We start from the raw sequence: 72,089 nt of genomic DNA, 5'->3' as shown, positions 1-72,089 counted from the left end.
GACAACTGGTGCTCATTTACGTCATCATAGAAGAAATCGCCTTTACGTATCAATAAGGCGGATAGTGTCAATTTCTTTCGGTGGCAAGGATAACTTTCTTAGATTATCTCAAGACTTTTTTTTTTAATAAGGAGTCACATGGAGACAAAGGAGACAGGAATCAGCTTCATGACCAGGTTCGAGGGATCCCAGGAATAGCGGTAGAAACTGCCATTTTGGTGACTGCCCTGGTTCAGGAAGTGGAAGTGTCTAATGTGGTGTCTTTCATAGACAGAGTACCTTGCATCTTCAGCAACAGGAACTTGATTCTCTTCCAATATGCTGGACTCTCTCTTTCTACCATTCTTGTTGCTACCAAAGTATATCTATCTCCCATACTCTGTGAATTTTTTCCCCCAGTTAACTCTTTTTCATCTTTCTCATCCATGGCTTCTATTGTATCATGGCATCAATACTGCTCCTTCTTCGTATATTTTTCAACTCTGCACCTTCTACCAGTTGATTAACCTTCTTCTTGTATTTCTGGTTTGAATTCTCCCCCAAAGAATAAAAATCCAGTGAGGTAAGTTGATTATCGTCATCATCGGCCAAGCAGAGCTTTTGTTTATCTTGTCACCTACCGGGTGGGATGGCAAGCCTTGGGATTCTCGGCCCTGTTGCTTTGGTTCTAGCAGGTATTTTGGATCATAGCAAAGGTGTGTAGATGTTACACGATAAGCCCACTACATGTAAGGAACCCCCTAGGGTTGCTCCCTGGGCAGGGCCTACAGTGTGAGGGTGGCAATTTCCCACAGAATGAAGCCATGAGTAGGGCAAGGAGCTTGCTATCAAGCTTGATGGTGCCTATATGGTGCTTGAAATCAGCTTTCTTATATTGTCTTCACTTTGCCTAAATATGGCTTCAAGGAAGTAGAGACTCTCATTTTACAACGTGAGAATTTTATTTGCCATGTAATTCGTGGGTCCACCTTTCAAAGATCTAAGAGGTTGTGTTTTGAAATCTGTGAACTTTCAGCTCTTCAAGAGCTTGTATTAATTTCAGATGTCCATTGGGGAGGGAGAGAGAACACCCCAGTATTTAAGAGTCCTGGTCTTTCTGCCAGAAACAGCTGGGGCTGGCATGGAAGTTGTCATGCAACATCACAGTTTCCTTCTCTTTTGACTGAAATGCTCCCTGTGTACATCCAGCATGGGGACAGCACCAAAGTAGACCATATCTAATCTCCACAAGGGAATAAATCAGCCCAAGGGGACTTGTGATGGTCAACAAAATTTGGCCAACTTATGTACCCATTGGGCTTGGAAGAGTTTCTGAGCAGTTTGCATTTTGGGTGTGTGGAATACTTGTATTGTAGGTAAAGAGATGCTAGACTGCAAATAAAGTTTTCTTTTTTTTAAATTAAAAAAATTCAAACCCATTGGCATTCAAGGAGAGTTGGAAATGTTATTTCATGGGGATAACAGTAAATTATTATGAAATGGGTCTGGACACACCCATTAGTAACGATAATTGGGAACTTGTGGAGAGGAAGGATGAATAGCCCACGCCATAAGGAAAGAAGAGCTTACACAAGTACTAAATCAGTTTTGTAGGTCGTCTGCCTCCAAGGAATGGCCTAGCAATTTGCAACAATAATTTCACATAACAATTTATGTACCAGTAAGGAGTAGATGTTTAAAAACTCATCAACTAATCTATCATATCTATTAATCTCCCATATCAATATATCATAATTATTATGAGGATTAGAGTAAGTTAATAATAAGCCAATTTAACACAACCTATTTTTGGTGAATGTATCTAACACGAGAAGCTTCAGGCTTGGTGGAAGATGGCATGAGTAGTCCAGAGCAGGAGCTATGGAGACATACAGGCCAGATTTGAGTCTCAGCTCATATCTTAGCAGATGTTGACCTTGGGCAAATGATTTTGAGAACTCAAGAAAGCACTATACTCATGTCTACAATTTCATTATAAAGGATACAAATCATGACGAGTCAAATGAAAAGATGCATAGGGCAAGGTCTGGGAGGATCCTAAATGTAAAGCTGCCATGTTCTCAGGACATGCCAGCATACAGACAAATGAGTATCACTAAGCAGGAAACTCGACCAAGCTTTGATGTCTGGAGTTTTTATCTGGGTTTCATTACGTGGGCATGATGGATCAAATCATTGGCCATGCACCTGAACACAATTTCTGACTCTCTTTCTGGAGGTCCGGCTAATATTACCTGGCTCAAAGCCCCAACCTTCTAATCACACAGTTGTCTTTCCAGAACGACACAGCCAGCCCCCATTCTGAGACTATTTTGGGCCCGCCACGAGTCACCTTGTCAGCACAGGCTCTTCACTTCTAAGAACGGCTGTTCTCATGTCTGCCTCGTTCAGTTCTCTCATTGAACTAATTTTATCTCATTTAATCATAACGAGAACTCTGGAGAGAAATATTATTTCCACTTTATAGAGAAGATACAAAATAAGATTCAGATAACTTATACACAGCCAGCCCTGGTGGTCTAGTGGTTAAGATTCGGTGCTCTCACCGCTTTGGTGAGAGCGGTCAGGGAACCACAATGCCCCTCTGTCAGTTGTCATACTGTGGCAGCTGTGTTGCTGTGATGCTGAAAGCTGCACCACCGAGATTTCAAATACCAGCAGGATCACCCAGAGTCGACTGGTTTCAACAGAGCTTCTAGACTAAGACAGACTAGGAAGAAGGAACTGGCCACTCACTTCCAAAAATTTGGCCATGGAAACCTTATGAACAGCAGTGGAGCATTGTCTGATAAAGCGTTGGAAGGTGAGAGGATGGAGCAAAAAAACCAGGTAGAGTTCCACTCTGCTGTCTACAGGGTCCCAAGGAGTTGGAATGCACTCCATGGTACTAACAACAACAAATGCAAACACATATGCACAAACATATTAGGTCCACCATGATTGGTGTAAGCTAGTCAAAGCCTTTATTTAGCTTTATTACAAACTTAAGAAATTTGAAAATTTTAAACTATTTTTATTATTTCTGAAAGTCTGTCATAGGCTTTGCTCATAGTTTTCTAAACAACTGTAATGTATTAATCTCTGGTCAAACATTTATTTCCTCCCCATAGAATGAAATTTATGCTCGATGGCACTAACAACAAACTTATACTTCCACTTGTGTAAGGAGCTTCTCAATGTTTAACGGCAGTGCCCACAGAAAGCATTTGTTTCTCTTCGCCATCAGTTGGTAGCACAGGCCATTGAAAACATTCTAAAAAAGTTAAAATCATGACTCTCATACAGATATAAAATGAACACATCAAAGATTTAATTCTTATTAATGAGGGATCCAGGCAGAAGTTACAACCAGTTCAAAGTAAAATAGCAGCCATGTTTATGGATCAGAAATACAGAAATGAATTTGCAAATCTATGCAAAACTAGATTTATTCTGGATAGGGGGACAGTTGTCTCTTCAAAGGACAGACTATTTGCATGTCTATAGACAAGAATTATTTGCATTGCCATCAGTTATCTACCAAAGACAAGGAAAGTTAAAGTGCCCCCGTAGAATCAAAATCAGATCATGGAAGGGTGTACTCTGAAGAACGAGTAGTTTTACATGAAGCACAAACATTTTTCTACACCATCAAACTGAGGTTGATCAGGTTATCACTGTAAGATGACTTTATCTTTTCCTGCAAATGGAAACATTTAGGAGCTCAACAACCCTTACGCTTTTTAATTCTAGGATGCCTTTGCTGTATTTTAATTGCAGAGACTCTTATCTTTGGAAGTGTTGCTTGGCTCCCTGGAATTCTAAATTAAACATTCCAAGAAGCCTGGGGAACTTCTAGGAATGTAAAAAACTAAAAGGAGGAGATGTTCCACCATCTAGGAATATTCCCAATACATCGTTAAAGGAAATAAAACTGACCAAAATTGAATTTACAAGACATCTTATGAGTAGAAAATTCATACAGTACAGAGAGATTAAAATTAAAGTGTAAAAGAGCTCTTACTCACCCCCAGGTGGCTCTACAATATTACTGCTGTTGATGATGTATGTGTCTTTTTTATTACCCAAAAGAGATGATATAAAATACAGTGTTCTGAAACTTACATTAAATAATAATATATCTTGGAGAATTTTACATATATGTGAACACAAATCTACTTCATTATTTTTACCAGTGACGTAGAATCCCATTACAAGGATGAACCACGAACATTGTGAAAATAAAGGAGGATCACTTAAATGGGAATAAAGAGAGGCTGTTTATTCAGAGTTTGGCATAGCTAGGGAGCTATCCACCATTGCTTGTGTTTGGTAGACACTCAGAGGCTGTCAGGTGAGTGGGAAAGCTTTATAGTGAAAAAGGGAAGGGTTTAGGTATGCCTGATTGAAGGTTGTCGGTGTAACGAAGATGGAGGTGGGTTAACCGGAAGCAAGATATCTTATGTGATTGGTTTTGGAGCATATTGGCTTTCTCTGGTTGGTCCTGAGTTGGAAGAAGGTGCAAAAAAATAGAAAACCTGGCATGTGTTGATCGTGTTCTGACTGTTCTGGGCTAATTGCTGCAGAGCTTGTGGTTTGGCTTCCAGAGTCTCATAAGAGTGTCAATTCTGTCATCACATGTAATCTGGCCACTTTCCATTTCCATTTCCCTTTCGGGCCCTTCTTTCACTTACAAGAGGTTGCCCAATTGAGGGAAGGCTAGAGATCCAGATCTTCTCTACTGAGGAATTATCAGTCATCTCCATAGTCAACTATATTGCAAGTTCTTCTTGACCTTTTAGGTGTTGTATCATTATGGTGATTACCTGACAAGATAGTGGCTATTCAGAAGCATCTAAGACTTTGGATAGAGTCCAATGGACCAGTGCAATGATCACTATGACGAAAATAGTAACAACTAATCGTCACTCTAAGATGATTTGGAACCAGGAACCTCAATTGCCCAATGCAAGCCAAGAGAACAAATCTCATAGCCGTGAAGATCAACTTTAGAGAGTCCAATAGTTTTTCCTTAAGGTGATGTATAACCTATTCCATCTTGCCTGTTTCATTGATCTAACTACAGCAAGAAGTACTAGCAATGACATAGATACCACCATGATCAACCAACAAGAAACATAGAGCAATGTAATTGTTCAGCAATGAAATTGTGCCAAAAAGTTGAGACCAATCTGTGTTCCATTTATGGCAGAGGTGGTATTATTAATAACTTCTGTTAGAGTTAGTAATGTTTTTTTAAATTCAATGATTTCTATTATTTGGGAACACTGTTCTGTTTGCATAAACAATGAGTCACTAATTCCCCCAGGTAGAGTGCCTGAATAATTAAGGGTGGCCTCATTTTGGAGCTCACATCTGAGTTGAATAGACTTGGTTATTTATAGAATTGGAGTGTCTGCATACACATAAGTCTCAGAATAGTATTCCTAAAGTGCATGAGGGATTATTCTAAAGTAAACAGGACCAAGCATCCTGATGGCAAAGCCACAGTATTTGGTAGGGGCACTTGCAGATCCAAGAAACAGAAGTTATTCATTATATAAGGTTAGAACCAAGGCTTTACATTAACTGGGTTACATATTTGGACTCTCTTAGTCTCTTACAAGTGGCAAGTATTTGGCCCATAGCCTCATGAAGGGTGTGGAATTTAAGCTTAGAATTACCTAAAGTCTGATCAATATTTTGTAATACGTAGTTCTTTTTCTGGGGCACTAGCAAAATCACGGCTTGATTTAAGGTTATTTGTCCATGTAGATGCAAGGGGGAAATGACATCAGCTGTAATTACCTGTAATCTTGTTTAATGAGATTAGAATTTCCCGGAAGTTTTTATCATGGGGGTCCAGTGATGGATGGCAGTGGCTACTGTTTGGGATAATCTGAGAATGGCATTAGAGTAAGTATTTTCTGAACTAACAATTATCATAAAGAGAAAAGAGAAGAAAAACAGAACCATTATTGGTGGACACTAACCAGGGGTCTATAGAAAATGATAAGAATGATTACAAGCAAGCAGATGAAAAACAAAAGAGGAAATAAACAGGGGACTTGGTCTGATGTCTAGGTAGCTATCCACTGTCCTGGGTTATCTCCTTGTTCTGAAAGCCTTAGGTCAGTTGTCTACTACCAAAGACCGTTTCTGGTGAGTCTCTGTGCATTCTGCTTGAAGTCCTTAAATGAAGTAGGAATCAAATTGTGTGGAATCATGGATTGTTTCTTTAGTTATGCAACCCGAACTCAAGAATTAGACCTCTGAAGTTTCACTGCTGTATTTAACAGTATATGATGTTTCCTTCCAATTATGTTCAAGAGCAGTCTTTTTTCCTATGTGTCTGCCAGTAGACAAAATCACCTGGTTGAAGATCGTGAAGAGAATATTTAGGAAGATGTTATGGGAAAGTAGCCTTGATCTGTTGGTGATATGACTGGGAATACTACATGTGTTTCTTGTAGTATTTTGTCATTTCTGTGTGCAGAAGAGCAGAGTCTAGTATTGGAGGTAACAACCTTAAGAGCATGGGCCTTCCAGTCTTCATTTTATAGTAGGATAATTGATGTGGCTCCATGGGAGTAGACCATACAGCCATAAAGGCTAGAGGGAGTACCAAAATGATGGAGTCGCCCTGCAGAGCCATAAAGTGACACTGCCACTTCAGTGGCCCTGGAGGGTGGGACATTGAGCCAAAGGTGATTATTTTTGAGCCTTAGGATTGAATTGAATTTGCCTTACTAGGTTTTGGGCTTGCTTGGAACCCATCACCCCTTTCTTCCTTCTGTTTTCTCCCTTTCCCAATGGGAATGTCTATCCCATGCCTGCCCCATCATTGCATTTTGAAAGCACATAACTTGTTTCACAGGTTTGAACCTGGAGAAGAATTTTGCCTCAGTATGAATTGTACCTTGAGTCTCACCTGTATCTGATTTAGATGATATCTAGAAGACACTTTGGACTTCAGACTTTAGAGTTATTGCTGGAAAGATTTTTGGGACTGTTGGAATGAAATATATATATTTTGTATGCGATCGGGTTATGAATTTTGGGGAGCCAGCAGTAGAACGCTATTGGCTGAATTGTGTTCCCTGAAAATTCATATGTTGAAGTCCCAACTCCCAAGGTGACTATATCTGGAGATAGGGTTTTTAGGAGATACTTAAGTGAGGTCATAAGGGTAGGACCCTAATCTGATATGATGTGGCTTTATAAGAAGAGGAAGAGAGAGAATTTTCTCTCTCTCTCTACCATATGCGGACACAGCAGGAAGGCATACACCAGGAAGAGTTTCCTTACAAGGAAACAAAACTTGCAGGACATTTGGTCCTTCCAAATTGTGCATAAGATATTTGATCCAGAAGACATTTGGTCCATGTCAAAAGCTCCTTGATATGTGGTCATATTTACTCTGTCTAAAACATTCATGGAGACATTTGGTCCATGCCAAGGGGTCCTTGATATTTGCAGGACCATTTGCTCCTGTCCAAAACATCCATCAGACATTTAGTCCATGCCAAAAGGCCTGTGATATCTGGTCATATTTGACCCTGCCCAAAACGTCCATGGAGACATTGGGTCCACACTAAAATGTCCTTGATATTTGGTCCTGTCCAAAACCATTTGGCATGGACCAAATATGCTAATGGATGTTTTGGACAGGACCAAATGTCAAGGAACTTTTGGTGTGGACCAAATGTCCGATGGACCAAATGTCTTACGGACTAAATATTTTATGGATCTAATGTCTGATGGACATTTTGGACAGGACCAAATGTCTGCTAATCAGAATCGAATCAGCCATCACCTTGATCTTAGATTTCATAGCCTCCAGAACTGTGAGAAATAAATTTCTGTTGTTTAAGCCATATGGTCTATGGTATTTTGTTATGGCAGCATAAATAATGGAATGTATTGTGGCAAAATTGTAATTTCCCTTTTGAAATTTTGTGTACACTTTCTGGTAAGGCTAACCAAACAAATGGATCTCTTCTTACAGGCTTTCTTATTCTTCAAAGCAGGAGATCAATTAAATATCAGAACTTAATCAAAAGGGAAATTTAATATAACAATTCCATTTGCAAAGTTGTCTCCCTCTTTTAAATTTGTCTAAGGGTACAGAGCAGGAAAGAATGTTATTGAATTAAGGGCCCAAGAGTGACAGTTAAAGGCAAGGAGATGGGGGAAAGTTGTGTTATTTGAAATGCCTACCGGTTGGGTGATATATTTACCCTGAGGAAGAGGTTGAGAAAAGTTGGCAAGACCTAACTTAGAAAGAGTACCACCCATATTTGCCAGGAATTGACGAGATTGCCTATGCATAATTACAGTCAATTCACCTTGAGTGTTTTGGGTATGGCAGCATATTAGGTGCTTTTTCCTTCTTTATGGTACTCATTGATCTAAATTAAGCGTTTTCTTTGTCTCAGCTTTTCTGTTGTAAAATGGGACAAAATATGGCTGTGGTACTTGACACAATTTTCTCAACAAGTCTCCCAATTGTGGTAGAAGAATAGAAATATTCTTTGAAATTATCTGTTAGACTTAAAATGATGAGACACCTTCAGGCATTCTGATTTGTGCAAAATCTGAAGTGATTGTGTTCAGGAAAAACAGTATTGAAATGTTCATTCCAAAGCTGCAGGCCTATTTCAAGTGTCTGTTTTCTTCTGTAATCCCATCAATATTCTCAGATTCTCACACAAGGGCAACTAGAGGGCAGAAGGACCTTTTCCTGAGGGTTTCATGCTTTGGATGCAGAGAAGGAAAGAAAAATTCCTGAAGGAGCCTTCTGCTTGAGTCTTGCTACTGTGCCCAATAATCTAAAGCTATTGTATGTCGTTTAATCTAAGACACCATCAACTGGAAGAAGATCCATCGTTTCTTGTATTACTAGCAAAGAAACTGCCAATTGAACCATATAATAATGCTCTCTTATCACCTAGAATTTTTATTTTATAGTCATTAAAGTAGCTCTTTTATATTTAGAGATTTATTTTTTTATCACATATTCTTTAGCTTATATGAAAAGAATATATTCAAATAAATTGTTTAAAGCATTCTTAAAATGCTTTCACATTTAGGTAACAACTCTTCAGAAATGCCTTTGGACTCATTTGTACCATCAAGAATGCTGATAGTACAGGATTTCTTGAGAATGCTCCTATATTGTCTCTGAAATTCTCTTCCAACGTCACCTATTCTATAAATTTTGATCTCATGAGCCCATATCAAAGGAAAGCTTTCAGGTAGTAATCAGGATGCATATTCCTTCCTCAAATGGTCCTTAAATGGTTTGCTGGCCGATAGTTATACCGCCAGGGAAAATAACCAAGTTGGTTCATATGCAGGCAACAGCAACTACTTTATGACAATAGCCTGACTACTAGTGATTAGAAGATGTCATTAATTGTGTATCTTAGGATGAGTGAAATAAAATATTTTGTATTGAAAAAGCTACTGATTGTAGTATTTCCTCTTAATCTTTTCTAATTTATTCTCTATCGTATATACCATCTTGTTAACTTGATTTTCTCTGTCCTCTGGGACGGTTTCATTCTTAGTTCAAATATTTCGCTCTAGGACTAAGTACTCTGGCAGACCCTCTGCAGAGAATTGGAGGGCTAGTCCTTTCTCTTACAAAAGTTTCATCTGGAAGGCCGCAATGTATAATTTGTCGAATCATATTTTATTGGTAAGATGTAGTTGATTCCTGGGTGTTTTAAGAGGAAATTTCAATTCCAAGCTACAACATGACATCAAATTAAGGGGCTGGCCATAGAAAGCTTACTATTTGAGAAAGGGAAATGATACTAATATATCCCTTCTGGATTAAGTTATATATCCTCAAGTTGTCCATGTGTGTGAGCTTGACTACCACCTGGTCCTGGAACAAACCGAGACTAATAAATTCATTTAAAATGTCAACTTCAGTTTAAACTACATGAGCTGAGTGGTCCCCAAACAGAAAACCTATCCTTCAATCCTTTGCTATGACAGTCAGCAATAAACTAACCCCCAACTGGTGGCGTAAACTCAGTGGTTGGGACTCTTTTTCAGTGAATTTGGATGATATGTTGCTGGTTATAATATTATAAGGGAAAGCAGAAAAACAAGACCAATGCAGTTTACCTATTTTGGAAATATATTCTCTAGCTTCTAGGAATATAGTGAAAAATTTTATTTACTGTACGTTATCAACAACAACTTTTAAGGTATTTTTAATGTTTTGTTTCCTTTCTTAATGTATCAGCCATTGCAAGCTTCTATGTAGCTATTTTACCTTTCAGAGTTTATTAAGATTGCTGGGCTCAATTTTCTCTTTTAATGTGGCCATAATAACAAAAGGTCTTTATTTTTGGTATGGAGGGGCAAAATACTTATCTTTGTCCTTCTTCTGAATTTAACATAATAAGATTCATCGGTTCCAGAGCAAAGGCCGTTATCCAGATTGGGGTTTGGGGTGTGGGAAATTCATCCTTATTAAACCTTCATATACTTAAGTGTGGATTCTGATTAAGGGAATACTAAATACAAAAGGCACAGTCCATGGTTTCTCATTGTTTCTTTCTTAGTTTACTTTCTAGTTGAAGAAGGAAAACATATGCAGAAACTTGTGAATAGTAACAGAAGCAGTAAGTGTACACAGCAGAATAAGGGACAGCAGCAATAAACGCTTATGGATATTGAGGGGGGAGGGGTGATTGTTGACTGTTGAGTTGGAGGGAGTTTCACGTGGGAGGCAGAGTCTGCGGTGAGTTTCAGTGACATTTTCTTCTCACTGGTTTACAAGGAACAGGGCAAGCACTTTCATTTTGCATGCTAAGGCTTTCTTCAGTTCATCAGAGGTTTCTCATTGTAGCAAAGCCAGTTGGACTTGGTAAAAATGGCTGGGGTGGTGCGCCAGAAGCCAGGGAACACTGTCAGTTTTGCTAAAATGGGTGGGGAGCAGGGCGGGAGGTGAAACAGGATTCAGCAAGCAAATTCTTGGGGAGCTCTGCCCAGCCCATCCTAGCTCTTCCCTCATGTTGCATTCCTTTTGTGAACCATTTGACCTTGCAGGGCCCTGTACATAACTGCTCCCTGCCCTGAGGTTCACTGGGCCCCACCGTGACGGGAACATGTCTCAGAGAAGGTGCTGCTGGGTACCTGTCTAGGGTTTTCCTTCTTACACATGTCCTAGGTGGGGACAATCGCTTGCATCTCTTCCAAGGAGCTTCTCTGCTCACCTGTTTCCTGCAGCCACTGCTTGTCACCAAGCTCATTTACATAAGAAGCACACAAAGTGGTAAAAGTCAAGTCACATATAGACTATATTCAGAAATTGATGATCGCTTTTGACAAAATCTCAGTTTATGCTTACTGTCAGGGTTTCCTAATGATCTCTTAGAGATTCAGAATTATGATCTAACAACTTTTTGTTTGTATAAGGAAACTTTCTGCCAAGCTTCTTTTGTGCTTTGTCTGTCACAGTGACAGCTGAAGTTTTCAGGCATGACCTAAGCTACTCTCAGGGTAAGGAGAGCTTTGGAATTAAGTTTTTTCAAAGAAAGTTTAGTCACCAGAGTGAGCAGCCAAACTTTGATTGTGAAAGAAAGCAAAACTGGGGCCTTCTGCACTCTCTGAGGGTAACATTCTTCACTATTAATGTGCAAAGAAGTGGGCCTAGGCTAATGTCCTTAGTGTTAAAGTGTATTAGTAAATTTGCATAATTTTGAATAAATACAAATATCTATCCTTTCTTACTTGATATATTTGTCTTTCCTCTCCCCTTCATTTGTATTGTGGTATATTTACTTAGCTCTCCTTAATATTTATCATTTTAAATTTATAAATTTAATAAAATTTACCAATTTGATAAAAGCCCATTAAAAAACTAATAAAATTGAAAAACAATTAGTTTTACTGCTTTAAGACAACATTTACATTTAAGTAATATTTGTATTTCGTTTTCTAAGATAGTTTTTAAATTTTAAATCATGGTTATCTTTATTGCTAAAGTATAATTTTCAAAAGATAAAATCATGACTTTTATGAAAATGTAAGCATGTATCCAAGATGATATTAAACTCCTTAATTAATGAGGGAACCAGTAAGATGCTCAAACTTATTCAAATGAGAATTTGAAGGATATATATATAAATTTGTATATTATAAACATATACACACATCTATGCTTACATACACATGCACATATGCACATGCACACATAAACAGGTATGCTGAAATGAATTTGCTAATAGGTGGTACAAAACTGATTAATATCCCATAGCAATAAAATGTAATGTAATGATGTATGTTTAGACTCATCTACAGAGTGGAAATGAATATTTCTACCAGGAAAATTCATTTTTTTTAAAGGGTTTTAAAATTTTTCTTTTTTGAGGAAGATTAGCCCTAAGCTAACATCTGCTGCCATCGATCTTCTTTTTGCTGAGGAAGACTGGCCCTGAGCTAACATCCATGCCCATCTTACTCTACTCTATATGTGGGTCACCTGCCACAGCCTGGCTTGACAAGTGGTGCATAGGTCCACACCTGGGATATGAACTGGCAAACCCCGGGCTGCTGAAGCAGAAATGTGCGAACTTAACCACTGTGCCACCAGGCTGGTCCCCAAAAATTCATTTTTGGATATACACAAGAATCATTTGCATTACCATCAGTTTTCTACAACTTGACTTCTATTTCTGCAGAGTTTTAAAAAAGCCTAATCATTAGAATCAAAGGTACATATTTCAATAGAATCAGATAACCTCTGGAGCCCATAATTCTACTGAAAGGACACCTAGTAATCGCTTTTGTCCATTTGTAATTCTTGGACAATTTTCTTGACATTACTTTTAATTACATTTCTGAATCTGGCAAGACGTAAATCTAAGCCTTTTTAGCTGCAATTTTGGCAGTAGGCATGAACTGTTGTACATTCTTACAAGTTCATTTGTTATCAAGTAAAGCCTAAAATTAAGGCCTAATATTATATACTGCCTGACATCTGGTGAAACTGGGAGGGCCTCGAATGGTCTGACCCCAAGTTCTCCTCCCTACTCTCCTCCCACTGATATTGACCCCCAGCCAAACAACCCTCCTTATCTAGGGAACCAGGCACAGTTCCTGCCTACGCCTGTGTAGAGCCAAGTTCTCTGCCAGCCCACATAAAAATTCAACGAACAAATCCCATGCTCCTGTGGTAACCAGGGGGCACCCATCCTCTTGATATTACAAAGCCTGCCTCCCATAGACCCTGGTTGTTCACTCTGGTCCTGAGTGAAAATATGTGTGGCCCTGTGCAGTGTCCTCGGGCCCCAGGCTGTGAGTATATGTGACTAATGTTACTGTCAATCTCATGTGTCTGGTGTCGAGTCTTGGGTGTTCAGCCGTCCCATAAGCGGATGGTGGGAATCCCTCCTTTACCAACAGGGTGAATAAGAGGTGATTAAAACCTTGGTATGGGCAGTTGAATCCGAGCAGAGCTGGGGAAGGGAAAAGAATATATGTGAGGGCCAATAGACCAAGGTCCAGCAGAAAAGGCTAGAGAGACTTACGTTATGGGCTGGAAGAATGCTCTAGAAAGAAGAAAATTCATGTGTGAATAATAGAACCAAAGGGCAGAGTTTAGTTTTTTTAAGAGATGAAAAATTTTTCCAAAATGGCTGGAGTGTATGGAGAGTAGAAGATCATGGTTGCTTAGAGATAAGCTGGACAGATAAGACGTAGCAGTGAAAGCCAAGTTTAGGAGTTTAGACTTTATCTTAAAAGCAATGGGAACAATTGAAGGGGTGATATCATCATGTTTGTGTTTAAAAGAATCTTTATGGCTTTAACAAAGAGTGAAAAGTGTTTAGATTAGAAATTGGGAGCCAGTTAGGAGGTTATTAAAGTAATCTGGGTATAAATGTAGTGTCCTTTTCAGGAGTAGGGGTAGTAGAGATAGAAAGAAATGGACTTAATTCAGGAAATATTGAGGAAGTAGGATAAAGAGGGTTTGGTGAGGAATTAGATGTGGGTAAGGTTGCCAAATTTAACAAATAAAAATACAGGATGTCCAGTTACATTTGACTTTCAGATAAACAACAAATAATTTTTTAGTATAAGCATGTTCCAAGCAATAGTTGGATCATGTAGTAAAAAATTATTCTTTGTTTAACTGAAATTCAAAAGTAACTGGGTGACCTGTATTTTACCTGGCAACCCTAAATGCGTGGTTGAGGAAGAAGGAAGAGTTAAGGAAGACTCACAGGTTTTGGGCTAAGAAGCTGTCAGAGGAGTGAAACAGTTTTCTGCTTACCCAGGATATGAATATTTATTACCGATTGAACACACACCTAAAATACATCTTTCTGAAGGTGATTTTACATGGTTATCTTCTTTGTAAAACATGGTATATTTTGAAATTTTTTTCCTTGGGAAAAGGAGAAAAAAAACAACTATCAGAAACAGAATAAAGTAAAAGATGAGAGGACAAAGGTCCTAGGACAAGTGGTGTGTATGGTGGAAGGGAGTTCTGTTTGGAGGCAGATAAGCAGGGTCTAACACGAGACGATCCTGCCCTTGGATCGTTTTGATGTCAGGAGACTGTAGTTATGCTCGTCTCTCCTTTTCAGTATGGTTATATGTGAGTCTTACTTTACAGTAAGGGAAATTACTCGACTCAACAATGTGGCAGGTTTTCTTAATCTTCAAGGGCAAATAAGTGAGATTTGGGATATTAAAGATAATGGATCACAGAAATTAATTTGGGATGGATCATGAAACAAAAATTAAAGCCAAACCTACAGAACTTTTAAAAACATTAGAAAACCTTACAGGATATCTTCACAATCATGGGAGAGATAAAAACTCCTTAAATAATATGTAAGAAGAAAAAAACCATACTAGAATAAAACTGCAAGTTAGATTTATAAAAATGAAAATTCTATGTATCAAAGACATTATTAAGAAAATGAATGGACAAGCTATAGATTGGGCAAAATACTCAAAATACACATATCTAACAAAGGACTTGTGTAAAGAATGTTTTTAAAATTCCTAAATCTTGATAATAAAAGGAACCTAATTTATAACAAACGGAAAACCAAAGAGACCAATATCTTCACAAGAGAAGATAGTGAATGGCCAATAAACTCATGGAGAGGTAATCACTTCGTTGGTTTTCAGGGAAGTGTGTTTTCCTGAAGACCACAATGAGATAGCACTTAACACCCACTAGAATGGCTAAAATTAAAAAAGGCTGATAGTACTGTGGGCAAGAATGTGGAACAACAGGAACACATACATGTTGGCAGGAAAATAAAATGGTACAAACATTTTGGACAATAGTTTGGCAGTTTCTCATAAAACTAAACAGATATCTATCATATGACCCAGAAATTCCTCTCCTATGTATTTATACAACAGAAATGAAAACATAATCCAAGAAGATTTATATAGGAATATTCATAGATGTTGTATTCAGCATAGCCCCAAACAGAAGAAAATCCAAATATCCGTCAACTAGTGAATAAACAAGCTGAGGTATGGTTATACAGTGAAGTAACACTCAGTAACAAAAAGAACCAGTTACTGATGCGTGGAACAACATGGAGGCATTTCAAGACTTGATGTTGAGTGAAAGAAGGCAGACACAAAAGAGAACATACTGTATGGCTCCCTTTGTATCAAAATAGTGGTTGTCGCTGAGGTAGTGGGGATGGGATAGGCTGGAAAAGGGCAGGAAAGGAACTTTCTGGGGTGATGGAAATGTTCTATATCTTCATTGGGTGGTGGTTATGTGGATGAAAACATTTGTCAAAATTAATTGAATTGTACAGTTGCAAGCCGGGCATTTTTTTTCTTTTTTATTATTTTTTTATTGAGTTATTGATAGGTTACAATCTTGTGAAATTTCAATTGTACATTAATGTTTGTCAGTCATGTTGTAGGTGCACCACTTCACCCTTTGTGCCCACCCTCCACCCCACCTTTCCCCTGCTATCCACTAAACTGTTCTTGGTCCATAGTTTTAAATTCCTCATATGAGTGGAGTCATACACAGATTATCTTTCTCTCGCTGGCTTATTTCACTTAACATAATTCTCTCAAGGTCCATCCATGTTATTGCAAAAGGAATGATTTTGTTCTGTTTTGCAGCTGAGTAGTATTCCATTGTATATATGTACCACATCTTCTTTATCCATTTGTCTGTTGATGGGCACTTAGGTTGCTTCCACGTCTTCAAGCCGGGCATTTTATTGGACATAAATTATGCCTAAAAAGATAAGAGAAAAATACACAGTGATATACCTCTTTCTTCTTTTGTGAGTAGAATAAGTGGCCAGTTTTTCTGCTGTGAAAGATGGAAAATGCAAAGGCAACACGAGTAGTGCATCGGAAAGAATTTGTCCCCATGGCTAAGAGGCTCCTGTTTGTGCAGTGGATTCTCTTGATCTCATCCAAATTGCTTAAAGCTCAGTGTCTTCTCTGTGACAATGTGGATAAAATTACACTGTGAAAGGACTTAGTAGAAGCCCAAGTGGTAAGTGAGTGGTCAGTAAATATCAGCCCTTTTCTCTTCCTCATTTGTATTTCCGTCCTCTGTAGTGACTGATTAACTAGCTTGAGGAACGTGTTCAAATCAAGGCATGTAGGGTTGGTCTCAGGCACACAGAATCAATCAATAATATCTAGAAAGAGTGTCTTGAGAGAAGATTCATGTATTATTAAAAAGCATTATGTTTAAAAATTACGTAGCTTTATTTTCAAATATTTTGCTGGTTAAATCACTGAGAAACTTTTTTCAAAGAGCTACTCAAAATTATTTCTTCTGTAAGAAGTACTTTAAATTTTTATTTTTTATTTATTTTATTTTATTTAAAATTTTTATTTTTAAGCACTTTTAATTTTTTTCTAGAAAATATTTTTCCCAAGAATGAATCTCTGTCCTGTGTTTTGTAGAAGACATTTAAAGACAGTTTTAGTAATTTAAAATAGTGACAGCTTCTCAAGGAATACTGAGATAGCCATAGCAGTTTATTAAGATAATTGAAATGAACTAAAAATGAAAAAACACAGAGCTTTGCAACATGCAAGTTAATACTAATGTGCTCATGAAATTATGATCATATCATTTGTAGTTTAAATGTTTAATTCAAATATTTCTCACATCTGCAGTGAGAATTTTCAAGACAGATAAAAGGGAAATTTTGTCTTCTGGAGATTCTAGTAGCAAACTATTTCTTTAATAGAGTTGACAATTTTCTTTCTTTCAATAAATTTAAAACTTATGAAATAATCACTCTACTGAATAAGGAATATGGGACATGCTATTTCAATTTAAAATGTTATACTGTTTGCTCTTCAATAAATAATCAAAAAATGAGGACAGAATACATTTTTCTTTTTTATTGAACAAGTTTATAAATGTTACTTGATTTTAGCATGGATGAAAAATGAATAAATTCATGAATTCTGTTTCTGCACGTATTTCCATTTTAAAGCCTATATAATTATTATTTAAAATGATTTTCTAACTCAAGCAAAATGATATTGTAAGGGAAGAGATACAGAACACGCAAAATTGGGAGCCAGGAGCCAAATGTGATTATGAGAACACAAGCCTCCTGGAAATTAAAAAGAAATCTTGAGGTTTTGAACTTCCACGGTGCCTAAAATGGCTCATATTAACTAGATCTCAAGAGACTGGGGCACTCTAAAAGACTATTGATTTATACATATTTTGATTTTACAATCCATCACCTTTCTGAGCTTACTGTTTTTCATTGGTTTCCAATTGGGGATTCTAGATACATAATTACATTGCCTGTAATAATTGCAGTGGTGTTTTCTTCTTCTCTTTTAATACTTTCACATCTATTTATTTTAATACTATATTTCATTGACTGATACTTACAAAAAAATGTTAAATGATTATGGAAATTATAGGCATCTTTGCTTGTGACTGAACTGAATAGCTATGCTTTTAATTTCACCATTAGATGTGACTTTTGCTTATTTTATCTACATATACATAAACATGTAAATATATTTTCTACATTAAATAAATATTCATCTATTTCTATTCTGAGTTTTAAAAAAAATAATCAAAACTGGAAGCTAAATTTTACAAATTAAGTTTTGAGTACCTCTTAAGAGACCATATAATTTTTCTTCTTTGATTTTATAAATATGATAAATTATGTTTTACTGCATGATTCTATTTACAAATATTATACTTAGTACTCATTAGTGACATTTTGTGATATATAGAATTTTGTTATTAGTATAGCTATATATAAAGATTTTTTTCTTTTTTTAAGATAAGGAATAGTTTGAATAACACAAGCATTATATATTAAGCATTTGAAAAAATTCACCTCTGAAACTATCTGGGTGTTTGGAAAGTAGTCTTTTCTATTAATTTTCAATTAATTCTATGATTATATAAATTTCAATGAATTCATAAACCCATTTGATTCAATAGAGATATTGAATTACTAGTTTAACTTGTTTCCACAAAATATTTAAGATGGCTAGTGTAAACATTAAAAATAGAAATTTGGTTTTAAATTTCATAATATATACTGATGCGGGGTCGGTGAGCCGAGGAGTGGAAAGAAAGATTTCTTTAGACTCTTAAGATCTGGCAGTAGTGCTCTTTTATTTAGAGAATAGTATAGAACAGCATGGGGACAGGACCCATGGGCAGTCAGAGCTTCTGCTGCCGCCGCTTCTGCTGCCCCCGCTGGCATGGGGACAGGACCCATGGGCAGGCAGAGCTCCTGTTGCTGCCCGGAGTTGAGGGTTAGGGCTAAATTTAAGGCATAGGTATGTGAGTTATCTCTTTACAAGACAAAGAATATGTAAAAAAGTTAAAATGGTATCAGTGCCCGTATGGTCTGGCCATTTGGCGGTCCAACAACTTTTAGATAAGAATCAAACCGGATTGAGTAAGTGTCAGAAGTCACCGCTTGAATTTTATCCTCGGCTAAAGACAAAGGAGGATTTGTGGGGGGGGGGGGGGGGGGGGGTGGGGGTCAGTTACATGAGGTTGCCAGACAGTAACCAACTTAAGTTCTTGCCTCTGGCATTGACTAAGAGCTTCTAGAGATAAGACCATCCCCCCTTCTTCCTGGCACAGAGAGGGAGGCATTTTCACAGATAGAGGTTTCCCTTAGAAATGTAAATGTTTCCCAACAAAGGGGCAAACAAATTCCACTCCTTGGAGCCTGAATCTCATCTGTAGTTTTAAAACTAACCAGCCTAAAAATCCTCATCATAAGCCATTTTAAAATTAAGCAGCCTAAAAATCCTCATCACTTGGAGCCTGAATCTCATCTGTAGTTTTAAAACTAACCAGCCTAAAAATCCTCATCATAAGCCATTTTAAAATTAAGCAGCCTAAAAATCCTCATCATATACTGCAATTCACTTTTATTAATGAAAATTGATTCACGTTGAGTGGAACAAAACCGTGTGTGCAACATAAAGTCAAAATGACTGGTTAATGTAGCATGTTGAAAACACATTCCTGTCCAAAACTTGGGCCATACATCGCTTTGAAAACAGGGATTGTGTTTTACTCATATATATATTTTTTATCATCTGCACCTCCCAGTGCCCTGGCATATAGTGAGTGTTCAATAAATATGTGTTCCTTTTTTTGAAACGTATGAATGAATTAGCCAATATGAACACACCCTTTTTTTAGGATTGGCAGAGCCGTGGCTGAGGACCATAGCACATGGACCCTTACTGGCTCCATCTCAGCCCTGGGAGCTATAGCGTGACCAGAACAAGTATTTCTGTTAATTTTCCTCTTAGAAACCACAAAATACATCAGGCTAGTGGCTGGTGCTGAATTTTTGCTGACTTATCCTATCAGAGTTTGATCATCTTTAGGGAGAAGAGTATATTGTCTTGTTGGGAGTAGGAGAAACAAAAGGAAGGTTAAAGGAAGCAGTAAAATGCTAAGGTTTGCCCTGGGGAGGAAAACGTGTTATGTATTATATGTGAATTACAGGCTTAATGAAAAATATTAGCAGAGAGGTGAAAAGCAACATCCTGCTTAGACTTTTTACTTTCAATGATCATAATGAAAATTACCTAGCATAATAAAAACTCATTTATTATGTTTATATAACAGCGATAAGTCATAGCTAGTTGCTTTTCATTTTTATCTCATTTATTACACATACAATTCTATGGGCAAGGCAATAGTTAATCCCCAGTTTACAGAGAAGTAAACTGAGGCTCAGAGAGAGCCCATAAATTCTACACATAGTAAGTGGGAAGTTGGGCTGTAAATTCACGCTTCCCTGGCTTCAACGCCATGCTCTTATATGTTATACAACATAATTTGACCATTTCTCTTTAAGTTATAAAAATATTTTTAAATCTCCTCCCTGGATCTCACCTACATCACCCCAATTCCTTCCTCAAATTTCATTGCTTCCTCAGAAATCAACTGAACACGCACTGCTTCAGGAAGCTGACTCCAATTTTTCCAATCTCTTCAGTTTTTATCACTCTATATGCTTTAGCTCACCTATTTCTACAACCTTGCGGGACCAAATTTTGTTCATATGACATAAAGAACTGTGTGTGTGTGTTTGTGCATGATCATAATATTTTGGGTGCTTTTTACAACTAGTTTTCATTTAAGGAAAATGCTTGAACAACCTGATAGATAATACAGAGAAATTAAATTGAAAACTATCAACATGTTCAAAATAATGATCACATGCGAGGCATTTCAGTTAATTGGTAAAATCATCATAAATCTATGCTGCCATTGTGTCCTTTTGCAGATTTCTGGAGCAGCAAATGATTTTCTCCAGCTTGTTAGTCTAATTTTAGTTTTGGGATAGTAATTATTTTTCCTGTTGTTTGCAGCCACTTGCCTGGCTTTCTACAAAACGTTCCTGGATTTTTTAAGCCAGCAATTTTCTCAAGAATTGAGTACATGAAGGGTCACACTGACCTTGACTTATCTGAACATTTCCAAGTCTTCTGGCTCACCCAAGAGGGCTCTAGATGGCTACACAGAACAAAAAATTCCCTGCCAAAGGCATGGCTTGCAATTTTTTAGAGTGGTTTCAATTTTTTTTCTGGAGTTTCTTTCCATGTGAGATGAAGCAACTTTCAATTTATCCAGACCAAAATCTCATTTCCTAGAGAAACTAGCTTATCTAACTCATCCCCAAATGCATACATCTTAGGATGTAAGACATTGAAACCTGCAAGGGTTATTATAGATCAAACCAAAGGAAAGTGACCAAATAGGATGCAATAATAAAAGGAGAACAGTAAATAATAATTTTATAATACATAACAGCATATAAAATAATTATATATTTTAATGATAAAATATTGTATCTACGTATAAAATATATTATGCTATATATTATATAATATGTATTACATTATACATTATATGAGTATAGTAATTATAATAATAAAAATAAATAGAAAGAAAGCAAGGTAAAAAATTTAGATGGCCCAAATACTGGTTGAGCTCAGCAGAGAATTTTGTATGGTATAACGGCAGTTGGGGAGCCGGCCTGTGGCTGAGTGGTTAAGTTGATGTGCACTCTGCTTCACTGGCCCAGGATTTCTCTGGTTCGGATCCTGGGCACTGACCTAGCATTGCTCATCAGGGCATGCTGAGGTGGTATCCCACGTAGCACAACCAGAAGGACCTACAGCTAGAATATACAGCTATGTACTGGGCGGCTTTGGGGAGAAGAAGAAGAAGAAATAAAAAAGAATGGCAGTTGGGTGGAAATGATACACTGGTATTGCCTTTCTCATGTTATGTTTTGCTGACTCTGGTAATACTAATTCAATTACCGTATTTTAAAAATATAGACAAGACACACACACAAAAGAAGTAAAAATCACTTATAATTCAAGTACCCGTGAAATTATAAAAAGAAAGGAGTGAAAATATATCTTCTGTCTCTCCAGTTCTGCTTACTGAAATAACCGTTGTTACTGGTTTGTTTGCGTTTAGTAATTTCCGACACCACCACTTGTAGTGGCTGCAGCCTCATCACCATGGCTTTTCCATGACCTGTCCGTCTATTAGGAAGCACAATCTGGACCATAAATGGGAGGCAGGAACAGTACTTAACTATTCAAGTCCTCACTCCCCTGTCACAGGTGTGGGAGCTCTGCATACATCCATTTGTCAACTGATTGGGACCAAGTTTCCCTCTTGGAACTGGACCGGTTCCATACCTCTGCTCCTTTTTAGAAGCAGGTGCCAAAACAGCCCGCTGTTTGCTCATTTCTGCTTGGGAGCAACTCTAGTTCTTCTCTCTATCCACTGGCTTCGGTGTGAGATGCAGCTCCCCAAGTCCCCACTTCTTTGCTGCCCTCAGTAAAAGCATGCGGATCCCTGTTCCAGGATTTCATGGTGATTTACCATGGGGTGTACGGATGCTGTCATACACAGCCAGGGTTCCCCCTTCAGTACCTGGGGCACTCATTCTCCTGCTGCAAGGAGACAGCTCACAGCTGAGTTCATCCACAGGAGCCGCAGGCAAGAACGTTGCCCATGGTTTCAGTTAGGCACCTCAAGAAGTGGGAGTCCACATCCAATGACCAGTTGTTGTGAAGGTGCAAAGCCTGGTCTCCTTTGCCAATCATTAAAGGGCCAACCAGCTTTAGAGCTCCTCAAGGCACAATCGATAGTCTCTGTTGCAACCACGTCACAATTCAAGTTCTCCCTCTGCTCAATCTTGCTTCTTCCACTCCTTTACAGGTGTTCCCAAAGGCCCTCCTTAATTAACCACCTGCACTCAAATCCCTTCCTCAGTCTGTTTCCCTGGAACTTGACCTGTGGCGTGGGGTAAGAATAGCATTAAACCCTGCACAGGCTGTACAGCTGTGGTCCCACGTCTTTAATTCCTGACTCCTGAAATTGTAAATAGTTTTGGGATTCTGCCATCCTCTATAAAGTGGAAGTAATAAAAGGGCCATATTAAATCTATTTTCTTGGAAGATTATCTAAAGTTAATCTGAATGATAGTTTGTTCTTTGCCTTGTGTTGGGTGACAAATTCTCTAGGACTCTGCCCTATCCAAGATTTATCTCCTCTCAGATTTACTTAGTATCCCATCTGGCTAGAAAATGGCCATGGGACCAATTGATCTATGTGTGGTGATAACAGTGGGGGCTGACCAGTAAGTTGTGGCTCATGACTGGCAGGACCACCATGCATACTAATTAATTGTGAATTTACTTGTAAAATATGTGTGATCTAAGTTTCATACTCAGTCTTGGATTTGATAAGACTGAAAACTCCTTTAGGGTAAGAACCAATTTCGATAGTAGGTACCCAGTATGTATATGTTTTGTTCTGGAATTGATGTTCTTCTTCTATGTGGAGGTAATGGTCAAATACAACCTATAATTTTCTGATGGATATGGTAACTGACAAAGTATACTGACAATAAATGGAATTTTCCTTGCTCCTTAGCTTAGAATTAATTTGACATAAGGGATTTTTTGACTATCAAAATATACCTTAAGATTTGCTCTGTATACAATTACATAGTCTCTGGATATATTTTTATTTCCTTCTTTACAATATTTATGACCTCACTGCCTTTTTACAGCCTTATTTCCTTGGTTAGGACCTCTGGAATGACATTAAATAAAAGTGGAAAAATTGACATACTTGATCTTGTAAAAGTGTTCAATATGTTACCATTAAGTACTATGTTAACTGTAGATTTTTTCTGGAATGTCTAAGACTGAGTTAGCTCCCTTGTAGTTCTAGTTTGCCAAGAGATATTTTTTTTTATCACCAATTGACATTGAATTCTGTCAAGAACTTTTTTTGCATGTATTGAGATATTCATATGATTTTTCTCCTCTATTCTGTTAATCAATTACATTGACTGAATTACAAATGTAAAGTCAATCTTGAATGCTTGGTTATGATATATTATCCCTTTATTGCTGGTTGAGGTTACTAACATTTTGTTAAGAATATCTGCATCTATGTTTATGAGAGAAATTGTTCTGTAATTTCTTTTCTTGTAATGTCCTCATTAGGTTTTGGTATTAGGGTTATGTTGGCCTCATAACATCAGTTAGGATTCCCTCATCCTTTATATCCTAAAAGAGTTTATTCAAGACTGATAATAAATGTTTCATAGGATTCATCAGTGAAGCCATCTTGATCTGAAGCTTTGTGGCTTTGTGGGATGGTTTTAAATGATGACTTCAACTACTTTAGTGCTATTTAAATTTTCTCTTGCTTTTTCTATCAATTTTGGGAGATTGTGTTTTTCAAGGAATTTGTCTGTGTTCTCTCAGTTGTAGATTTTATTGAATTATTTTGAACATAAAGCTGTTCAAAATATCTCCTTATTAACCTTTTCATGTGTGTAGGATCTGTAGTGTCTCTACATTCATTTCTAATATTGCCAATTGATTGTTGATGTTTTCTTCCTCCCCCGTCTCCCTCCCTTCCTCTCTTCCTTTTAAAAGATTAGTCTTTTTAGGGGTTTATAAATTTTGTTAATCGTTCCAAACCCAACATCTCTATTATATTTTTCCTATTTTAATAATATTAAGAATTTTTTATTGTGCCCACCATGTACATCATGCATTTTACAGCATTTATCTCTAATTCTCAAAATAGTATTGCAGGGAAAATATTACTACTCTTAGTTTATTTATTTATTTATCTATTTATTTATTTATTTTTACTCAGTTTAAATGTGTGGAAAATAAGGTGAAAAGAGGTTAATTATTTTGGTGTATCTTGTAGATATCAGAGGCTATATTTGAATTTAGGACTGTTTGGTCTCAAACAGGATATCTTTTGCTACATCATAGTGCCTCATGGCAAAATTATATGGTGTTTGAATATGTGAATTCTGATTCTAAGTCTAGTTCTTGCCACAGAACTAATCAACACCACTAAACTTAACACCATCAATATATTAGAGATGCTTAATTTGCATAGCTATAAAACCTACGGCCAGTTTTAATGGAGTCGTCAAACCAACTGATGTACTAATCATATCCGGTAACAGCATATTGGTGTTTTATAATTTGCATACAGGCAATCTTATCAAGGGTATGAAAGCAAAATTCCCAAGGAAATAGTCATGGAATGGGAGTATGAGAATTTTACCTTCCATTTCTCCATGTGATTGCTTCCTCTGCAGCACAGTATGGTCTCTCTCTGCTGTCCTCTCTCTGTAACGTCAAGTTTTTGGAGTTTGCTCTAATGAAATATTTCCTATTGGATAGAATCCATGATAATGGCCCAGGAAGGTGCCAAGGAGAAAGAATCAATTATGTTTGATGGATTGCAAAAGTGACTCCAATTCTTCCCTTCAGAGACTAGTGGACCATATCAGGCACCTACCTAGATGTCTTTATCTGTACCCTAAAGGAATATATGTGCTGGGGTGAGATGTGTATCGATGAGAATATTTGGTCTACAAAGATTAAATTATTTTATTTTGAAGAATTTTTGATATGTTGGAATAGTCTTATAGTAAATATAAGTAATTTGGAAAGGCTACCTCAGATCAGTTTTCTGCTTATTACATCAAAGTCAGCGGAGTAAGGGCAACTCTAGCTTGTTGTAGATCTTAGATGTCTGCAGTTTTGGTAAATGCAGTAAGTATGACTACCAGGATGGTCTCAGTTTTTCTTTAATGTGTCATCTGCTCACAAAGTTGTGTGTACTCATGTAGCCCTGTGTCTGCCTAGCTCCCTCCACTTTAGTGCTTGTAGTAAGAACCATCCATTCCTGAACTTTTCCTGACTTTCTTTCTCTCCTTTCAATTTTCTAATGAAATGTATTTATCTGTTTTCCCATTCATATGAATTCTATGATGAGAGAAGACAATCAGATAACCAAATTCACTTTACTGATGGCCAGTAAAGTTTTAGCATAGGTCTTTGACATGCTTACCCAAATACTAGAAGAGGTAATAATGCAAATATCATAAGCTCCAGGTGGTGGCTAATTCTGCCAACACGTAGATGTATTCAAACCACCCTGATAAAATTCAAATTAGTCTAATGTTAGTTAAATTGTCTAATTGTTAGTTACTATTAGTGAAAGTGACATAATGATAATCTCTCTCTCTTAAGTTTGTCACAGCAATAAAAATGAGATGACATATAAAAGGTTCTTAGTTTGGTGCTTGTGCCATATTAAATACTCAATGGTTGTTAGCTGTATTATAATTATTAGTTCTAGAAATTTAATAGTTTGAGAACATGTAGATTGAGGTAAGGGATCAGAGTTTAATCTCTTCTTGAACATAACACTTTACCTGGGAGAAAAATGCATTTCTAAAAGTAAAGTTGAACAAACCATGGTTTTTCCGTCCTTTGCAATTAGTATCACCCCTTTGGACAATATATAATGTGTTGATTTACACATTTCAAGAGTACTTTATAGCATCCATTGGTTGTATTTCGTTAATAAGGTTATAGGTTTACATAAAAAAAGATCTGACTTGAGAAAACATGAGAAGCAAGGTCATAAGGAAGATCAGAGTGCCTCCACAAATCCAATAATGGTGACAGTTGGGCAAGTGGGAGCCAGATGGAGTGGGGAGAGATGGCCTCTGTAAGGCAAACTGACACATTTCTAAATGCTAAGTAATCCACATTTCAATTCTCTCAAATGGCACATACTAATTTTTATAAATGGCATGTTTATAAATGCCTTTATTACAAAACAAAAAGCTCTAAACTATCATCATGAAGGTACAAAACACACAAGGAATTAATACAGTCCCAAATCTATGTGAGATAGACAGACCATAATCATATTAAGCCAATCCAATGTGGCTAAAATGCTGTGACAGCCTGGAGAAAGAAGCTAAGCTTTGCTTGGGGGCCTTGACAAGGACTGCACAGAGGAGAGGACACTGCATCAGGATTGCAAAACATAAGTAGGCGTCACGGAGGAGGAAATTAGGGGTTCTGGGGAAATTGTCCTTTACTGAACTTGCTCTAGATGTCATCCTATGAGATTGTGGTAAATGTTTCATAAATATTGTCTTACTTGAACCGCATAACTACTACATGGGTGGATATTTTATCCCCATTTTACAGGTCTTGAAATTAATGGTCATAAATAGCAAAGGCTCAAGTTTACGCAGTTAGCTAGAGGCAGATGTGACCTCCAAATCGAGGACTGCATGACCGAAGTTGTTCCCATTTCAAAACATGCTCTGATGACATTCCAGGAAAAGATCCTACAGTGGCACAGTTACGACATTTTGGGACAGAATGGTAAGTTAGAGAAAGAGTAAGTAGGTCAGTGTCACCAGAGCATGTAGTTTTGGAAAAGGAAAAAGGTGCTGCAAAAAAATAAAGTTGAAGCATTTTCTCATATTCCATTCTCTTTAAAGCTTATCCTTTAATTTCAGTGTTTATATTCACTCCCATCTACTCTCTCAGGCAACCATTATCCTTCCTTCTCACACCTGCATTCACACTTCATTGCATCAAACTACAAACTCACATTTCTAGGTTTATGCTTTCTCTCTTTTCTTTCACTCTCAGTATTATCTCCATGCGTGTGAAAGAGTTACCACAAACATAGGGGTCTTCTATCCAAATATTCAGATCAAAAGTGTAGACATTCTGTTTCCCCAAGTCCCAGACTCTATCTTATTATCTTGAACTTGAGAATGAGCCTTAAGTGAACCAATTATAACCGACTTGTAGCTATTCAGGTCTTTTAGAAGCCAGCTTTTATTATTTGATTTACACTTCTGTTGAAAAGCACTCTGGCCAAAAGAAATTGAAGGCTAAACTTTCTAGTTCAAAATTCACTGGCCTTAGTTTGCAGTGGTGTTCCATTTCACATGAAGATGGTTTGGCCAGCTCTAGTCCTGATCTAGGTTGGTCCTCAGAAGTCCCATGACATTGCTTTTGAAAGAGTTAGAAGTGTTAACCCTAGAGTTTTGGCCAAATGCCAGGTAAGGTCATGGGTTCTGCCTCTTAAGTCCTCTCCGTGGCTTTTGAGAGTATTCTTGGTTGCCTTATCTGTCCTCTTTTTGGATTATTGAGAAGCTCTCTTCAATGTTCAACTGAATACACATACTTGTGCATGGTACAAAGATCCAAGTCAGCAGGTCAAGAGGTTTGGGAGATTCCTACAAAGTTCTCTTATGGTAATAACTGAGGAGTTTCTGGGCATTCCTATATTCCAGGAATCTATTGCTACATAACAAATCACCCAAAAACTTAGTAGCTTAAAACAAGGACAACATTTATTTTGCTTAAGCTTCTGCAATTTAGGTGGGGTTTGTGGAGACAAATATTTCTGTTTCACTTGGTATCAACTGGACCAGCCCAAAGGCTGGAGACTAGAATCATCTGATGGCTTGCTCATTTGCATGTCTGGCAGATGATGCTGGCTGTTGGCTGGGAGTATGGTCAGAACACCTACATGTGACCTTTTTGTGTGGCTGCTTGGTTTCCTCATAGCTTGGTGGTTGGGTTTTAAGAGTGTGTAACTCAAGAGAGAGCTGTGTTGAAGCTGAATCATCTTTTTCTAATTTAGCCTTGGAAATTATGTAAACGCCTCTTCTGCAACATTCTATTCACTTGGAATGAGTCACTATGTCCATTCCACATTCAGAAGAAAGAGAATTAGATGCCACCTTTTGAAAGGAGGCATGTCAAAGAATTTGTGGACATATTTTACAATACTGCACTTACCTTCTTGTCTCCATTTAAAATGAGGAACTGGAGCATCAGAGAGTGGCAGAGCTGTGATTACATCGGAGGCCATCTGACCCTGACTTTAATTTTTTCTCAATGTTAAATGTGTTGATGACTTGTCTAAGTTCACCTTTATGATAAAGAACTTGTATTATTTTGTCTAAATCAGGTGCTGGCAAACCATGGCCCATGGACCAAATCCAACAAATACTTTGTTTTTGTAAGTAAAGTTTTATTGAGACACAGCCATATTCTTTCACTTATGTGTTGTCTAAGGCTGCTTTTGCTCAGCAATGGAGCTGAGTTGTGGTGGTAAAGATGTTATGAGCTACAAATCCTAAAATATTTACTATCTGGTCCTTTATAGAGAATGTTCGGCAACTCTTGCTTTGAATTGTCTATCCGTTGTACACATAGTTTCTCAGCTTGAGGAGATGGGTCACTGGCTTAATGGTAAAACTGAACAATGGTGCTCTAGGCTGGTGGGACCTGAAAACTTCTGACCTTTTGTCCTGGGGGCCAAAGTGTCTAGAGGTTTGGCCTATGAATTCAAAGCTGTGAAAGATGGCAATCTATAAAACCTACACATGTCATGTCCATCAGGACTTAACCAGGGAAGCAGAACCACTAGGGATTTTTCTATAGAGATTTGACCTTATGCAATTTTGGGAGCTGGTTCAATGGATATGGGAGAATTCTTCTATATCTGGTGCTGCAGCCTGAAGTAATCAGAGCAGGCATTCGAGAAAGGAAGGATAGACAAGCCGTAATGTGAAAGGCAGAGCTAGAACCTATGAGGACAAACTGGAACCTATGAGATGAGTAGACTCATGAAGACAGACTGGAACTTGTATTCGTGTCTTACTGCCTCTAAACCTCCTTCTTTGATAATGGGGTGTCTTGTAGAAGAAGCCAGTGCCCTTTATCATTCATCTGGCCCAAGAGTCAGAGACGCAATGCTGAAGGGGCTAGAGCAGGAGCAAGAGATTATGCATGCTCAAACACTGGATGCTGCCATCAAAATGAGCAGCAGACAGAACATGGGTGTATAGCTACAGCATCTCATGTCCAGCTCCAACCTGTGCAGAGTAAAAGTCTGCTTGCTGCTTCACTTCTGTCTTAAAAATCTTATGTAAGATTCTTCTTGTGGCCCACACTCATAAGAATCACGTGGAGAAGATAATCTGGGAAGTGGAGGTCCAGCCCACTTGACACAATACACATCCACTGTATTATGAAAATATAGCTTCACACAGTATGTTCCAGGGCTTATTGGAAGAATGCTTCACAGACCTCTCAGACATCCTCACCAAACTGACCCTCAGCTTCTACATTCCATACTTGGTGATAACGCCACATCAAACACAGTTGTCCAAGCCAGGAACCTGGTATTCTTCATAGATTATTTTCCCTCTTCTTCAGCCAATGTCTCAAGAGCCCATTCCACCTCACAGATGTGTATCTCAACTTTTCCTTCCTTTCCACTGCCACTACCTTTGTCCAGCCAATACCACTCACCATGAGATTACTGCAATGATATTATGGGGGTCTCTGGTTGCCAGTCTTAAACTCCTTCAATCACCTTCCCCATTACTCTGTAAATAGAGTATCTAAAATACAAATATCATGAGACCCTTCCTCCGCATGGAAAGTCATTTACTATCTCCTCAAATTACTGAGGATAAAGTCTCAACTCAGCATAGAATACAAGCCCATTCATAATTTGAATGAACTACTCTCTCTTCAGTCTTCCGCATTTAGATTATGCCTTTTATTTATTAGCTGTAAGAGATTGAGTAGAATACTTTGTCTTTAAGCATGGGCTCTCCCATGTATAAAATGGGGATAGCGATGTTTGTTAGTCCCTTGTCTTCCATAACCTGCCGTGGCACAGCTTCTCGTTCCTTCAGCAATACCTCAGTGAAGAGATGGACCACAGAGGTAAAGGAATTTTAGCTTATCGGTACCGTAGCAATCTTTTAATTGGAAACTTACAGCATATACTTTGCTGGGTGAAACGCAAAGTCTCTGAACAAGGGCAACAATCCACCTCTCTTTGCTGATCTTGGAATAAATGCAGGAGAGTTAGCAAATGAAGATACTTGAAGTCTGAGCTGAAGAAAAAGCACACAAGACTGCCATTCCTTGCATTAGCAATTTTCTCCACTTGTCGTGTGTCCATGAGAAACAGAGAAGTGTCCTTCTCTTGCCTCTGTCTGTCAAACTTGATTTAGTTTAGGGATTTTATTTAACTTATAGGTATTAACCTCATGAACAGAATTTTTAACCCACCCTATATCTAAAATAGTTACCCAGTAGTGTGTGTATTAGTTTGCTAGGGCTTCCATAACAAAATACGACAAACTGGGTGGCTTGAACAAGGGAAATTTATTGCCTCATAGTTCTGGAAGCTAGAAGTCCAAGATCAAGGTGTCAGCAGAGTCACCCTCCTCTGAGGGCTGTAAGGAAGAATATGTTCCATGTCTCTTTCCTATCTTCTCGTGGTTTGTTGCAATCTTTGGTATTCCTTGGCTTGTAGACACATCACCCCAATCTCTGCCTTCATGTACACGTGGCATTCTCCCTGTATGCATGTCTCTGTCCAAATTTTCCCTTTTCAAAAGGACACCAGTTGAATTGTATTAGGGGCCCATCTTACTCCAGGATGACCTGATCTTAACTAATTACATCTGTAACAACTCTAACTCCAAACAAAGTGACATTCTGAAGAACTGTGGGCCAGGGCCCCAACATATGGATTCCTGGGGAAGACAATTCAACCCACAACAGTGTATTAAAACAGTGATTTACTTCTCCACCGACCTTTTATAGACACTGGAGAAGAATGTACAAGGTACTCAGATGCATTAGTAACCACAATGGAAAGTAGACTTTCTGTTAAAAATGATGATTGTGAGCAAAACATTCATTTAGAAGATGAGCAATCTAAAATGATATTTCTGTTGGAAGTGATTTTCTGTGAAATTTTAGCCGCTTTCTCCACCACTTGTCTTTTCCATTTACTAACAGTGTGTGAATATTGTCTCAAAACTAGTCAACTGGGCCACACTGTAAGCTGAAGTTCCCATTTTCCCTCACCTAGCTTTTCTTCTTCTCCCTTTTCAATCATTAGTCATCAGTGCTGATGAGAAAGTCTCTAACATGCGGAGTTCAATTAACTTGACAAAATGGATTATTACTAACTCATTTTCATCCTATTGTTTTCCAACCAATCTGTTCAACTAAGCAGCTTACACAGTGAACAGGAAATATTAGCAAATCGTTGAAGTTCAGCTAATGCTGAAGTTCTTTTGAGATAATCGAGTACGAGTTGGTTTAATGGACATTGAGTCTTCCACAATTCGAGGCTTACAGTTCCCAATCTTTTCTACTCTAAAGACTTCTCTTCATTTCATGTCAGCAATTAATTTGTTACCACACCTTGGAAATTCTGACTAAGTGAAACTGAGTCTCTTATGAAATTGAAAGCTGGAATTTCCTTACTTTAACACAAGGGCCCTTTATTTCATGGTTCCAATTTTCTCACTCCCTTCTTGCCTGTTCTTCAACTCTCTCTATGATTGTCAATTTCTTGGCTCTGCTGTGTTCTCCAGATCTAACATCCTTCTCTTGGTTTCATTTTTCTTTCCTACTATTCATGAAATTTATGGTAAATCTGTCATGGTACCTTGACAATCTTCAACCCTGGACCACTCTAAATGATCAATTTTTCTTACTTCCTGTCTTCTTAGTAGCACTAGAGAAAAATCTATGTATAACAAGGTTTTCTGGATTCACTATAGTCACTAGAAGGCGGACATAGCTGAAATTCTGGACGTAATAGTCATTATTATATAAATGTTTTACTGACATTATAAATGGGTGCTCTGGTGATTTGTAACACCTGTTCACAACATTTTCTGTATTAAAATACTTGTATCCATAGTCTGTGATGGAGAACTTTTGGGCCTCCGTTACTCATTTACCTGTGTTTGCAGCAGCCCCAGAACTAAGTAAAATGTTGGCTCTGTCCAGAGTTGCTACCTTGGATCAACTCCATGTAGTAGTTGGATGAGAGTCTATTCAAGCCCCAGTCTTGGTTGGGCTCCTCATTTTAATAAGGGGATGTCAGTCTCCCTACGGGCCCATAAAAGTGTAACGATCAGCTATTGCCTACGTGCCCACATGCCATATGAACTTCAGGTTCTAGCCGGAGAACATAATTTAAAATTCCCTGCTATGTAATTTTTATTAAAAAAATAGTTTGGGGTAATAATATTCATGGAGAACTTACGAAAGAATTTGTAATCCACGTATTTCTGGAAATATTCTAAATTTCATTCCTAGATGATGCTGAATTAAACCACATTTTTTGTTTGCTCATAAAATTACTTTTATGGAATTTATGCGTTGGAACCATGCCATTGAATTTGCTTAGGGAAGCTGATTGGGATGTTGCTCCCTGGACCACATTGTCCCCTTTTTATGAGGACACGTAGGGGAAATTTCCCTTAGGTTTCCCTATTAGAAAAAGGTTTTTCTGGGGGAACTTCAGTTTCATCCCCTGCTTTGTTAGCAAGGAAACTTAGAGTATAATTGTAGACTAGCTATATAAATAAGATTTTACATTATGTAGTTTGAGCTATAACTTTAACCTTGGCCATTTGTAATGGTTAATTTTACATATCAACTTGGCTGGGCCACAATGCCCAGATATGTGGTCAAATATTATTCCAGATGTTTCTGTGAGAGTGTTTTTGAATGAGATTTACATTTAAATTGGTGAACTTTGAATAAAGCAGATTGCCCTCCATAATGTGGGTGGGCCTCAGTCAATCAGTTGAAGACCTGAATAGAAAAAAGACTAATCTTCCCCAAGCCAGAGGGAACTCTGCCAGCAGACGGCCTTTGGACTTGAACTGCAACATTTGTCTTCAGCCTGTGGGGCCACACCTCAGATTTTGGACTTGCCATTTTGCATAATCATGTGAGCCAATTCTTTGAAATAAATCTCTACTTATATACACACCCTATTGGTTCCATTTCTCTGCAGATCCCTGGCAAATATACCATTATTCCCTTTATATTTATTTTATTTTTGCCTCAATTTCCTCATCCTATTTTTTTTATACTACAGATTTTTTAGGTTATTACAAATCCTTTTTAAAATTAAACATGGAATAAATATATAACTCACAAGTACTATAAAGAAAGGGTGACTTCTAAAAAATCTTGAGGAAAAGCACGTATTTATAATGCCTTTTAAAACAAAGCTATTCTGTTGGCCTTGAGGGAGCAACCTTCCATGCTGTGGAGAGGGCTACATGGCAGGAAATGGTGATGGTCTCTTGGAGCTGAGAGTGGCCCCCAAATGACAGCCAGCAAGAAAGTAGGATCTCAATTCCTGGACAGAACTAAATTCTGCCAACAACCAGTCATCTGGAGTCATGTAAATAGTTTACATAATTATAAAACAAAATTCAACTAAGAATTGGATCTTGATCAATTAAAATTCTAAAAATTAAAAATAAAATGAAACAAATGAAGATAAAAATATATTCTGTTGATGCATAATTCTATAGATAGGCTTTTTCAGTTGGGTTTTAAGCATCCCAGTTGTTTCTACAACCCAGCTGGGTTTCTACATCCTTCGTGTGACACATGGGACACAGCCGGAGGACAAAAAGAACTGAAAAATAAGTTTTCTCAGTCATCCATTCATGGTGGTGTTGCTAGTGTTGCTTGGTGCCCGCTGGGTGTGGTCTCATACCTGAGCTGGTTTTATACATGGTTTGACTTAAGAGTGAAGTACTAGTTTCAAATGAGTTGAAATTCTTTTAAAAAGTCTCTTTAACAAAGAGAGTAAAAGAAAAAAGTAAATAATGGAAAAGGAATTATTTTTATTTATTTATTATTTCTTTCTCTTTTATTTATCCCTTTCCTGTCAACTTCCAACTTCTCTCCATCAGTTTGAGAAAAATGTCTTCAAGCGTTGTGACATTAGGAATGGTCTTCTACGGGTCTGGTTAGGAGAGATCTAGAGTGGGAGGGGAAAGACAAGGATGTAAAATGCAGCAATAAGCTTTTTAGAGATATTGATCAAAATGTTCCCAGTGGTTTTCTTTGGAAGTTCCTGTGAGTTTATTCTCCCTTTCTCCAACATACTTCCCATTCACACTATATTACCCCACTGAGAAAGGGGAGAAAATAAAAGGTGTCTCTTTTTGGTGTCAGCAAATAAACCCCTCATCTTTCTCCTTTCCCCCTGAATCTCTCAGCCTTAGAATGTCCGGGAGACCCAACCTGCCTTGGAAACCAACTGATGAGACTGCCTCATGTCAATCTTGCTGTGATTTTATTCCTTTGTAAGTTGTTTTAGAGACGGATAATGGACTGAGATATGAAAACCTTGCTCACCACATTGTCCTTGCATCACATATATCAAATGTGGTAGATTTATTTGCTTTTATAAAGTAGTGAATTTCCTAACCCAGTGGGAAATGCCTGAAGCTATAAATGTATGTCCTGAATAGTTGTGAAACGCAGATGCTGGAGGCATAGCAAGCATCTGAAATTATTATTGCAGTCTGTGCAGTTGCCTTTTTGAAAGGCATGTGATGAACTTCATCTTCTTAATGTTTTTTTTTTTTTTCAAGCAGGAGCTTGCAGCAAATGACTCTACTGGAAACCGTCACTCCTTTGGATTAGGACCAAAGCCCTGTGGTATAATTGAAGAGGATAAGGAAGGGGGCCCTTCCTCGGATATTTCCCCACTTAAGAGATGATTTATCTCATCAAACAGGATGGATGTAAAAGTCTATCCATGCTTTCTCCACCTCACAGCTTTCATGACTCATTCTGGACTCACCCTATGTTCTGTCACGTGAAACATTTCAAGGTTGTTCCCCTAGCAATCTTATTCTTTGCTCTCTCTTGCTGAAGCCTTTCCACAAACTCCCAACTTGGATCAATCCTTTTTGCTCTCCTCCATCTGAGTGTAGGATTTTCCCATGAGGACTCCGTAATTCTTGGTGATTAATACATAGAGAGGTCTTAGAAGTGTTGGGAGGGAGGTGAGAAAGTGTTGTATGTAGGAAAGACGTGAATTGTTGTGGTAGGATGTCTGCAAATATGGCTGCCAGTTCCTCCCATATCTGTGATCATATGCCACTAAGTCCTCGAGTGGGGAGCCTATTCTCCCTTCCTATAGAATCTGGACTGACCCTGTGACTTGCTTTGACCAGCCGAATACAGAGAAGGTAAAGCTGTGTGATCTCAGATTTTTAGGTTTTAAGGGACACTGTTGGCCTGTTGGGATTCAGCACCATATAAAGAAACTTGAGGCCCCTCAGCTCCCAGAATTTCTAGTCACTCGAGAGATAAATCACCAGATATTGAGAGTAAAACCATCTTAGAAGTTCAGTCCCAATCAAGCACCCTGTTGAATGCACTGCAGAAGTGACTTCAGTCAATATCATGAGTAGAGTGAATAAACCAACCAGCTAAGCCTAGAGGATCCACAGAATTATGAAACTAAAAAAGTTTGTTGCTGTTTAAGTCACCAAGTTTTGGGACGTTTGTTACGCAGCAATAGATAACTAATTCAATCACCAAGTTCAAAGTGATTTTGCTTTCAGACTCCTCACTCCTAGGAGGGGAAATACAGTGTGGTCTAGAGATATAATTGTTGGGGATAATGGAGCCCTTCCCCAGTTTCTTCTCCAATGACTCCCATATACCCTTGGTAAAGAAAAACAGTCACTTGCTAAAGGCGACAAGACTGATTGTGTTCAAACTACTGAAGTAGGAGGAAAAGACTCCAGTATAGACTGAGCTCAATGCCAACTAAGCCCAAACTAAGAGAAAGTTGATGGAGACTTTTAAAGGGAGAATTGATAGGGAACAAAAAGGGACTATGGGAAAGTGCAAAAGGGGGAAAAAGGAACTTGGGGCCATGTGGAAGGAGAAAAATTCCAGGAGAGGGAATTATTGAAAATAGTTTGGCAAAGTGGGTTGGGACAATGAATTTTTTCTGGTGTGACAGCATTGTGTTTTCCTGAGCAAAGACTCACCACGAAGGCTGGGGTTACCTTTAGGAAAACCGCCTGGTGCGGATGGAAGTCAGGCTAAAGTTCAGTCATGTCTCTTAGCACAATGTTTGGGCAAGTCCTTTGTGTGACACGGGAGTTCACAGTTCACATGCTTCCAGGCAGATGACCTCAAGTCCTTCTTCAGGGATGAGATAGAGCATAAACTCTGAGCCTCCACACCAATACATTCTTCATTGGGGGATGAGGTGTTCCTCTACTTAAGTTTTCCACTCCTTCTCTTTATCCTCTCCCATCTTATTTCCTTAGAGATTTTGCTTCATAAAATAGGACTTCCTTCTCTATTTTCTACCAAAACCTCGACAATAGTTCCTCCTCAAATCTCAAGTCTCTCCACTACTATTATAACTCTTCCTTCACGTCGAACTTTTTCTAACTCTTTTTCCTTTGCTTTGCTTCATGACCAAATCCTTCAAGGTGATTATCTACATACACTTTCCTCACTTACTATTACCTACCCTAAGTGCATTTCCCTCTCTGCTGAATTTTAGCTGGACCAGGTCGCCAATGATCTTTTGATCTTCCAAATCTAATGAGAATACTTGCTTCATCTGGAAACTTTTTCTTCCTGTGGCTTTTTTGGTTTTCCCACTCATCTTTCTGTTTGTTTCCAGTCATGTTTTAATGCTCCTCAATCACCATTTTTTGTGTATGTGTGTGTGTGGAAGATTGGACCTGAACTAACATCTGTTGCCAATCTTCCTCTTTTTTGCTTGAGGAAGATTGCCGCTGAGCTAACATCTGTGCCAATATTCATCTATTTTATGTGGGATGCCTTGACAAGCAATGCTAGGTCGGTGCCTGGGATCCGAACCTGCGAACCTGGGCCGCCAAAATGGAGCATGTGAACTTTACCACTACGCCACCGGACTGGAGATCAATCATCTTTTTTATGTAGGGATTGTTGGTCAGTGTTCTTTCTTTAAGGCTCTCCTCTCATGACACTTTCCTTGGTTTAACTCATTTATTTCTATGTTATATGCTGAAGATTATTAATGTATGTCTTTGCTCTAGTCCCTGTTATTAGATTATTCTACTGTCTTTTGCAGCTTTCTACAAAAAAAGGTAATTGAAGCTCAGTGATTACCTGTTACCAATCCTGACCCTTGCCAATCCTTGGCTCCTTCTCCCTTTTGTTCGGTGGCACAATCCTTTTGCCAGGGTACATGGGCTTGACCCTACTCTACTGTCCTTTCCCTTACCTCTTGAATCTAACTGGTCTCTGTGTCTTAAATATATCATGATTTCCTTCTCTGGTCTTCTTTTCCACATCCACTGTCTTAGCCGATATCTCTTGTCAAAAGCTTTCAAATTGATTAGTTGCATTTCCCTTTTATCAATTTTCAATCTCTCTGAATCTGTACCAATGATTTTTCTGAAATAAAAATTCAATTACATTGCACTTCACTCTTCAGTGGACTCGTGACAGAACTAAATGTCATTCCCAGTATGAGGTCTCTGCAGGGCTTTCCTTCCCACTCTTCACTCTCTTTGTTCCCCACACTCTACCTGGCACAAGCTTCTATTAACGCACTCAACACACCACTTTACAGTTCACGTGTTTTAAGTTCCTATGGATTGCAGCTTCCATTGTGGCCCCCTTGGGTCCAGGATCACGTAATGAAGCTGGAGCTCAGTCAGCCCTCACATGTTTCACTCACAATGGATGAGACACTGGATATGGGTGCAAAGCTATCTCAGAAGGCCCAGCCCCAATCAAGTACCCTGTTGAATGCAGCCACAGTGATAACCCCGGCCGATACTGGGAAGCAATGTTTCTATAGTGAAGGGACAGCTGCTTGATTTTTGCTTACTTATCATCAAAAGAGTTTGCAAAGTGTACTCGTGGCCAAATCCAGCTTATTTCTTCTTTTTATCAATAAAGATTTTTTGGAATACAGCCATGTCCCTTTGGTTTGTGTATTGTTTGTGGCTTGTTTCATGCTACAATGACAGTGATGGATGGTCACAACAGAAGTGGTAGGCTCACAATGCCTAAAATTTTTACTGTCTGGTCTTGTACAGAAAAAGTTTGGTGACCTCTGTTTGTGAACGAATGGATAAAAAATGCCATGAAAATGATAAATCACATTATGAATGAAGAATGGTATATTTCTTAGGATAACTATAACTGATGTAATAAATAAAGCCCAATATTTTTGTAATTCAAACAAAACTAAAGGTTTTGTGTTGTGCACATAACAGCTAACAGATTAGCAAGGATCCCTCCTCCACACAGTCACTCAGGGAACCTGGAGAATAAAAGTTCTTCAACATGCAGTTTCCAAGCAACTCCGGATGAGAAATAGTCAGTGTGCCCAGGAAGGAGAGTAGAACGTATTTTGGTGATCAGATAGCAGACTCTGCCACAAAAAGTATCGTTAAACATTGTGTCATTTTATTAGCAAGTGTCCCCTTTATGCAAATTCTTGTTCAAGTTAATTGATTAAGCCAACACTCTTTCACATTAATTATTTTAGTGGAATTCTTCTTCCAGACGTGAAGGTGACATAAAGGGCACTTTGGGTAAGGATGATGACTTTTGTAAGCATTCACTTGGGGAAAAAACCGAGTCATTTTTGGAGCATGGAGCATTTTGAAAGGAGAACATTCTAGCATTATGGGGCTTTTGTTATTCAGAAAAAACATTAAGGCCTTGAATTCCTAGGGGGTTGAGGAGAGAGGTGACCAGAAATGAGAAGGGGAGATAGAAAGGGAAATGTGAGGGTCTGGAAGACAAGCTTCACGTGTTTGTCTTGGGTTGCTCATAGCACAAGGTTTCAGGGAACAAATGGAAAAGACAACTGGTTATTTAGGGAATGTCCTAGGGAGGCAGCATCGTGTATCTACCACAGAGCGGGATCCAACCTCTTTTCAGGCAAAGTGACTCATTTTTCTTTTGAACAGTTTCCAAAGTAATAGTAATAACAAAAGTGATGGAGAAAGCAGATTACAGAGTTCTAGAATTTCAGTGATAGGAATGTGAAAGCTATTAAATTGAAAATACTTTCTTCTGGCAGATCAAGCTACACTTGCATGATTGTAAGTTCTCCACGTTCATTGAGTTTGGGGATCATTAAGTTTTGGGGCTCATCGAGGTTGAGCCTTGGAGGAAAAAACACAGGAAAGATAAACTGATTCCTCAAAAGGGAAGTTCTCTTTATTTAAACATTAGCGGGAAAAAAAGAGTGCAGGGATGAAATAAGCAATTTTAAAGAATCCTTCTTTGTCTAGAAATTTCAGGTTCCTAACTGGTGTATGAATTAATTAAATATTTATTGAGCCAAAAAAGAAAAGCTAAGACATCCTATATTCCCTCAAGTAGTTTAGAAACTCAGTTCACAATATAAGACAACATGTAATGCAGCGTAAATGTGTGAAACTCATTGTAAATATATGGTAAATTCTCTGAGGAAGTCGGTGGGGGGGGGGGGCAATCAGTTATGTAATGCCAAAATAATCCTGGACGGCAAACCACCCCAATGCTTAGTGGCTTAAAATAAAAATTTTTTTATTATTTCTTAGAAGTTTACAATTTGGCTGAGTGGTTCTTTTCTTCTAGGCCAGACATGTCTGTTCTTGGCTGGCTTGATCATGCATCTTCTGTCAAATGTTGTGCCAGCTGGGGTTGGCTGATCGAGGATGGCCTCAGCTGGGATAACAGGGCTCTACTCCACATGGCCTCTCATCCTTCAGCAGACCTTCTGAGCTTGTTCTAGAAGGAGTTTCTATATTTCAGCAGTTCTCAAACTTTTTGATCTCAGGACTCCTTTACATTCTTAAAAGTTATGGAAGATCCAAAGAGCTTTGGTGTGGGTTGGTTATAGCTATTGATATTTACTGTATTCAAAGGTAAAATTGAGAAATTAAAAAAATATTTAGTACTATATTACAAATAACAGTAATAAACAAAAGTAATTAATCAAAAGCAATGACTTTTTTACATAAATGACATTTCTGTGAAAAAGAACTATGTTTTTCAGAAATAAAAAGTGAGAAAGTGGTATTATTTTACATCTTTTATGAATCTTTTTAATGTCTGTCTTAATAGAAGATAAATTCTATTTTTTAATTTAATTTATTACAATGCTTTTTGGGTTGAAATATGTAAAGAAGTTTTACTTCACACAGATCTTTAGATGAAATTGGAGGAAATTTGAGATTCATCGAGAGGATCTTGGGGATCCCCAGGGTTCCTGGGACCACACTTGGAAAACTGTTTTATTTAAGTGCTCCATAAAATTTGTCATAGCAACTTTTGGGAAAAAGAGTTAAGAATGCACAGAGAATGTACCTTCTCACAAATTGTGATTTTTTCCCCCCCAAAGTGGGCTCCTCACAGCAAATACTGAAAAAAATGATTTCCTCTAATTTACTCATTTATTGTAACAACAACAAAAAGAACTCTATGATTTTTGGGCCAGTGCCCCAAATCACTTAGCCATCATGCCAAAAAATGCAGCAAATAAGAATTTTAATCATGGGAAAAGGTTTCAAAGGATCTGACTAAATGCCTAGGTTGAATTTGATAAAACTGTGACCTTAACTCCCATATACCTTGCTTTATTCAAGGGATATTTTTTCACCACTCAAAAAATTCCAGCCAATTTCACTGAGATTCTTCTTGTTCCAGAAACTTCCTCACAGCTGACCTTTCATTCCTGGTGACCTGGGCAAGAATTTCTCAGAAATCAAAAGCCTGGCTGCTCAGTCAGCTTGGGAGTGGCATTTCCTAACGTTTCGATTGGAAAAGAAACCTTGAGTTCTAACAAATTCATTTCAAAAAGAATGAACTGAAGTTTCTTTGCCAAGTACCATATACAAGTTCATTATAAATTCTTCATAAAAGTAATGCAATTGATGAAGAATGTGAATGTTTGTGAATTATTAGTTCTGATTAAGAATCCCTTAATGTTATGTATATATTTCTGCTCTTCTTTAAAATGTAGCTAGTGGTATTAGTATGCATCCCAATTCTTATTTTAGGTTGCATATTATAGGATAAATGAATTTAAATAACAATTATCTTATACTCCAATTGTATAGCATAGAAAATTTAAAAATTAAGAAAAGCGCATGGTAGGGAAGATAAGTATCCACAATCTTCTCCAAACGCTACCATTGTTACCAGTTGGTTCCCTCCCCCCACCTCGTGTATATTCTTAATGAAAAGGTATCTTACACTGATTTTACAACTTTCCTTTTTACTTAAGATATATGATGATTTTTTCCTCTTGTGATTAACCGTAGAGATAGCTTTTTAAAAAAACATACAACATACTTACTGAGAGGGCTTCTATCTGTATCTGTAAACAATGACTTGCAAAAGGCATTAAGAGTGACCTCAGAGGAACAGTGGTGGAACAAACCCCTAGGAAGGCTTGGATCCTCCCAGGCAGCTATGGCTCTGTGCTTCCTTCCTATTGCACTTGAGAGGGACGTGTGGTTTGTGCAGTCCTCTGGGTTTACCCCTCCTGGGAGAATAATTCTGTCATTTCCATTAGGAAGATGATTTATTGAGGCCAGTTCCTTTTTAGGATTGGACAGGAAAATCAGCCTTGCAACCTGATGGTGCCTATTTCCTCCGTAAAGCCCTTCAGTGATGAGGTGGTAGCAATTACGTTGGCCTTAAACTGAATCACAGGCACCTCTCTAATTCCTTCTGTAACCTTATCTGCTAACACAAAGGTAACCGCTGTGTCCTCATGGTTTGGGGTGAGTGAAAGGCAGGGAACGGAGCGCCCAGGTTTCTCATAAGAGAGCACCTAGCCCAGTAACAGATATGCCCTACAGCCATGCTTGAGAAGCCGGATGCTGAGCTGGTTACAACTGTGCAGGCCCTTGTAAAAGCGAATATGACTTCTCTATGAAGGCATATGGCATAAACATTTTGCTTCCATCTACCAATATCTCTGCATGCCCCCTTTATTCCTCATTGAGCCCCTGGGCACTCTTAAGGGTTCAGTTTCCCTTTTAAACATAGAGTTAATGGATGTGCCTCTGTGTCCCAGCAGAGGGCAGTTTGCTCAAGCCAATGGTAACCACGGCAGGGCTCTGTCTCGCTTCTCAGATGTGGGTGTTCACACCTTGTCCTGGAGAAAAGTAAACTTGTAGTCAGCAGCCTGATTACACAGCAGCTTACGGGTTGCGCTCAATGGGCCATTGATGCAGACACTTCCTTTAAGAAACAAAAGTGAATGCAGTTGTGGTTGAGAGGAATGCTCACCATGTTGAGAGTAAAGAGGTCTGGGTTCTGGTCTTAGAGGTGTCACTAAGCAGCCGTGTGACGTTAAGCAAGTCACTTCAGATGCTCAATTCCGCATCTGCAGTGAGGGATTTTGGACAATATGACCCGCAGGTTTTAGATACAGTAGAATTTTCATATAACATCTTTACAGACTTGGCAAAAATATATATCAAGGCTGAGGGTTTGAAGCTAAAGAAATAGTGATATCTCTTTAAAGTCATATAAATTCAAACAGTTTGATTCACAATATAAATTGTATGGGTTGTCACCACTCTATCAGAGTCAAATGAAACAATCTCTCATTTTAGGAAAACTCAATGGGGCGTGACATTATGGGAAGGAGAACTGATTTCTCGTCCTGCATTGGCTTCTCTCCGGCTCTCTGACTTCAGGTGAGTCGCCTCAACTTGTGATCCCCAGTTTTCTTACTAGCAAATGAGTGGGGTAACTACATCAATGTTTGCCAAAAAACGACCAGTGATTGAAGAAGTTTGGGGAGAAAAGACATGGAGATAAATAGGGTTCTGCACTGCAGCAAATCTCAAACCCTCTCCGCGGAGTCATCCACCATGTATTTATTGGGAACACTTTGTCAGAGTGACATTCAAAACAGTGAACAACTGGTCAGCCTATCAGTGACCAACCAGAATGAGGGCTATGAACAGCTGGGAAGCTGCTCTGGAGGCCCCCAGAGGCATCGGCCAGCCTGGGGAGGTCTGGAGAGGAGCTGGTTTACTGGGAGAGTGGGCACTCGTCCAGCACCTCTTTATTAGAAATATGGAAGGATGTCAGTGTTTTCACAACTGACATGGCCCTACGGTGAGTACCTGCACACTCTCACCTCCGTATTGCGCTGGGGTGTAGTGGTCTCTATAGCCTTGTCTCTCAAAACGTGATCACTGGACCCCCAGCAGCCCCTGGGAGCTGGTTAAAAATGCAAATTTCTGGGCCCTACTCCGGATCTTCTGAATCAGAATCTACACTTTGACAACATCCCCAGATGGTTCCTGGGCACCTTACAATTTGGGAAGTGCTGAGATACCAAACAGATCTGATTTACTTGAAACACACAGGGAGTTTTGCTGGTGTCCACAGGCAATCATCAAAGAGGGCAGCTTTTCACTGAGAAGAAAAAGAGGCAATCGTTTCTGCTAAGCCCCAGGACTCCTTTCCCTATTGGATGCCAGGCACACAGAGCATGCCTTTTCTTTCATTTCCTCTGCTCTGGGTGATGACTGCATATCCTGGGTTGCCTGTCTGCTTCCCCACGATCATTACTAACCAGGCAAGCTGACCCCAGGAAGTGCTCCTGAGTCTTCCCTTCTCATAATTAGATGGGTTCTAGGTGGGTTCTTGATGGGCTCAAGGCTCTACCTTCTCAATTTCTAAGAACTTGCTCTCCTTTGCTAGCTTTGGGCCCACAGCCAAGCCATCTAATCTTCATGGATTCCAGTCCTCTCAATTGAAAAACGATCTCAAAGTCCTTTTTCTCTTAGGCAGGGATAGCTACATAATTTGCAGGACACAATGCAAAATGAAAATGCAGGGCCCTTGTTCAAAAAGCAAATTTAAAAAGAGGCCTGCCTGGTGGTGCAGCGGTTAAGTTCGCACGTTCCGCTATTCACCTATTCTGGGGTTCACCTATTCTGATCCCGGGTGTGGACATGGCACCGCTTGGCAAGCCATGGTGTGGCAGGTGGCCGACATATAAAGTAGAGGAAGATGGGTATGGATGTTAGCTCAGGGCCAGTCTTCCTCAGCAAAAAGAGGAGGATTGGTGGCAGATATTAGCTCAGGGCTAATCTTCCTCAAAAACAAAAAGCAAATTTAAAAAGTGCAATTAGGAGTAAAATATGAAGCTTTTTTGTTTGAAACTATTTTATGACTAATAAAATGTAATAAGGATAGTAGTGATGATTGTGCAACAGTATAAACTTACAAATGCAAAATAGAGTATTTGGGGGTCAGATTAGAATAATCATAATGCTTCTTTTCCATCAAATGCTATGATCTTTAAACTCAATTTCTACTCCTAAGCCTGTGGATATTTGCTTTGCAATACTGCAGCAGGTTTTAAAATCAGAGGTTCTAAACTCTTTGAAAAATTCTAATAGATCCCTGATACATCTTAGTCCATGTGTATACTTTTACTTTGTCATAATTTACTGACAAAGTTTATTGCTTGTGTACTGGAAGTTCCCGTCCCTGTGCTTTAGGCCAGAGAGTTAACATTTGTGCAGTTGCTGCTGGGATTGAACTCCAGAAATGGTCAGGCCAGCTGGTTTCCCACTGAGGGTCCTTTCCCTTAAGGGGCCCTCTTCTCCTCCTGTCACTGCTGCTGCCGTTGTCAGTGTCAGCCTGGATCCTGGCCTTACCATGGCTGCCTTCTGGAGGCCCTGAGGAGCCCCAGACTACCCCAGGCATGCACAACGATTGGCCAGGCCAAACGCTCCAAGCTTCCCACTTCAGAATGGACCTAAGCCTGTGCATGCCCTGGCTGTCTCCCAGTGCATTGTACATCCTCTGCGCATGGGCACACTTTATTGTCCCATCCGGCCAAACTTAGAAAACTCAAGTTCAAAGATTGGATTATTAAAAATTTCAAGAAGGCAGCAACAGAGCCTTAAACCAAGTGTTGGGTCCCTTGTGAGAGTGGGACTTTGTGCAACTACACAGGTGTGACACCCATGATGTCATTTGTACTCTTAGGTATAATGGAAATTGTGCTTCAAATTGGATCTGTATCATTGTTGATTCAGACAAATTATTCGTTCTTTATTAATACACCAAGTTTATAACCTTCCCTATGGATCCATTGATATTCATAATGATGGATTCCAGGAAACATTTAATAAATTGCTTTTGCAATTAGAAATTTCTTCTAAAGTCATAATTAATAAATCAGTTTAAAAATCCATGATCAGTAGAATATATTATTTTCCTGATTGAGCATTCACTTTCCTGTAGGAGGTTAAAGATACTTAACGTATTTAAACAGGCGAATTTTCTTTTTGAATCTAAAAGTCTGAACCAGGCTCTTAATGAGTATTGAATTAATTAATATAAGTCTCTGAGAAAAAGGTGGAGAAAACCTTAGTGGAAGCAATTCAGAAATTGGGTCAGCTGTTCTAGAACGGTGATTTTCAAACTGTATTGTGCATTGAGAATCTCTTTGGGAGCTCAGGAAAAGGCAAATACCTACGCCTCTGCCCCCCCACCCGCTGGCCCTGCCAGAGGGTTCTGACTGAAGGATTCTGGGGCGAGACCCAGAGATTTGTGTGTTGAATAAGGACACCAGCTGATTCTGATTCAGATGGTCAGGTACCAGTGAATTTAGTGTTTTACTTCAGCATAGGGGTTCTAGATTTTATCCCCTAGCAAAACCAGACCAAAAAAATGAGTGGGATTGGGGAGTCCCAGTAACGAATAGAACAAGAAATTTCCCGCCTATGAATTTCTGGCTCTGAACTCAAAGAGTACCCCTTGGTTATTTTTATCTCCAGATGTTGATATTTCCATGTCCTTCCACATTTTTCTAGGAGCATAAATTCATCTAAATTCACTGTCATGGCAGTGGGTTACACTTTTGGAAGATATGTGCTTAAATAGGGTAATAGTATGATAAGAAAGTGAAGGGAAGGAAGAGTGAGAAGAACAAAGGAGAAGAATGAAGCTCAAAGCTTGGTAAGATTGGAAGAAAACAGTAATTCCATTATGTATATTTATCATATGTCTACTTCGTGCCAAGGACTGTGTGAGCCCTGGGGAATTATAATTCTAAAAGACTAGAAGAGGGTGCCATGGAGGCAGTGAACAAGGACACTAAAGTGAAGTATTATGCTGTTTGCCTTCGTAAATAATTTGTGACATCTGTGGTCTGAGCAAGGCAGTTGGGTTTGGCAGTTTAGGAATCATTCTGGTTGACAGAAGTCTCTGAATTTACTACTAGTAGTTCTCAAACTGCCATTTTCATGTCAACTGGACCACTGTTAAAATGCAGATTTCTGGACCCCACCCGGGGAGGTCTGGGAATCTGCATTTTAGGTCTCAAATAATTCTGATGCAGCTAGCCTGCATCTGAGGACCACGCTAGTGTGTGTCTGGACCTGGCTTCACGTCTCAAACATCAGAATGGAACTGAGCTCAATTGATTTGGGGTGCACAGAAGTCTCTCTTGACCCCGACTTTCATTCCAAGTGTACCTCAATAAACATGTGCTTAAAACATTTCGGGAAAAAATCAGTCTCATAAAATGACAGCTGAGGCTGAAGGATCTTGCTGGGATGGAGGTTTCCTCGCCTCTCAAACTGTTTTTTCTTTCACAGCATTTCTGCCTATTTCTCGCCACCTCCTGTCTCACGCTTCATTCTCCTGTCTCATCTTAAGAGAATCAAGATTCATGAAGGAGAAAGGAGGAAGATGAAACTAGGGGAATGAAGAATCATGGACAAAGTACCCTTGCCTGCTGTTGTGTCTCAGCCAAATTCAAACATGTTGTATTTCCATTACTAGTTTGAGGTACCAGGAAAGAGGTGAATTTTCACAACTCTGCCTTCATCTGGACTCTATTTAGTAGCTACAAATTAATATTTTCTGATTTGAATAAAACAAATATACTAAAGTTCAAAATTTTTAGTTTGAACTTCCTGTTTATTTTAAGCTTGTTAGTTAAATATGTTTGAGTTCTGAGTTTTTGCTTTCTGTTGAAATGATTTGTAACTGGATAATTATTTGAGTGGGTTCTAGTGGCTAAAAAGAAAAAAAAAAAGTTGAGGAAGGAAGCGTTGCTGTTTTTATAGTAGGATGTTTTCTTGAACACTTCAAGAACTCTGAATTTCACTGAGTTCCCATTCCCGGCAAGATGTTTGAACACTAACGATTCTCAGCTTTTTAGGCAAGCCACAGCTTAACTATATTGCCATATTTACCTAAAATTGGTTTTTCAACTACTCATAATTAAAAGCTGATTTGAGAAATAATGCTTGAAATCAATTTCGTTCAGTGGGTTACATATATGCCTTTATATAGAGAAAACTTTATAGAATTATCATTTGCTCTAGACTCAAATTTGTGTGAGCCAATCTGACACTCTGCTTAAAGGTTTATTAGAATTAATGTTCCCCTTAATTGTAAAATTTCTTTATAATAAGCTACGCAAGTACCCTACTTAAAGATTCATCTGAAGCTACTGGATATGTGTCCATATACATTTTGAGGTGGGAGTCGGAGATATTAAAAATGGGCCTGCTGGACCACAGGAACTCTGCTGGTGTGGTTTCTCTTTATAGCTCCAACTCCTGGCACATGACACCCCAACATGTTTACTAAATAAAATTTTATGTCTCTCTGATCTAATATTGAGTATGTTTTCAATTTGATACTAAAATTGGTCGAAGAGGCCGTTCCAGGTCTCCCAGGCAAAAGGCTAGATGTTGCCAAGCTTCTTTAGAACACTTTCTGAGTGTTAGCATTGTGTTCCCAGCATACCCAGGGTGTTTCCAGAAATATGGAAAGATATGGAGCTTTCAGGAAATTACCTGCGTAATTTATGGAGAAACAACAACAAATAACAATGATATTGAGAAAAAGAAAGGGGTGGGGCCCAAATTAACGAGACTATGAGTAATCTATTTAATTAAGCCATTACCATTTTTTATTCTTAATAATTATAATAAATTACTTGGATAATCACCTAATGAAACATTTTTATTTTACTTTTTATTTTATTTATTTATTTATTTTGAGGAAGATTAGCCCTGAGCTAACATCTCCTGCCAATCCTCCTCATTTTTGCTGAGAAAGACTGGCCCTGAGCTAACATCCATGCCCTTCTTCCTCTACTTTATATGTGAGATGCCTACCACCACGTGGCTTGCCAAGGGATGAGTAGGTCTGGAACTGGGATACGAAACAGTGAACCCCAGGCTGCCGAGGTGGAACATGCGAACTTAACCACAGTGCCACCGGGCCGGCCCCACTTAATGAAAATTTTTTTTTGACGCGAGTTTTGTCTACCACAGCTAAATACAGAGACCTCAACATCATGGATCCTATTAATTTGGTGAAACTCAAGTCATACATATGATCTATTTATTTCTTCACGTTTTTCAGGCACAGAGCTAGTCTCGGGGTAAAGCAATGCCTTTGGATAAATGCTCATCCTTCTCTTTGTGCCTCTTCTCCCTGCATTCCCTTCCAGCCTGCTTCATATTTACTTGGTTGGCTCTATGTCCCGGTATGCTCACTCCTGGCATTTCTGCTCTCTTACTTTCTCCTTATTGTGGAAATGATGAAGGTATAGAAATGTTGCTCCTATGAAAGAACCGTATAGCTTTGTGAAGCCCATGCTTCCTGTAGTTTTGACACTTGTACAAAGAATATTGAAAATAGCGATACAACAATGACTCTACATGTTTACACTCTACATGTTTCAAAACACTAGATTCTTAACTCTGGCGGGGACTCCACAGGTCATATAACTCAGTTGCCCACTTGGTATATGAGCTTTCTCCATAACATTCCTATAATAATGTCTTCTACCTTATGTTTGAACATCTCTAGTGTAGAGAAACTCATATCTCCCAAGACTCTGTTAGAAATGTCTTCCTTTTTATTGAGCCCAAATCTATTTCTCTGTTATTTTTACCTATTGGTTCTTGTGTGTGTGTGTATGTGTGTAGGTATGTATATTGGAGGTAATAATGAGTAGTTCTAATCCTGCTGCCATAACTCAATCTTTGAAATATTGGATACCATCTATTTTGTCCAACCTGAGTCATCTCTTCTCCAGGCTATATGCTCAAATTCCCTCAACTATTCATTACATGACACTGATATAGCTCAGATTTCTAATACTTTCACAGACATCATTTCAATTTATTCTCACAATAATCTTGTGAAATAGGTACAGATTTGTAAGACTACATTTACAATGAGAAAACTGAGGGGCAAAGATATTGTTTAGAAGAGAACTGGTACCCATCAGCTTTTTATATTATGATTTTTTCATTGCCATTTAAAAAATCATAATTGCAAGAAAGGAACAGTTTTATCTTGGACATATCTGTGAGGTCACAAAAATTGCATTAAAATTTTCATTTTCAGATGTCTTAATCTTTAATCATGTTATAAATTTTGAGAGTTCTTAGATATTAAGTTGGTAAATCATAGCATAAGGATGTGAGACAAGCCATCAATCTTAATTATCCAGTGGTCTTCAAGAGATATGTTCTCACTGGATTTTTATGCTGCTAGAAAAATTTCTAGACTCAAGTTAAAAGGATCTACATATACCATTTCCTTAAATAAAATGATCTTTCTTGCTATATTTTTGTATAGCCTTGATTTGCACTCTTTTTTTTTTTTTTTTTTTGCATTAGGAGTCCTAGAGATTTTACTAATGAGCTCATAAATTTCCAGTCATTTATACCCGATGAAATAAAGAAAGAATACTGTTGGTCTCTTTTTAAATAGAAGGTGTACTTTCTCATGGGAAAAATATTTTTACCTGAGAGGTACAATTTCATTTTGTACTCTCTACCTTCTAAATGTTACTTTTCATGCTGTAATGAATTCAGGAGGAAACTCTACCCTTTCCTCTAAATGACCCATGATGTAATGCCTTTACAGATTAAAAGCACAATTTGACTAATGGGCATCGTTCTTACTTGTAAGGTTTTATACATTTCATCACATTCACCATATTGGACACACCGCTGACTATATAACTTGTTCTAAAAATAGGATTTATGAAAAGGATTGATTCAAGAATCAGAGGTCTCATTCCAATAGAGTTCTTCAGCTTGGGATTTAACCATTAATAATGCTAAATTCTGATGTCAGGTAGGTGCTATTGCGGATGAGTAGACTGTAAAAAGTAAAAGCCATTGTCAGCACTGTGGGATTGTGTGAAGATCATCATGGAGAACTGTTAGGTTAGAAACGGCAACAACAAACCAGGTGGCAGAAAAGCCCATTTTAATAATGTCTATTTTCTGATATATCGATTATTTTGATTTTTAAATGGCTGGCAATCCATATTTGTTTTTGATAATAAAAAAGTCTGTTTAGATAGCTGATCATAACTTTTAAATTAATTGAGCCTAAAAAGATCCTAGATAATAAAGTAAATATAATGAAGGATGAAAAGTAAACAAATAAGGATGGAAAGAAGGAGAGAAGACACATGGGAGTTTTAGGGGAAAATGGTCTAATAGGAACACATTATGATTGTAATAAGGGTACTTATTGTCATTATTTTTTTTTACTTAATAATTACCCGTACCTTAAGGAAAATCAAAGAAGCAAGCAAACACTGGAATGATATTAATTAAGGTATTCATGTCCCCATTCCCTTGTAGTTAGTTTAGTTTTTTAAGCAGGGTATTCTATTTTTTGTTTTCATTTGTTAAACATATTTTTTCAAGAGGCATAAAATATATCATATTTAGGAATTTCAGATGCTCGTTCCATTTCGCTTAGGTTACTAAAGAATTGCTTCTATTTGAACATATGAGATTCTGATTCTTCTGAAACATTTGAGCAGATTTGTCAGGTAGATTTTTAGATATGGGGGAGGCAAAGAAAAATCCTCTGCTGGTGGTAGTCACGGAACAAGATGAGATGCACTAAGCAAGTGTAGAGCCAGATTTGTAAGATCTCAAAAGGCTTTTGCAGAAATGACAATTCACACTATATTTACATATTCACTGCAGAAAAATTATAGATTGAGGTCATTTGGCTAAGCCTCCAGAGCTTAAGGGAAACTAGATCTATAGCTGTAATGATTTCACTTCTGTGCGGAGACAGTGGTAATTATGGACTATCTTCCACATTCTCTGCCCCTCCTCTCTCTCTTCTCTCTTCCTTCTCCCCAGCTTACTGAGAATTGGTTTTTTTAATAGCAGGATTTAGCATAATTCATCTACATTTAAGTTTCCATAAATAGCAGTGAAGAAATGAGAATAGTATCTAGTTAATAAAATGCAACACTAATAGTATTTTTGTCCCGGAATTTTCCTGGTCGTAGCTAATATCAAGCAGTTGCCACTTACATGGGGTGAAAATTTTTGTATCAGGATTATGAGAGCTGATGCCCAAATGTTCCTGTGGTAGGGGACTGGTAGATAGGGATATTTCTGCATCCCCTGGACCCATTTGGAAAGTGATTTCCACTTATCAGAAAGGACTTGGAAATTTCTGTGAAAAGATGATAATTTCAGAATATTAACTGCTTATTAGTAGACCATTCCCAGTTGAAACAATAGAAAACTCCAGGAAACCTGATTAAAAAAAGGGAAAACCCCACCTGTCCCCTCCCTTTTTATAGGTCCTTGGGGAGGGTGGGGACAGGAAGAGGAATGATATGTATTCACCGTTTTCATTAGAATGGAATATAAAATTGAACACGCTGTTTACAATTGAGCACGAGCAGCAACGATTCCATTATGTACTGACCTTTAGAGGAAGAGATGACGGATGCTTGAACAGTGAGTACTCGAGCCCTAAAGGAAAACCAGTTCCCATTCCAGGATACAGACTTTCTGTACATGATGAGGCTTATCCCAGGGGTCCACAGTAGAAAAAACAATACAGAATGCAAATGAGGTCAAACCAGGGATCTGACGAGAGAAAGTGGTGCCTACATAAAATAAAATGGATTATTGAGAAGCCAGCCACAAGGCTCTCATAAGATCACAAAGCTCTAACTTCCATCTGTGCCCCTTGAAACATTGTTCTGTTATGTACCAAACAGTGCAGATTAACAGAGATCAAAAGGACGTCCTTTGCTTTGATTACCTTATAATCCAAGCCACTCAGAAAACTATTTCCTGTCAACCAAAGGATGATTTGGAATATTAAGCTACCAGGCTACATTGTACAGTACACAATGCTCAGAATCAGCAAATCAACATGTTAGTCTGAGAATTGTCATTTATTAACTTTGAGCAAGTTATTGCATCTTTCTTTGCCTGATTCTTATTTGTAAAACGGAGATAACTACTGAGATAATGTACAAGAAAGCACTTTGTGAACTCAGAAGTTTTTCATAGTATCGCCAATCTTGGGGGCAAAAAAGCTAAGAAAAAAAAATTGTTTTAGGATCCAGTTTGCTTATCCTGTGAAGGGGAAATGGAAATATGTTTGCCTCAAGCAGAAGTGGGAAGATCATCGAAGGAGTTCAGAGGCTCTGTCCATGGTGAAAATGGTGTAGGAGATTGTCATTAAACAGCTACAAATTCTTACCTGCAGAAATGTACTTTCTTTTTTTGAGGAAGATTAGCCCTGAGCTAACATCCACTGCCAATCCTCCTCTATTTTGCTGAGGAAGATTGGCCCTGAGCTAACATTCATGCCCATCTTCCTCTAGTTTACATGTGGGATGCCGCCACAGCATGGCTTGATGAGTGGTGTGTATGTCCCTGCCTATATTCTGAACCTGTGAACCCTGGGCTGCTAAAGTGCAGTGCATAAACTTAACCACTATGCCACCAGGCTGGCCCCAGAAACATAACTTTTGAAATAACGTCACTGTGCCCAAGCCTTACTGTAACAGCTTCCTTGCTGCTAAGGAAAATTAGAAATTCTAATTTAAGTTAACACAATCACTCTGTGTTTACACTTGTCAATTTAGTATTTAAATTTCATCAATTCAAGATTCTCTCTTTCCCATTTCCCTTCTCATCTCTTGGAAGTAATTCGAGTGATGGGCTTATGTATCATCTTGGCTTCTGTGACATTTGCTTCTGCTAAATTTACAAAATCTATCCAGTGCTTCAAGTAACATTGTTCCAGACTCTATATGTCCACGACTGCATTAAGAAATTCTCCATAATTGCATTAAGAAAGCCATCACTGTTACTTCAATGATTGGGGAGAGAATATGGTGAAAGAAATAAAAAACTACAATGACAAATAATTAAACATAAAAACATTATTATGCCTCAGAAGGAAGACAATTTACTCTTTTTCTGGGGCTGTCAAATCACTGTGCCAAGGTCACGGTGATGCCTGATGGCTAGAGCCTCCAGCAATTAAGTCCCTGAGATGGATCTGCCTTGGAGAGGACGGCTCCACACGAGATGCCTGTGGAAGGAGAAGAGCCTTTGAGGCAACTCTGCTATTGCTCTAGAGATGGTGGAATGGCATTGTCATGAGTAATTGGTAATTACCTCTCCCTGATAGAGACAGCAGGGATAGTAAGAGTAGAGTTGACAACTGGAGGGTATAACAAGGTTGTGGCAGCAGGAGGCAGAACTAGCTCCCGCTGATGCTAGAGCAATTCATGAGGAAGGTCCCCTCATTGACCCGGGAAACTCAAATCAGGGAAAGCTTGATAAGTGAGAAATATTTAAGGTAATTCAATTGCTGTATGTTTCTTCCTTTCAAACAAAGCGGTGGTTCTCAACTGGGGCTGATTCTGCCCTCTAGGGGACACTTGGCAATGACTGGAAACATTTTTGGTTGTCAAAACTGAGGTAGGCGGAGGTGTGCTATTGGCTCTAGTAGGTAGAGGCCAGGGATGCTGTTAAACATCCTAACCAGCGCAGGACAGCCCCTCACGACAAAAAATTATCCAACTCAAGATGTCAATATTGCCAAGAGTGAGAAACATTGACCCAGAAAAGATATTTTCAAGAGCTAAGATGCTTCTGAGCCACCTGGCGGGGTGAGAGGGATTTGAAATACAGGATTTTGACAATGTTACATAGGAAAGTACCTATTATAAATATTCAACACAAACTGAAATAATTAATTCAGACTATCTCTACTTAATGTTTTAAAAATGAGCAAGGAAAAATAGCAGTCAGTGATTAGAATGTTCTTTACAAGTTTCAAAACAATCAGAATCCTTTAGGCTTAAATATTTTCCACTTTTGGCTGCTTATCAGAATTACCTGTGGAGATTGAAGAATATCTTAGAAACTCTGATTCAGTAGTTTAAGTGGGGAGCCAAAATATTTATATTTTTCAAAAGATCTAAGCAAGATTCTGATGTACAGTGAGAGTTGAAAACCAGTTTCATCATCATATTAGGAAAGCTAAACTGATTTAAATAATATTCTCACTGTTGCTCTTCCACTCGCAACCTGATAATTTAGTGGTTTTAATTGGGGAGAGAGGGTCATGATATGTAGAAATGTACACTATTCCCTCTTCATTCTATATCTTATTCAGAGTCTAAGCTTAAAGAAAAACTATAGTGGTTTTGGGATATATACATGATGTACCTGCAAAATCTTTTTTCTCTTTCTTGCTTTTAACAATGCATGTTTCCAGCAAAAATGTGTGGCTCATTCAGGCTTGATGAGATATTCAGGCAATCTACATTACTATTCTTAAAAAACGGTTATGCCTTGTATTTCCCCCTTTGCCCTCTTGACCTCTGTATGACCCCTCCCCCAGACACACTTTTGAATGAAGTTCCTGATGAGGAAACAGTACAGAGATGAAGGTCTCCAGGTTACACAGGAAATCAGGGGGCAGATTGGGATCACATTTCCAGTAATTAATCCAGAAATCCCACCTAAGTAGTTTCTCCGGATTTCTGTAAAGGCAATCCCATGCCAAAGCAGGTTTCGGATGAAAGAAAGTACAACTGGTTTGCCCATTTGAAGAAAACATACACAGAGACATTTGTCCACACACATGCAAGGCTTTAACTTTTAATTTTGATTCTCTGTTGTTTATTATCTCTTGATTTCAATAGCTCAATGTTTAAGACAATATCCACCAGATTCCAATGAGCACAAGATAAACTATTAAGCCTGAATTATATCTTTTCCTAAGTCTGTTCTAAAGATGATACTTTTGTTTTTTTTAAATTTTTCTTGCTTCAAACAGGAGATGCCTTCTCTTTTTCCTCCCATCTTCAAGAAAGGCTGTTCCCTAGTGTTATCAATACTCAGGAATTATGGAGGGACATCTGCAATTCTTTGAAAAACTTACAATATTATTTTAGAGTTTGCCATTCAATCCACTACAAACACAGCTTAAATCGTTTCAAGGCCTCCTCATTTGCATGGAAGAAATGACTAAAAGTGATTAATGAGAGCTCTTTGAGAACTTTTGATGACAAGTTTATTGGGAAATGTGAATATGGAAACTGCTATCATTTCTGTTTCTAAAAACCATTGCCATGAAAAGAGTGAAAAACATTATTGAGCCCAGAAACGCTTTGCTTTTATACCAAAAAGTGAAAAGGAATAAAAAGGCAAGTCAATATAAACATTATGTGTTCCAGATGAGTTTTACAAGACCACAGAAGAGCGACACAGGGTTCTGAGAAATAAGTGACAGAGACTGAAGAAATTTAAACTGTAAGCTCTTTTTGTATTATCTAAAAAGAAGGTCACATTTTATCTTGTGACTTTGGAAAAATGGAAGATGATAAATATAGCTTATTGTCAAATGTCAAAGGCAGATGTTACTTTCAAGATGCTTATCTTTTGCTCTTGATTCTGGGACTTATGGGCAAACAATAGTCTGGTGGGTAAAGAATTGCTTACTCACTGTGTATCTCTAAAAATGGGCATAATTTAAATTTTTCTCATTCTTTGTAAAAATTTTAGGCAGATTTTAAAGTGCAGGTAAGGTAGATTACCTAGAACAAGGGTCACTATTACTTGTTTAACACTGTGGTTTATTACTTTATTTGTCAACAGAGAACCAAAGAAGGCCACAATTATGAGCTGCCTTCTAGAGTTATGAGGTAGAAGTAGCTCTTAGCTACTAACCTAGAGTAGAGAATTCTTGAACCTGGAAATGTTGCTGGAGACAATGTAGCCAAACAATTAGGAAGTTGCTAAAAAGAGAGGAGGACCTTTTGTAGGTCTAGATATTGGGAGCATATTTCAGGGCTTCTGGACAGGATGTTCCACTTTTGAATGACTTATTATGCAAGGGCTGTCTTCTGATTCATCTTAGTGTGTTCTGATCAGAGCACTCGTGGAGCGCACTGTAGCAGCTTTCTTTGTATATATGCTTAAGTGGAAAGGATACAGCTTATTCCAAGATACCAGAAAACAGTAAGGCATCTCCAGATAGCCTGATGGAACTGGAGTTCCAGAAATGCAGAACAGAGCCTAGCGCCAGCTACTGAGACGCTGAAGTGTAACTTTAGCTTGGCTAAATGTTGTTGGAGAATATGGCATAAGAAAAAGGGATATGGTCGTAGAACAATGATTATCTTTGGTTTCAAAACATTTACTTACAAAGTGATCTTTGGGGCATGTAATCACTGTGAAATTATAGTGTAACTTTCCAGTCAAACTGTATATGATCATCAAAGCAAAGAAAGGAGTAAAGGCGGTTCAATTTAGATCTGTGAGCCAAGCTTGTAGGAAAAGACTGGATCCTCGTAGCAGCTTATCTTCCACTAACTCCATGTTGACAGTCAGATCTTTAAACTTCCATGTGCGCCAGTTTCTTCAGTTTCAACAAAATTATGTACACATCTAGCTCGGAAGACCTTTGTAGGGAAAGACTAAGGAAGTTTTTTGTTTTAAAAGGAAAAATTAATATAAAAAGTTATAAAAGTCTTTAGGAGTGGCTTGCTGCTGTCCTACAAATTAAGGTATATTGTTTTCATTGATATCGCAAGGTGATTTTTATATTACATTACTTTATAAACTGACTATTTGTTATATGAAATGCTCGACTTAGAACATGCCTTGTTAAGATATTTTAATAATAGAATAACAGGAACAGTGACTTGTGAGTTTTATAACACTGTATCAGATACTGTGATAGTATTTTATGTGCATTATCTCATTTGCTGCCAGAAGCAATTGCAAGGCAATCTGCTGAGAAGATGTTATGATCACCAAGTTTACACATGGAAAAACTGGGGCTTGGAGAGTTTGGCAAGTTGGTCATCCAGTTTGTAAGTGGTAGATGCAGGATTCAAGCCAACTTCTGCTTGATTCCAGAGCCTATGCTCTTGGCCACTGTTTGGGCTGAATTGTGTTCCCCTGAAACTCTTATGCTGAAATTCTAAGCCCTAGTACCCCAGAATGTAATCGTATTTAGAAATAAGGCCTTTAAAGAAGTAATTAAGTTTAAGTGAGGTCATTAGGGTAGGTCCTAATTCAATATGACTCTTGTCCTTATAAGAAGAGGAAATTTGGACACAGAAACACACAGAGGGAAGACCGTGTGAAGACACAGCAAGAAGGTGGGCATCTACAAACCAAGGAGAGAGGCCTCAGAAGAAACCAACCCTGTTGACACCTTGATCTTGGACTTCTAGCCTCCAAAATTGTGAGACAATATATTTCTGGTGTTGAAGCCACCCAGACTGTGGTGTTTGTTGTGGCAGCCTTAGCAAACTAACCCAACCACGGTCACACCTTGTCAGCTCATTAGAGAGGAAAGATGACCAGGCTGGAAATCCTCAGCTGATCTGAGAAAATCACCAAGTCAGAGACAAACAATTTCAGCTCTTTTCTGTCTCTATCTTATGTCATCTGACTATAGAACCTTCTGCTCATCCTTTCTGTGGTAGATTACCTTATTGTTTAGTAAATATTTACTCCCCTCATCTCTATGGGAGGAATATACACTCTTGCCCCATTCATGTTTCATTGGTCATGTGACTTACTTCAGTCAATTAGGTGTTGAAATGATGTGAAGTGAGCAGAGGCTTGAAATGTGTTTGCACACTAACCTTGTCATTCTTGCCCTTGAAATTCAGGCCCCAAAAAAAGCACATATAGAGCAGACTTGAACCCATCCTGCAGCTTGAATCAGGAGTCCAGCGTGGCTCAGCCACGTTGCAGCTGACACTCAGCCCTGTGAGAATAAATTATCGTTGTTCTAAGCTACTGATATTTGAGGTGGATGTTTTTTGTGCAGCATTATTGTGGCAGTAGCTGATGCATCTGTTATCATCTTATCCCATGATATCTATTAACACACCAAATCTGGATCACATTGTGTAATGAAAATCTCCATTGGTTTTCCTGTTTGATTTGGGAAAAACTCTTGCCAAGCTGCCTCTAAATATTTCCCACATCTTGGAGTTCAAGTCTAGAGATTCATTCCATTAGGTTTAAATACTTTCTGGTCTTCTGGAATCTCCGTCTAAAGGGGAGCTTGGAAAGAAGAGCAATTTCCAAAGACCAAATCAGCAAATCTTATTGTCATTAATTGTTAAACAGCTGGAACAGGAGAGGACCTGTCAGAGAAAAAACGCATGGAGAAAGGAGGAAAATATGCAGTGGGAAGCCTAGAGTGGGGAAATGAGCAACATCAAAGACAAACTTCTTGCTCTTTACTTTTTTGTCAAAGATGAACCCTCATCCCACTATAGCATAGCCCAAATTGGGAATTACCAAATATCCATCAACAGTAGAATGAATAAATAAATTGTGGTGTATTGATACAATGGAAAAATTTAAAGCACTTGCTATGGTTTTAATCATTTTCCCCTCCAAATTCCTACATTGGAGTCCTAACCCCCAGAACCTCAGAATGTGACCTTATCTGGAATACAGTCATTGCAGATGTAATTAGTTAAGATGAAGTCATATTAGAGTAGGTTGGACTCCTAATAAAATATGACTGGTGTCCTTATGAAAAGAATCCTTGAAAGATACAAACAGTGAGAATGCCATGTGAACACGAAGACAGAGAACAGAAGAATACATCCACAAGTCCAGAAGTGCCAAAGATAGACAGCAAACCACCAGAAGCTAGGAGAGAGGCATGGAACAGATTCCCCCCTAACAGAGAATCAATCCTGCTTGGACTTCTTGGCTCCAAAACTATGAGACAAAAAATTTCCAAGCCACCTAGTCTGTGGTTACAGCAGCCGTAAGAAACTAACACAACAATGAAATGAACATAATTTTATTGCATGCAACAACATGGATGATTCTATTGACTTTATTTATGAGTGGATGAAGCTGGGCACTAAAGAGTAAATAATATGAAAGTCAATTTATATACATTTCAAACACAAGGAAGATTAACTTACAGTGCTTTCCTTTAGGCAAGGAGAATAGTACACGGACTAGGGTCTAGGGAGACTTTCTAGGTAGTGCCATGTTCTATTTCTTGTGTAGTGGGTACATAGGTGTGCTCACTTTGAAATAGTTTATTGAACTGTATTCTTGTGATTTGTTATGTTTTGTGTCCATGCTATATGTTACTGCAAATGATTATTTAAAAGATATTGATGGGGAAATGTAGTGGGAGAAGAGATTGAAGCTAGAGGAGTCGAAGAAATACTTGACCTTGTAAATATGTACCTGAGAAAGGGACATGCGATGTCACCTGGTGCACAGTGGACGGCTGGGCTCAGATAGAAGGAAAGACTGTACTTACTGGGAAGGCACTAGATGCAGTGTAACATAGTGGGATTTGTGAAGTTTCCACTTTATCAGGGTTCTCTCCTTTGTCTCAAGCAAAGATTGAGTTTAGTATTTCAAAAATATTTTTCTGGCAAGTGTTTTTGCATTTCCTAAAATTCTTTTAAAACACCATCCACTTCTCCAGCAAAGCCAGGGAGCCCTGTGTCCGTATGACATGACTCCTGTTGCTATGGTGATTGAATGTTTACTAGAGAAAAATATTACCAGTTAATAATAGCCTGAATGGAAATAATAGCTACTGCTGGGCCCTTCAGAGTTACACACCATCAATTTCCAATTTGCTGAAATAGGTGTAGTTTGCTTTTTGAGTTTCAGAGTATTACTTTTTCCAGGCTTCCATGATCCTTCCCCCACACCATGCACCACACGCCCACACCCACACACCCATATGCTTCAAAAGAATGTTCTACTTGTCCAAAATGATGATAGAGGGAAGGTGTTATGTTGGAGCCTGGTCATAATTTCAACACTAGGAATAATCAATAAATTAGAAGGTTGCTATTTACTGGTTTTGGTGAATAGTGAAATCACAAAGGGAATAATCACAGAAAGAGAGTATAGTTCATACTGTTTCTTATACTCAATCTTTTCCAGAATCTCATTCCCAAAGAGCAAACCAACAAGCAGATGTGTTGAATTACTCTGTCAAAAATCATGCCTGTGCACAACAAAAATGCCTTTCAAGGTATTCAGACTACTGTCTCCCAGCGTCTGGACTATTTATGCAATTATTGATTGATTGCTTCTTTCCATTATTTGTTCATTCATTCATTCATTCATTTAGCAAGCATTTATTGAGCCAGTTGCTAACCTAGTTCCTGGATATTCAGACCCTACCCCTGACCTCAGAGGAGCTTGCGATGTAGTGAATGCAATGTTTTGATGAACTCCCCCCTCCTACCATAAGCCTTCCCACTGAATGCCAACAAAGAGTGTAGTTGGAAGGACACAGCTCATGACTCAGGTTCTGTGTTCTTTCACCCACATGTTGGAAGCTGTGTGAAAGCATGCAGGTGGGGGTGTAGTCTGATGCCTAGGCTTATGGGAGAGAAAGTCTCCCCTACCAAAGTCAAGAAAACAAACAGCACCCCTGAGAGTCCACGCTTACGTTTCCAGGGAAAACCTGGAGAAACGCTCAGCTACCATGACAACCAGTTCTATCACATTTCCATCAGATCTATGAGTGTAGGAAAATGGTTGAGTGGACCAGTTTGACACTGTGTGGACATGAAATAGGAGGTGGAGATCATCTTTGGAGATTGGATCTTTTCCTTTAAGCCAGTGGTTCTCAACACTTAGTACACAAGAGAATTACAGGTGGGGAGGAGAAGTGTTAAGAAATTCAGATTTCAAGGCCCCATTCCTAGATTATAATTCAGAATTTCCAAGATGGGAGCTCAGGAATATGCATTTTAATTAGTCTGCCTCCTTGTTTTGATGCTGGTCTCCAACCACACAGCTGGCAAAAAAGGACTGGTTGGTGTTTAGATAAAAACACTCTAATGATGGAGGGCACATGAAATGGGGGAAACTGGGAGGCAAGAGGGATCAGTTAGAAGAATAAGGTTTCTGGGTAGATAATAAACCTGTGTAACAGCAGTGGATTTGGAGAGAGGGGGTGGGCTCTGGTGAGACTACCACTTAGAATCAATGAAACTTCGAGAAAGGTTAGGTCAGGAGGTAGACGAGTTATAAGCCTGGCTATCCACATTGCCCAGGGAGAGAAGTCACAGAGCAAGGACCTCTGCTTCTGTTCTCCTGTCTGGGTCTGTCTGAACTGCCTTCCATCCCAACACCTACCCACAGCCACCAGATTTTTAGATACAGAAGGTTAAAGTAAGCGAAAGAAAAGCAGTGTACCATCTGAGTCTGAGGGAGATGCATACAAGGTAATACTGCATTGTGGATCTTAAAGACTGTAACACATGTAGAGATGGCGAGATTCTTAAATTTTATGTTTGTCTACATGCTTTCTTGTAGGAGCATGGTGACAGCTTATGCCAAGAATCCATGTTTGGAAGGATCAAAGAGGACAGGATGGGCTCCAGAAGGTGGGAGACATCCTGACCATTAACATATGATTGTTTAGCTGTTGCTGAGGTAGACACACTGATTTGACACTACCTGTTACAGAGATATGTGACCTAAAATAAGGTGGATTACAACTTTTCTGCTCTTTAGTATTTCCTAGTGGGTACCACCCCTGTTGGTTAAAGCAAAGACAATGACAGATGTTCTGAAGTGGTGGCCTAGAGAAGGGGGTAACGGTGGAGGCAGCAAGCAGCCAAAGGGATAGTTAGAACACCTAGCCATGATGCGTTTGGCAGGGTTGGGATACAGCATATGCTGATGGGCACCCAGTTACTCTAAAATAGGAGGGCCACTCTCTGCAAGTCTTTGCACCGGAAACTCTGTGCCATCAGCTCCTCTTTCTCTCGTCAGAACCTCATCCCCTATTGTTCAACATGAAAGAGAAAGTTAACAAGAAAGCCACACCTCCATCAGGGCTACCAATGGCAGTTTGGCATCTACTGGACCTGCCCACAAATGTGTGAGACCATAGGGTGGAGAATGTATTGCACTTATTTAAGGATGTACATCATTTCTACTGTTTGCTTTATAAGCTGTTTGTTCGACACATAGGTTATGGGGTAGCTAGGATGAAAGTCAAGGAAACAGACGCTGTCAAACATATCGCTTGTTCTAAGAGGTGGAAGACGAATGGTTAATTTCAAAATAGAGGTTCTGGCTCCTTCATTTGTAATGAGCATATATCCCTCTTTTGGTACATTGTCTTTAGAACAGGGGTCGACAGACTGCAACCTGTGGGCCAAACCTAGTCATGTCCATTTGTTTACATCTCATCTATGGACGCTTTCTCCCCACAACAGCAGAATCTTGTAGTTGAAGAAACTTTGTGGTCTATAAGGCCAAAATGATTTACTATCTGGCTTTTTTACAGACAAATTTACCAACCTCTACTTTGGAAGAATCCATTAAAAAGCTAAAATCACTAGGATGTATTTCCCTAATGATTGACATCAATGAGGAAAATGATAAATTTTGATAATTAAGGTGAGTAATGTTTGTAAAATGCTTTTACATCCATAGTAGCCTGGTCATCTCCATGAAAGAGCCTTGAGGTGGGTATTCCAAAATCTGTTTCATGGATGAATAAATGGAGGAGGAGAACTGAAATGATTTGCTTGACTTTCGCTTTGGGGGACCAGAACCGGCACTCCAATGTCTTGAGTCTAGATTCATGTGACTTCCATTATTCCAGCTCCACCCTAGAGTGGAGTGTGTCTACTTATGGAGGAAACTCATCTAGTGTAATTTCCAAAGTGCTGAGAAGGGCTTTAAGCCCCCAGACACCTCAAACCACATCTTAGCATTAGACATTCATTTGTAAGGATCAGCAAGTTCCTCTTTAGAGATATAAAATGTCCCTGGGTGGGGGGTGAGCATGTTAAGTCTGTCTACGAGTCACTTGCATTTTCAGATGAAGTCTTTTAAGTGAATGCTTTTCTCCTAACAAGGAGGTATGATGCTCAGTGGGGAAGGGGAGTTGTGGGTGTGAAAAGAAATATTTCCTAGCGTGGCCAGAGATACAGGGGAGAGATCTTGGGGGTTGGGTTGTAAGGCAGTCGGGAGAAATGCAAAGGGTAATCTCCAGAAGGTATTAATTTTACTCTACTCCTTATTCACAATTCTTCTTGTTCTAATTGGTACTACAGTGAGAGGAGAGCTTGAGCAAATGAATCATGGGTCTGATCTATTTTGGTGATTCTGACATTCTTATCATCTTTTTCCTGCTGCCCTATGACCAACCTTGTGTTCCATCTCACAGTTGCCTGGATACTTGCAGCCTGAGTGTTGACAAGCTTCCCGAAGATGAGAAATTTGGTTTTGTGAGAATCCTAGAATTATATCCCCAAGGATGTTTCTTGCCAGCAGAGTGTCCCTGGAGCAAATTTGCAAACTCTAAATACTCTCCAGCAGGTAGTAAATTTGGGGCATGGTGCTAGCAAAGAGAAGAAGGGACAGCAGCAAATGTCAGGAGCACATGGTTTCCAGTTAGATTGCAGTCAACGTGATTTTTTGTTTGATACACTGTGTTCTCTGCTCACAGCTCTCTCTCTGTTCTTCGGAGAGAGAAGAAATGTTGCATGTTTCTTTTGTGCCAAGTAATGAATAATCAAGGGGGGAAACTGGGATGGAAAACCAGTTTTGGATTTGAGTATTGTTAGAAAGAAGCTAGCATTGTGATCTCTATATTGGAGGCACCATCTTAACAAAGCAGAAATATTGTTTTTCTGTCTCATTTTGCGGTGGATGACAGAAAATGGTGTTCAAACCTGATATGTATGTGATATGGAAATTTCCATTTCTTTTTCAAGAATGTTCTGTAAATAGCAGAGTTGAAATACATGCCCTGAAAATATGGAAATGACTTAGTGAGTAAGTTAACTCATCTATTTTAGGACATTTCTAATTAAATACAGAGAAAGATGCAGCTTTTAGAAATGAAACCCTACAACCATTACATTTCTGTAGTGGTACCATCGGTCCTTATTTTTTGGAGAACTTCATTAAAGTGCGGGGATCTTCCTTTATATGGGAGAAAGAGAACTGAACTGGAGTGGTGTGTTTTGTGTTCCTATCTCTGTTCTTTTTCGTAATTGGATGGCTTTGGGTAGATCATTGTGTTTTTCTGACTCGATTTTCTTATCTGCACAATGAAGAGATTGAATTAGACAACTTTTAGGTTTTCTTTTATCTCTTAGGATGTAATTCTCTGCTTCATCTGGACTCTGGTCAACATTCCTCTTCTTTCCTTTTGATCTCTGAAATGCCGTTTTCTCTTGACCTGACTCTTTAAAATTAAATTATTTTACTCCACATTCATCATCTCCCATTCTTTTTCTTTCCAGTCATTTTTTACCCGCTCTGCTAGAATCTCGGCTTCATAGGATTTGAAGATGCCTAGGTTAGAGTTGTATCTCTTATCCAAAACACCCCTGACAGATTGTCATCCTGATTCTTCTCATTTACCTCCAGGAATGGGAAGCCTGTTACTTCCAAATCTCAGTGCATTTCTGCTGGCTTAATTTTAATTGTGTCAAATATGACTAAAATCTTGTACAAGTCTCTGACACATTAGATTTAGTTAAGGGTGCAGCTATTCCATTATTTTTAAACCCATTTATTTGGTTAATATAATAGGCTGATTGCTCCTGCAAGAGTGTATAACACAGCCATTCTAACCAAAGCTTATGAATCATCATGATTTCATCAAGCTTGAAGAGAAGGAATGGCTGACTGGCGGTAGGAAGCAGTGCCAAAAAAATCACAAAACACATAGCTCTGTTTTTAACATTTGTGAAAGTGTTACATGTACAATTTTGCTTCAGAGGAGTGAGGGAGGGCGAGAGACTCAGGGAGAGAGAGCTGGCTTAGCAATAATGGTGCACTGTGCATTATAATGAAGGCGGAGGTGATGTTCCAGACTACTATGAAGGGCCCATTTGGAGTAAGATGCCTAGTTATAACACTGTGACTCTGCCCATAGGAAACAAACACATCAAATGATTTTGCCCAACATAATTTTCCTTGCTTCATTCCAATTGTATGAAGGCCATGGAATGAGATGGTGTTAAGTCGTAAGCCCACAGTTATGTAGGAGCGTTTGGCCAAGACAAGGTTGGCAGCTTGGAAGATTGTTTTCTGACATATACTGGGTTCATCTCTGCCTTCCTGAGAAAAGTTTCTTCAACACTGTGAATGATTCTGGGTTTCCCTGGGAAATGAAAGCTCAACAGTGGCGTATACACATGAGCAGTGGTCAAACTCTTGATAATAAAACTTTTGAAAAAAACCAGTGGCCATCCTGAGACTGCTTTTAGTCCCTGGAGTTGTTAGGAACATAATTTCTCACGTGCAAACAGACACCTTAAGGCTGGCAGCTTGAAGATGGGACTTGGCTTACGCTTGTAGACCATCTTGGCTGCAGTCTTTCTGTTTAAAATGAAGCACTTGATCCTCAAACCTCTCATGTTATTTGAACCTGACTGTTGTAAATAAAAACATAAGTGTACAACTAATGGTCTGGTTTTAATGCTAAGATTCCAGGCCCAATATTTGAAGACATTCATCTTCTTTTCTCCAGTGCCAAAATGTGTACCTATTAAAATGTATATCAGTGGAAGGAAACAAACAATTGGTTCAGTCAGTTAACAAAAATTGGCACCCAGACGAGGGAGAGGTCATGGAGGGCTGCAGTTTTTCAATGGGGCCTTGAAAAATAACAAGCAGAGGGAAGAAACAGGACAAGGGTATCAGTGACCTTAACTTCTGATTTATTTCAAATTTAGCTGACTTGGGAGCATGATACAATTCTTCCTACTTTACATCTGTCTCACAAATGTTTCCTGTGTTAAAAAATGGGAGGCATCCTGGCTGTGTATGTGTGGGGGAGGGTGGTGAAAGATAGCATTTCCAGAGAATTTTTCTTTCCTGCCTTTCAATTCTTTTTGCAGTCCATGTTATAGTTATTAAATATTGATATGCCAATCTCATTTTGTCTCTAAGTGGGCTATTTAGAATGTTCATCTTAGTTTAACAGATTTTTTTGGGCCACCCTACCTAGTTATTTCCAAAAATAAGAATCCCAGATAAACTCATATGCAGTAATTGTAGACAACTATTTTCATCACTTTTACCTATACAACATATTTTTCCTGTCAAAATTTTTCTATTGGAGGGTATTTTTAAATTTGTCATCTCAAGTGAATTAACTGCTAAAAAGTAGAAGAGTGAAGCATTGAAAATGGATGGAGGAATTGATTTTGACTGAGTTAAATAAAGGCTTGTACATGACTGTTTGGTTTGTTCTATTCTTTGAGAGATTTAAAATTAAGAATTTGGAGAAAAAAGTGGAGATTTGGGTTATCTCCAGGACAAGATTCAAATTTTCTTTTGTTACTGTATTATATTGGATTTTGGCATGTGATGTTCATAGATGGGAAAAGGAAAGGATGGGGAATCCATAGCCCTCAATTTGAAACTATGTGGACCATTTACTACACTGTTTAGAATTTTGTCACTTGGGCGGGATATAGATCTGCTTAGAAGAAAGCAGCTGTCAAGGTTTACTGATTTCAGCCCTTTGTCAACCTGTTTTCAGTCTCTGGGTAGTTAGTTCCAGTTTTCTCTTTTTCAGAGGTCTTCTATGCTGAGCCTCAGGCTGAGAAGTTTCTTCTCTGTAACTCTTGCCATCTGGAACAGACTCTGCATTTTCATCCCTCATTCCAAATCTCCGCTGGGATTCATCATTTCTCCCTTATTTTATGTCACTCATCTTCCTGTGTGTGTTGAACAAGTGCCTATGACTCAGCAAATGATTGGGTTGAACTTGAATCAGGCCAGTGTGCTGTGGCGGGAGCCAGTCCAGCTCCAGCCCTGACCAAGGGCACCTGGGCGAAAAGCCGCTAGTTTGTTTAGGGCTTCCCCTCAATAAGCCCTCTTCATTCAATACTTTTGGAAAAAAATTAATTAATAGGGCAAAATTTACTTAATAGGAATGAATGAAAAGTCTTTGTAACAAGCACCTCTGATAACCAAGAATTCTGCTGTGTCGGCCACCCTCTCCAGGGCTCTCTGGTAATTTAGATGCTAGAGGAATATGTGCCTCCCTTCCCCTGGGCCTGCCTGCAGGACAGTGGTCTCTATCGTGGTCATCCCAGGTCCCTGCATATTTCTTTGGCATATTTATAGTCTTTGGCGGTCAGGACACTCACTTTCTGCCTAGCCGCACACATTTCTCTTTCTTCCATGGGCCTCCTGGAACCGCCAGTCCACCTGAAACAGTAGTTCAAAAGTACCCTCTGGCAGTATTTTTGTATCTTCTTTTTTCTAAACTACAAACCAAGGTTTCCTATCCATCCCATTTGCAATCCATCTTCTCTACAATAGTGCTTCTCAAAGTTGAATGTGCGTCTAACACTTGGAGCGAGGTCGGTGAAAAACAGGTTCTGAGTCAGTTGATCTGGCCTGGCCCCCACATTCCCAGGTGGTGCAGGCACTGCTGATCCAAGGATCCCACTGTGAGTAGCAAGCCTTTATAGTTCTTTACTTTCAATCCTTGGAGGTTGTATTAGGTTTCTGGGGCTGCCGTAACAAAATACTGCAACCTGGGTGACTTCAAACAACAGAAATTTATTGTCTCACAGATCTGGAGGCTAGAAGTCCAAAATCAAGATGTTTATAGGGCCATGCTCCCTCTGAAAGCTGTAGGGAAATCCTTCCTTGCCTCTTCCTAGCTTCTGGTGGTTTGCTGGCAAGTTTTGGTTTTTCTTGACTTGCCGATACATCACTACAGTCACGTGGCTGTCTTCTCCCCAGGTCTCTTCACATCATCTTCCTTCCATGTGTGTCTATCTCTGATTCCAAATTTCCCCTTTTTCTAAGGACACCAGTCATATTAGATTAGATCCCACCTTAAGAGCCTCATTTTAACTTGGTTATCTTAATAAAGGCCTTATTTGCAAATAAGGTCACATTCTGAGACATTGGGGGTTAGGATTCCAACATATCTATTTTGACAGCCACCATTCAACCCATAACAAAGGCCTACTTCCCTTTTTTTTAAAAAAAGTGTAAAACTTTCTTTTTTTCATCTCTAGTTATTTTTCCTTAAATAGAATTCACTACTTTGATGACAACTGAAACATGTGAAATTAAAGATCTCTAATTTAGAATGGGCTAGGAAATGTGCAGAGCAGGAATCACCAAGAAAAAAGCAGTAGAGTAGAAATACTCAGAATAAAAAACACCAAAAAAGAACTCTGGTGCTCTGTTTTTCCAGGGTACAATATTAGAGAAGGCATGAACTTTCCAGTAGGCCAGTTCTAAAATTCAAATCTTGACCTGTCACTTCTTAGGTCTATGATTTTGGCTTAGCCTGCTTGCTTCTGCTTAACTCCTGTTTCCTCATAAGAAAAATGAACATAATGGCACCTGATAAATAAAGCATGGTTGAGAGGATCGATAAGCTTCCAATGCACCTGGCATATAGCAGACATGGAGTATATGTGACCACTAATTTTGTGATGTAGGTCAGTATTTTGAATATCCCAGTAGAACTAAACCAGTAACCCGGTGGACCCTCCAGGGCTGCAAGTCAGCTTCCAGCTAGCCTCTGCCTCTCTCTCCTCCTCCCTAAACTACAACAGTGGTTCAGAAGAGCAAATTTAATAATTGTTCTTCATTTCATTGTTTTTCTGTGTGATTTCTCATTGTGGTTCAAAAAGAAAAATACTGGGGGCGGGCTTGCTGGCATAATGGTTAAGTTCGTGAGCTCTCCTTCAGGGGCCCAGAGTTCGCAGGTTCAGAGCCCCAGCGCGGACCTTGTGCTACTCACCAACCCACACTGTGGTGGCATCCCACGTACAAAATAGAGGGAGATTGCTACAGATGTTAGCTCAGCAACAATCTTCCTCCACCCCTCCCCGCCCGAAATAAACTATTTTCTCCTTTATGTCTATATTTTAATGTGTATCGTCAATTTCCTTGTTGCATTCACATTTTTTATAAATAATTTCCCCTAAGTGGATGCCACACAGACATATTTTCATCCCGTGATTGTTGTTTGTGTATAAAGATATATATTTGAAATGCGAGTGCTTCTAAAATGAATGTAGCAGGACTCACTATAACAAAGGTCATGCACTTTGGTGTTTGGATGAAAAATAACATTATCTGTCACTAGTCCAGCATCTGGACACTCATTGCCTGGTCACTTATGTTAGAGATAGGATTTCCCAAGTAGAGTTTGAATGAAAAATGGGAATAGTTGTGGAGGATATACTATAGTTGCAAATCCATTGGTTTTCTAGACCTGTGTGAATTTATACTGCAAAAATAAAAAGGTAATGCTACACTAAGTTGGGATTCCAAGTTGAATTTATAGCAAGCATCCTTCAGTTCTCATATGCTAACCACATTGGAAGCTTACATACCTAAACAATAGCGTTTGTGACAATGGAAAACTTTGTCCTCATGTTTCTGTTAATGTTAAGGCAGACATCATTCCTGGACTGGCCAATTATTATAGGTCCATATAAACTGAAGTGGACTGAGAGGATGTTGCATGTGTGTGGGTGAGTTGAGTATGCAAACAATACACATACATGTAATGCGCATACTCATCTATTTCTGTATTATTTTACAATTCCCAAAGAAAAAACTTGTTTTTAAGGAATAAAGACAAAACGTTTTCTGAAGATTATTTCATTTTCTCCCAAAACATCCAGTAAGGGTGGAAGGGTTTGAAAGACCAGCAGAGGAAAATGGCACCCCTAGATGAGAGTTTCTTTGAAGTGAAGCAAAATTCAGTTGCTTCAAAAGTGAAACAGATTGAAAGGAACTAGCAGGGCATTCTGAATGCTTGCATCTGGTTTGAGTCAAATGGTTTTACGTTTGTGGAGTTTCAAATGAAAATAAAGTTTATAGCAAAACGAAATGCTATTTAAACCATGTGAACTAGAGCCAGTGAAAAAACTCATTCTCATAACTGCAGTGTGTGAAGTTCTGCTTGGTAAGTCATTTTGCAGAGAAGGTATGCAAAATTAAACCAGATACACCTGCATGCTTGGGTTAGTTCTTGGGGTGAAATTAGGTCAACCTTTCTCATCCAGTGTCTCAGCACACAATTTGCTCAATTTTCCCTCCTCTAACAACTATTTATGGAGCTTCTACTATGGATCGTCATAGGTGTGTGGGTGCTACCATGATGGCATACGTAGCATGTGGTTCATGCCTTTGAAGAGTTTACGTTCTGATGGTAAAGACAAAAACTCATGTTTTTATGTGATGGAATAATTTATTGAGTACTATAGAAGCTGAGAAAAGAGGGGAAGGAAGTAGAATCTGTTGCTTACCTTCTTTAGGCCAGAGAGCTAAAAAAGATGGTTCTTACAGTGGCCCCCCACCAGAGGAGTTCTGTGCTGAGGCAAATGGGGATTATTGCAGCTATGAAAGGCATAGATTGATACTTTTCAGGGTTTTGGGGAGAACTCTTCCATAGCCAACCACAAAAGCTACCATCAGGCACCTTCAAATAGGCATTATTTATCTGTATTAGTCAGGGTTCTCCAGAGAAACTGAACCAACAACATGGGGAACTACGCAAGATATTAGCTATCACAGAAAACTACCTATCACTTTTGGGTTGGAGGAGGGAATTTTATCAAACTCCAGGGCCAAGGTAGCCCAGTAGGTGATATCTCATCATAGTTTTGATTTGCATTTCCCTGATAGTTAATGATGTTGAGCATCTTTTCATGTGCCATGTTGGCCATCTTTGGATGGCCTCTTTCCTCTTTGGAAAAATGTCTGTTCAGATCTTTTGCCCATTTTTTAATTGGGTTGTTAGGTTTTTGTTATTGAGATGTATATGTTCTTTGTATATTTTGAGTATTAACCCCTTATCAGATATATGGTTTGCATATATCTTCTCCCAATTGTTAGGTTGTCTTATTGTTTTGTTGATGGTTTCCTTTGCTGTGTAGAAGCTTTTTAGTTTGATGTAGTCCCACTTGTTTAATTTTTTTCATGATTTCTCATGCCCAGTCAGACATGGGACTTGAAAATATGCTGCTAAAACCAATGTTG

The 72,089-nt window shown here is 38.7% G+C and overlaps 1 long non-coding RNA gene across 2 annotated transcripts; it reads left to right on the top strand.

Moving 5' to 3' along the window:
- The first annotated feature begins 13,135 nt into the window (after positions 1–13,135).
- LOC111770793 (uncharacterized) lies at positions 13,136–38,682 on the top strand. Of its 2 annotated transcripts, none has more exons than XR_002804202.2 (4): positions 13,136–13,299; positions 28,856–28,906; positions 34,965–35,051; positions 35,346–38,682. It is a non-coding gene; the product is annotated as an uncharacterized lncRNA (long non-coding RNA). The 2 variants fall into 2 exon arrangements; XR_011432763.1 differs by lacking the exon at positions 13,136–13,299 and adding an exon at positions 27,054–27,246.
- The last annotated feature ends 33,407 nt before the right edge of the window (positions 38,683–72,089 follow it).

Source organism: Equus caballus, chromosome 26 (genome assembly GCF_041296265.1).
Source record: "Equus caballus isolate H_3958 breed thoroughbred chromosome 26, TB-T2T, whole genome shotgun sequence".
Lineage (NCBI taxonomy): Eukaryota > Metazoa > Chordata > Mammalia > Perissodactyla > Equidae > Equus > Equus caballus.
This window is presented reverse-complemented; position numbering and strand designations above follow the sequence as displayed.